A 72,089-nucleotide genomic window follows, 5' to 3' on the forward strand; every position below is an offset into this window, starting at 1 on the left:
CATGGTTAGACTTTTTGTTAGGGTTAGGGTTTTTAAGGGTTTATGGGTGAAATCAAAAATTTTCATAGGTAGATTTGAGGGGTCGGGGATGTGATAATGCGCCTTAGAACACATACATTTCATATGTCATGGCGGGATAAAACCATTACCTCAGAAACCTATCCTAGGGAAGTCAGGTTTTGGGATGGCAATGCTTTATACGATTGTAGGTCAATGTCTAGTTGGAGGTCCTAGTCGACGACTGTGATGCGATTATAGGTTCGAGTATAATCGGGGGTCAGTTGACGGCCGTTATGCGGTCAGGAGTTCAAGCTTTTTGGATACCCGCAAATGATGCATTATATATAGCATACATAAAACTGAAGCCATAATCATAAGGAAAACAGAGGGATTTCCAATATAATCAACGTAATTTTTTTCTCTATTTCCAGGCAATGGTATCTTTAACCTTTCATTCTTATCCGGAGGCTGACACTGAGGTGGACACAAGAGGGCTTTCAGGCGGAGAACGAATGTTCTCACGCGATAGTGGTTGTAATTATTAATGGGTTGTTTAATAACGATAATCGTTGTCACCTCGAAAGGAGCATCACCTTTACTACACCACAAAAGTCGCTCCCCGTTTAATAGTCCTTTTGTGTCTACGACGATGTCGACCCTTAGATAAGAAGGAAGGTTAAAGGTATCGGTTGCCTGAAAAGGGAGAAAACAATTATGCTTGTTATAGCGGGAAGCCCTACTGTTTTTCCATATGATTATGCCTTCAAACTTCTATATGGTATTTATAAGGCAACATTTTTGGGTATCCAAAAAATTTGAACTCGTGGCCGCGTAACGACCGCCAACTGGCTCCCCCATTACACCTCGATCCATGATCGCATAACGGTCGTCGATTGAGACCTCTACATAGACTTCCATCCACGATCGTACAAAGAAAAATCACCTCAAAACCCAACCTCCTCAGGATAGGCTTCAGAGATAATGGTCTCATCTCGGCATGATATATGAAATGTATGCGTCTCGGAGCGATATCGCATCACCGACGACTCAAGAATACCTCGACGGTCCTAATTTTATTAGTGACCGAAATTTATAACATTTAAAAATGTTGTATAATGGAGGGACGGAGAGGCTGGGGGACAAAATGTTTGAGGGATAATGAAGTATAGAGTTGGAGACCCCTTTTATAGGCACTAGGGAAGGGTAGGATTACAAAGAACAAAATTCTTGTGATCGAAAACACGCCACAAGACTAGGGTCTTTGACGAATATAATCGAAAACACGCTCGTCTAGCTGGGGGAGCTTGTCTGCTGATATAGTAGGAAAGGCGTCTAGCTAGGCGCGCTTTTCTACTATGTTAGTAAGGAAACTCGCCCAACTGGATGCAACTTCTCTAATATTTTTTGGTCTAAAAAATAAAAGTACCTGAATTTAAATTTTCAGCAGATTTGAAGCACGTTATGCACATAACACCCTGATAAGCACGCTTCTGATGAAATTATATGACTTTTGAAACATGTTTTTGAGTAATACTTTGCATTTCATCATCATTGTTTGACAAAAGCACGTATCCATAAACAAATTTATCAAAACATATTCCTTCTCTCCTTTTTTTATTTTCCTATTAAAGTAACAAAATTTTCATAACTTAGGCACACAGCAAATTCATATCAAACATCAAATATTTGAGTTGCGAGAGTCATGTGTATTTCTTTGGACAACCGTCAATTGATTTTTTTGCTTCGTCTTATCCAATTCATAATTGATATTGAAATGAATCGATGAGTGAAATCTGTTATTTACTACGTCACACCCCAAAATTGGACTTAGGAGTTTTATGGGTATTTTAGGAATTTTAGCCTAAATGAGTTCAGAATTTCATAAGTTTGGTAATCGATAATGTTTTCGGTAATGGTTTTCATAAAATTAAGTAAATTTTTGAAATCGAGTTTTAAATATCTTCAATTCAGTAAATAGGACTGATTTGTAAAGGTGTCAAAACTAAGAGTCTTGATAAAGAAAATAGACCAAAATTTTTCAATTCACTCTAAAATCCCCTAATTCCCAACATGTTTCACGAAAATTTTCTCCCCTAATAGCTAGTATGTCGTTTTTGCTCCCCTCTTGCTTTTCTAAGTGATTCTGAACTTTGATTCCTAAAATCCTTTGATTTCTATCATTTTTGAACCATCAATCTCTATTAAAACTAAGCAAATCACCTAAAAACTGCATCTTCTTCATCTTCTCCAAAACGTGGATTTTTTGGGTTGTGTCAAAATCACTGTTTTTCTGAATTCAAGGTAATGAATCATCTTCCTATTAGTTCTGAAGGTTATTTAGTGCTTTGAATCAAATTATTAGCTTGTAAAATACATGATTTAGGTAAAAGCCGAAATTATGGTCATTAATTGTGGATTTCGAGTTTGTGGGGAAAAACCTGATTTTAAAGTGTTTTTGAACTTTTTTTAACATGGTTAGAAGCTTTCTAAAGGTACTTTGAAGTTTCATTAAATTTTTATTGTGTTTTAATGAATTTTTGTTATTATGCCAAAACTTGTCAAAAAATTTTGATACCTTGAAATGTGTAGTTTTGTGTAGTTTAAAGGTTGTGAATTAGTTGTAGATGAATATGTAGATGAATGAAACTTGTTTCGTACAAAAATATTAAGTGTAGACTGAGTTATTTGAATTTTAAGTTTATCATGCTAAAGGTTTTGGTTAGAAGAAAATGTAGCTTAAGGCTTATGTTAGTGACTGTTTAGGGTAAGTTATTGATTGATTGTTGATTGAATATTTGTGAGGTTTGTCTTGTTGAAGTGCTGGAGTCAATAGGACCTTTAACGAGTAGAGACAAAGGCAAAGAAAATCTTGCCTAAGCTTTTAGTTTTCAAAATGAGCTAATTTTCGGTGAGTGTTTTGGATTAATCGCTTGCAAGCAAATCGTTGTGTATTTGGGAATTTATAAGCAACCTAAACCCTTACTCTAAATTTCGAGTGTAAGTGTTCTCACATTTATGACAGAATGGGTTGTATGCATGTTGTAGAAATTGAGATTGTAGACTTTTGAATATAAAGGTAATGGTAGAATATATGCCATGAAGATGAGATGACTATTGTGTATGTGAATATAAGGGTATGTTAAACATGCCATGTGGCAGAGATTATAAAGTGATATGAATGAGTATGTGCAATAAAAATGTACATAGTAATCAATATGTAATTGTGTGTTTTTCCATAGATATTTTGGCCTTGTGATTTATTGAGACTATTGGATATATTTAGCATGTCATAGGGTTATGAGTACTCATTTACATGAGTCTATGTGCGGTATGGAGGAGATCCGTGTATTCGATGTGTGGTAATAAAGACCACTTTATGTTTCATCTTCTCAAGAGTCAATCTATCATAATCTGTACTTATATGTCATTATTATGATTAAATGCATGACTATGGATATATATAAGATTGTATGCGAGTCACATGTGTAAAACATTATGATGTATGTTGCTTTGATGTTGCTAGTTGACTTGTTTGCACAGGTGGTTACTCTAAGCATTCACTGAGCTTGTAAAGCTCACCCACTCTATTCTTTACCATGGCAGATTCTTAGTGTCGATGTGAACGGTGTGACCATCGAGGGGTGATCCAAGCTATTATTTAGTCATTATAGTAGGTGTTACTAAATATTCTTAAGTATATAGGTTAAGGCAATGGGATAGACGTTTATTTTGGTTTGTTGAGTATGTTTTGGATTAGTTGTTTGCATGTTAATTATGTTTAGAAGCATTGAAATTTGGATATGGTATTTTGAATTATTGCTTTAGTTTTTTTATGCTTATTTGATTAAATGAATATAACATGATGTTTAAGAATTGAGTTTGAATGTTTTAAATGCAAATGTATGTTGAATTTTTGTTAGCAAAAATAGAGGTATCGATATTAAAGCTTAAAAATGATACCTTTGTACTCACGAAAGTGTAGGGAGTCAGAATACGAAGTTTGTATCGATACCATAGCCAGAGTATCGATACTCGAGGGGAATTTATCGATACCCTGAGAGTGGTACGGATATTTTCTGATAAGTTTGATTTTAGGTGGGAAACAGTGAGCTATTTTGGTATCGATTTTCCATGTGGTACCGATACCACTAAGAATAAATATCAGTACCTTATATTTAGTATCGATACCTACTTAACCTTTTTGGGAAATTTTGCTATGAGGTCTCAAAGTTTGATAAATGCTCAAATTTAGTTCGAATGTTGTATGTTTGCTTGACTAAGTTTCAAATTGAGTATGCATGACTCATAATTGGCTTCAAAGTACCATCGTTAAAAGTAACTAAAAAGATGCATGTTTACTTAATAAAATGTAGTCTTGATGGATAAGAAGTGTGACGGTGATGTAACGTCCTAGTATTTAGGCTCGACGACCGGGCTACGTATAGGGTGTTACATTTGATGGTATCAGAGCCAGGTTAAATAACCTTCGAACCTAGGTGACTGTTGTGTGTTTGGAGTTTCAAAACTCATGAGTCTAAGTCTTTTTTATTTCTTAAATTTTTGTATTACATGAAATTGTTTGAAAGGATTTGATTAAAATTGTATATGAGGTAGGAATAGGAACACATTGCCTTAAACTCTATAATTTGTTTGAAGGATCAAGACTTGGATCATTTTCCCACCACTCACACCATTTGTTTGTTTTTGTGTATGCTAGATAATTAGACATGCCTCTTAGACGTGTGAATGTGAGAGCTAGCGCTCAATAGGATGGTACATCCTCTGCACCTCCTGTGCCGCCGTGTAGGGTAAACATTCCTGATGAGAGTGTAAGCCCTCTGATGGAAGCAACATTAGGAGCGTTTCAGCGGATTGCTGGTGCTAACCCTACTCCTGCACTTGCAAACCTGCACCTGTGAATCGCGGGTTAACGTTTGAACGTCTTCGAGCATGGGGTGGTAAAATGTTTTCTAGGGTTAAAAAGACCGATCTGATCGTAGCTGAGTACTGGTTGGAAGGAGTAGGGAGGATCCTCAAGTAGATGTCCTGTTCTAACAATGAGAAGTTGGGTTGCGCAGTGTCCTTACTTGACGGTAAGGCTCATCGTTGGTGGAATACAGTTAAGAAGGGTACAACAGCTGATCGTTGACTTGGGGCTATTTCCTAGAGGCTTTTAAGTGAAAGTTAAGAGGTTTTTAAGTAACTAACATCGACTTCCGAGCGTTGATCTAAGAGCAGCCTGATATCTATGAGCTGCTCGGGTAGTCCCACATAACTCAATCTATGGTTCTACTCGTACAAGTGTTGTGCTAGTTCGAACGTATAATAAATAAACAACGTTTATTATACAAACTACATATTTATTAAGAAATAATTTATTATACAAACATGTATAGGTCGTTCACTTAGGGACATCTTATCCGATTCTGTCTCCCGACACAACTCCCGGTACAACATAGCCAATTACTGTTGGAGGAAAGCATGTCCAGTGCGCTTAGAGGTGTTCATGGGTCGGGCCCAACCAAAATTTTAGGCCCATTTGCTAGGTTTGACTAGGCCCAAAAAATAGGCCTAAATTTTTTTCCAAGCCCGACCCGGATAAAAAAGCTAAAACCCAGGCTCGCCCCACTCGTATTAATTTTTTATATAATTTTTTAAAAAAATATAATACATAAAAAATACTAAAAACATTAAAATAAATGTTTCTCAACAAATTAAAAATAAATTAAAAAAATATGTATACTTAAATAACATATTAATATAGGTGCAACTTAACAAGCAAATGCCTCTATAATAGTAACAAAATTAATAATAAAATAAGATTTATATAATATCCAAACAATAACAACAAAATAGTAAAACATAATACTGAAATGATAGAACATAATAGTGAAATGGTAGCAAAATAGTAAAAAAAAAGAAAATAGCAAAAAACAGTAAAAAAAGCAGGAAAATAGTAAAAAGATAGTAGTTTTTTTTTTGCATATTCGGGCCAGGGTCAGGCCAAAAAAGCCTTGCTTGAGGGCCGGCCCATCACGTTTTCTAAATGAACCTTTTTTTTTTACCCAATCTCATTTTTAAAGCCTATATTTTTACCTAAATTCTCCTACTTTTAGAGCGGATCTTCGGGCCGAGCCGGACATAAACAAGTTTAGACGTGTTTTTTCCCTCCAAAAATGATTTATTTTTCTAAATTATAAAAAAAAAACCTAAAGGGAACCACTATATAAAGGCAAGTTTTAACACCTTAAGCCTACATCATACTTTATCTGCTCGGCGGCCTCGTCTGATGTCCACGCAATTCATTCCTCTTTCTTCTTATCTTTCATATCTTATATATTTCAATACCGTACTACTAATCTTTCATATTTCACATTCTGCCAGTCTAATATTCTACGCATCAACAATCCATGCAATCGCATCCTACAGCTTAATACTTCTCTTCTTCTTTTTTTTTCTTTCTATAATCTTTTGTCATCTGAGAGAATGATTTTCAGATGCTGTAGATTTTTCTCCTTTATTTGTTTCATTATGAAAAAAAGAAAACTATTTTCTCCTAGCTGATTTGCTATGGAACTACTGATTGTTTTTTTTAGTTTGCAAATGGTAAGAGTGATGTGCAGATCGGCTCCATATCAGAGTCAACAGCAGGTGCCAGTCCATGGCCGATCTGACTGCCGCTTGGAGCCAATATTTAGTTAAAGGGGTAAAGACCCGTGAAACTCACAGTTGTTTCATGACACAATAACCCCTTCACATTTGTTTATTGCCTTTTAAATTCATGGTCTAGCATTTGATGGTGTTGTTGAAGTGGGGCATAGAGTCAGACACGGGTGTTTGTTTGTTTACAATAGCAATCCACCTTTTGCATTGTGCCTAAACCAAAGCTACTTACACGATTGGATGGAGCCTTTGCCTTCATGCTTTCCTTCAAATTTAAAGCAGCTAAATTTTTATTTTATATTTTAATGATTTTAACCATGTATTACTTCTGTTGTGAAAAATAATTTGAGCCTAATGCTGTCATGCATGGTGGATTGGTTGATGGGCATTGCAAGGAAAAGTATTTGGAATATCATCGTTTATAATATTGTTATCTACAGCTTTAGAAATCACTCCTCCCTTGTTTAATGTACAGATACACACATATAAAAAGGAATGGATGATTTCTAAAGCTTTAGATTGCTTTATCATGACGAGGAAGCAAGGCACCGAGTTCAATATTGTCATGTATGGTGAAAATATCATAATTTATAATACTGTTATCTACAGCTTTAGAATTTATCCTCTTCTTGGATGTGTAAATATATAAATAAATTGAAACAAATTGTTAGGAAGAGATGATTTCTAAAGCTATAGATAACGTTATTACAATGAGAAAGCAAGGTCAACTATAGTGGACTGGTTGATGCAGATTGCAAGGATGTTGTTGGCAATATTGTTATCTACGGCTTCAGAAACCATCCCTTTCTTGCTTAATTTATGGAATCTGTAATATACAGATTGACACACCTAGTAATAAAGGGATGATTTCTGAAATTTTAGTAACTTTATCAGGAATGTTGTTGCAAGGCAGGTGTGGTCGTGGGTGAGAAATCATCATCCCCTTTTGATTTGGTTTAGCATTGTTGTGTTCGCTAATTGAAGATTGCAGACTCATTTTCTCGTGAAATTTTGGCTTATATCATGTAATACAAATCACAAAGTGTATCTTGATTTGTTTTTACCAATTGTATACATTTAATGTAGGATTTTGTAAGCATTTAAATTTAGTTTCAATGTTGAATTTAGTATTTAATTTTTTCTTCTCAATTTGGTATTTAAGTTTGTTTTCAATGTTCAATATGGTATCTAGATCAAATGATGGCCTTTTGACCCAAATAATGTGAAAAAATAATTATTAATCAAAATAGGCACCACACCAATTATTTATTAAAATAGGCAAAATCCATTTTACCTTGTCGATGCTGCCACTGATTTTAAGAAAAAAAAAGTAATGGGCTCTCAACGTGTCAAGCAGCATCGAAAATTTTATTTTTTTTTTACCCGGTCAAAAGAAAAAAATGATCACTTTTACCTTTTTTTATGGGTGCAAGGGTTGATCAGATAGCGTTGAGATGGGCAACTAAAGACAATTTTTTGTTGTTGCAATGTATAAAAATTTATTCAGTATTGAATAGGAGAATCGATCTATGTCTTGGGAGATGATTTGGAAATTAAAATCACCATAGTGTGTACGGGTTTTTATTTGGCTTTCTTGGCAGAACAAACTATTAACCAATGGAGAGCGTATTAGGTGTCACATGACGAACGAGGGCCATTTCCCTATATGTGATTGTGCATTCGAATTTTCCATTCATGCCATTCAAGATTGCACTTTTCCTAAAGTCGTTTGACTTTTTTTTATTCCAAATATAATTAGGGAGTCTATCACACTCGAATCTCCTAAGGACCCAAACTCAAAGAAGAGTTAGGGAGTCGATTGTATAGAAATAGAAATTTGCGGGCTCTAATGAGATATTTAGAAGTTTAAGTGGCTAGTTGGAAATTATTAGATTTCAATAATGGTTTAGTTAGATTGAAACCGACTGGTTTCATAGTTGGAGACAAAATGATTAGGATTGAGTGGTGGTATTGGCCTTTGAAGGTCGTGCCAAAGGAGTATATATATAGGTGTGTGTGGGAAATAAAATTCTTCTTAATTATGTTTACCAATTTTTCCCTCTAAAGTATCGTCTTCTTTAGTCGTTCTGAAGAAGAAAAGGATGCAGCTGAAGGAAGCTCTACATGTTGTAGTCGTTGTATGATTTGAAGTCTAGAAGTAGAGAAATTGAGTAACTGGTAAGTTTCATTATCCTTCTGAACTTGTGGATTAAAAGAATGAGTAGAATAAGGATTTTCAAAGTTTCTGTATAATTATGGATTCCTGGTTTCAAGGTTTGAATGCCTTCGAGTTAACCAATAAGCGGTTGTTATGGTTAGCTGTCAAGACAAAGGAGGCTTTGGTGTTTGGACAAGCTAAACTGTCAAGGATAAGAAAGCGAGGTGAGTTTTTGTACCTTACCTTTAAGATGATAGATGATGTTATGTAACTTGCATGTATCACGTTAATGATGTACTAAGGTACCTTCAAGATGATGTCATGTGACTTGTATGAATCACGTTAATGATGTAATAAGGTTGCCTAAGTTATGGTGTGTATGTGCTTGAAGAAAAAGTAGTCTATGTGTGTGCACAATACTATGTAAGCTCTTGTCAATTGACTGGTGGTTGTTTTATGGTAGATAGTTGATGATAGGAAAAATGGCGTGATGTATGTTTAATGATGAATTGTATGATATGTTTGAGTAATATATGCGTCCTGTGGAGGGAAATTATCGACGGGTTAGATGAAGTTAGGATTGAGAAAGGGTGAACCTGTATACTACTTTACGATGTTGCTAGATGTAAACTATGATATGCGAAGCTCTAGGCCTTGCAGATGGAACACTACAGTGTTCAAGCATCAAGGTAAAATTTGTGAATAGGAGGTATGGACGGATGAATATGGAAATATAATTACGTTAAGATACCGCCATACGAGGTTTTTGACTGCAAAACATGATGTGCGAAGCTCTGAGCCTTGCAGAGGGGACGCTTTGGTGTTTGAACATCGAGGTTAAATAAGAAATGGAAGTATATCAACTGGTCCTTTGGGACGACACCGTGACAACGATAATCAGGTTCCATATAGCAACACCACGACGACGACCGGTAGGCTCTATGGGGTGACAGCGCAATGATGCTAAGGTATTTTGGGGCGACAACTCAAAGAGGTATAACGTGTAAGACCATAGCTCAACTATTGTAACACCCTCAACCTGATCCGATTCACTGGATCTGAATCTCGAGTGTTACCACACGAATATAGACATAAGTTTAAATTATTATCACAAACCACGATTATTTACAAATTTGATTGGTCACATAAACAACAATGACATAAACAAAGACAAGCAAAGTAATTTAATTACAAAAGTTATCATCTAATATCATAACTTATTACATTTATTCTAAGTATAGACTTCTATGTAGAACTACTGATTTTTAATAAGACATCGAGCTTGCTCTGCATGCATAAAAACCTGATGCGTCATTCCATTAGCGTGGTTCTGGCATCATCCCTCCTAGCACAGACTCTTATCAACAAACTTGAAACATAATATGAAACAAAAATAAGTTCTCAAGAACTTAGTGAGAAAAATACCCCTTTTCCCTTAGTTGATACTTGAATAAGAAAGTCGATGATTCATTGTAACAATCTTGTTGTTCTTAAACTCTTGATCATACTTTTGGTTAGTACTTTCCAATCTTAGACCTTTACATATAAGTTAACTAACTTGCCTTGATCTGTACCCATTTCCATTCCTCAATTGTTGATTTCAAACCTTCACTTATATCCTTCAATCTTAACATTAATATATCTATGCCAATTTCTTTCAAAGACCAATGCAACCAGAATATCATTTCATATGTGTACTTAACCTAGAATCATCGAACAATTACTTTTCATAATGAGCACATACTGTAACGACCTGGAAGTCAGTGGTGTTGAAAAGTGTGGTTTCAAAACCCTGATTCCTTATATGATACTCGTAAATATTTTTATTAAATATTTATAGAGTTATGTTAAAAGTGAATTAAATTTCGATTGGGTAATTGTATCAAATTAGGGCTTTTTTAGCATAAAAGAACTAAATAGCTAAGGAACTAAAAAAGTAATTATACCTTTTTTTTAATTGTAATGGACAATAAAGAGATATATAATTTATATATATAAGTTATATATGTTATATTAGTATTAATATATGTTAAATAAAATCATATTAAAATAAAATAAATAATGAAATATTATGTAAGTGGATAGTAAGAAAAGTCATTTTCCCTTTTTATTTTTCTTCATTTCGAAACCAAGGTGAAAGGGGGAGAAGCACCCAAAGCCTGGGCTCTGTCACACGGCCTGGCCACATGACCGTGTGACTTCTATTTTGAAATTTTTTTACATTTTTTTTATTTCAAACTAGTCCCTGATTGTTTCCAAATTAATTTTTAGGTTCTATAAGCTCGATATAAAGCCCGTATTTACATATATGTTATGAATGATGATTGGATTTGAATATTTGATATTTAAAGTAATTATTGAATGGTTTATGTTGATATTTGACTTGTTAAATGTTGTAATACTCTGGAACCCTAAATTTAGTGACGGAGATGGGTTAGGGGTGTTACATTTAGTGGTACCAGAGCTATATGTTTAGTCGATTCTTAGACTAAATCAAGCTCAGAATCGAGTGTAGAGGAAAATGCCAAAGTTGATTCGAGTTAGAGTCGAGGTTGGGATGTTAGAATTAGTTGTTTTTGTTTTATAACTAAAAGATGTCAGGAGAATAAAATAATGAAGTTAATAAAAAGATTCATATTAATGATAATTCTACTGAAAATTTAAACAGAGTTGATTCGGTGGCACCGAGTGTTCGTTCAATTGTTGCTCAACAACCTAACGTTGACAGAGGTAATAATGAGGGCCAAGGTGATTTGAATTTACTTTGTTCTATAGTTGAAACTCTTTAGAGGGTAGCAGGAGTTACTCCTGTCATTGTACATGTACCTATTGTTCGACGAGCTCTGATTAAGGAATTATAGAGATACAGTGCTACTCAATTTTTGGGTTTGAAAGGGGTTGATCCCCCAACTGCCGAAGTTTGGTTGGAATCGACTAAACGTGTTTCGCAACAACTCAAGTGCACCCCCAAGAATGTGTAATTTGTGTTGCTTCTCTACTGTAAGGAGAAGCGTATATGTGGTGGCAGACGGTAACATGCTACGTACTGGCTAAGCGAGCCAACTGACAGTTGTATCTTAAGGATAGGAAATAAGAATTTTCGCTATTGAAACAGAGTGAGATGTCAATGGTTGATTAAGAACGTGAGTTTTCACTACTTAGTAAATATGCTATAGAATTTGTGTCGTCTGAAGTTAAAATTTGTAAACAATTTCTACGTGGTTTATACGATGAACTCAGAGTACAACTTCTATCATATCGAATTTCAGACTTTGCTGATTTAGTCGAGCGATCAAAAATGGTGGAGCAAGCTTTGGGTCTCGATAAAGAGATTAAGACTACAATAGCTGGTAGAAAACGAGCGGGAACTGTTAGTTCGCATCCACAATCAAAGTGAACTAAATATTCTCGTGGTAATTAGATATCAACTTTTAAGTCTGATAGATCTGATAGAAATCGAGATCGGCAACCAACTATGTTTGCAGACAGTGTGCGAAGTCCGTCCTGAGATGTTAAGATAACGAATAATAAGCACTGTGAGAAGAAGCATTGAAGTAAATGTTGGAAATTGACTCGAGCCTATTTTCGTTATGGATCGTTGGAGCATTTTGCTGGAGAGTGCTTGAGAAGTGATAATGTTACTCATGCTACTACTTAGAAATCTACGCCTGCAGCTAGGGGTCATGGAATTAGTCGTGATGGTTCTGTTTCTAGAAGTGGTGCAAGAAAGGGGAATGATGCAGTTACACATCAGTTAGAGGCCAGAACACCGACACAAGCATACATTGTACATACTTGCTTTTTATTATATTCTGCGCATGTTTTTGCTTTGATAGACCCTGGATCTTCATACTTTTATGTTAATTCTGAATTGGTCAAATCAGGAAGTTTAAAATCTGATACGTCTAAAGTATCCATGGTTGTGTCAAGTCCTTTGGGGTAGTCAGTGTTAGTCGATCGAGTACGTAGGCGGTGTCAGGTAGAAATTCAAAACGTATATTTTCCTTTTGATTTGTTGATTATGTCATTCAATGACTTTGATTTGATTTTGGGCATGGATTGGCTCACTGAGCATGGAGTGATTTTAGATTGTCGTAAAAAGAAGTTTGTGGCTCAGTGTATTGACGGTAGTTTGATTGAGGTGAATGGTGTCCAAACTAGTAGTTCAACTCATATCATTTCAGTTGTTCGAGATAATAAACTCCTCAATCAAGGCTGTAAAGCTTTTCTGGCATATGTCATTAACTCAAAAGCTAGTGATAGTCAAATCAACAATATTCAAGCTGTTTGCGAATTCCCTGATGTGTTTCTCGAGGAATTTTCGAGATTACCACCTGATTGGGAGGTTGATTTTGCAATTGAGGTGTTTTTTGGTACAACTCCGGTGCCAATATTCTCTTATCGTATGGCACCGATAGAGCTAAAAGAATTAAAAGTTTAGTTGCAAGCTTTACTGGACCGAGGCTATATACGCCCTAGTATATCGGCCTAGGGAGCTCCAATATTGTTTGTTGAAAGGAAAGATGGTTCGATGTGACTTTGTATAGATTTTCAAGAACTGAATAAGTTGACAATCAAGAATTGATACCCTCTACCTCATATCGATGACTTGTTTGATCAGTTGAAAAGAGCTTGTCTTTTCGAAGATTGACTTGAAATCGAGTTACTATCAATTGAAAGTAAAAGATAGTGACGTGCTTAAAACGGTGTTTCGTACACGTTATGGCCATTATGAATTCTTGGTAATACTTTTTGACTTAACAAATGCTCCGGTGGCATTCATGGATCTCATGAACCATATTTTCTAACCCTATTTGGATTAATTTGTGGTAGTTTTCATCGACAACATTTTGATTTATTCAAAAATTGAAGCGAAGCACGAACAACATCTCTGAATTGTTTTGCAAGTGTTGCAAGAAAAGTAGCCATACGGGAAGCTCAACAAATGCAAATTGTAGTTATCGGAGGTTGTGTTTTTGGGGTATGTTATCTCGGCTAATGGGATTCAAGTTAATTCAAAGAAAATGAAGGCCATTGTTCAATGGAAAGCACCGAGGAATGTGTCAAAAGTTTGCAATTTTCTTGGTTTAGCTAGTTACTATCGAAGATTTGTAAACTTTTTTTTGAAAATAGCTATGTCGATGACAAAGATTTTACAAAAGTAGGTTCAATTAGTTTGGAACGATCAATGCCAAGAAAGTTTTGAGAAATTGAAATAGATGTTGACTAAGGTGCCAGTTCTAACTTTGCCTACATCGAGGAAAGACTTCGTGTTATATAGTGATGATTCTCTTAATGGTTTGGGCTGCATTTTGATGCAAGAAGGGAAAGTGATTGTGTATGCATCTTGCTAGCTAAAAATGCATGAACGCAACTATTCGACGCACGATTTAGAGTTAGCCATTATGGTTTTTACTTAAATATCTAGAGGCACTATCTATACAGTTAAAAGTGTCATATTTATACCAATCATAAAAGTCTTAAATACCTCATAACCTAAAAGAAGTTGAATTTAAGATAGTGTCGTTGGGTTGAACTTTTGAAAGATTATGATTGTGTTATCAATTACCACCCTAGTAAAGCTAATGTTGTAGCTGACGCGTTGAGTAGAAAAGTAGCAGTTGAATTGTGGGCAATGTTCGCTCAACTCAGTACTTACGATGATGGCAATTTGTTGGCCGAATTGAAAGTCAAACCAATGTTGTTTGATCAATTCAAGGAAGCATAGGTTGTTGATGCTAAATTGTCGAGAAAAAGAGATATGGTTCAAAATGGTTCGATAGAAAACTTCAGTATTGATGATTGTGATTGTTTGAGGTTCCGTAATCGAATCTGTGTTCCAGATGTTGTTGAATTAAAATAATTAAAACTTCGCAAAGCTCGTGATAACCCTTTTTTTTTTGCACCCTAGTGGAACAAAAATGAATCACGAGTTATGGGAATTTTATTGGTGGCCTGGAATGAAAAGCGAGATAGTTGAATTTGTGGCTAAATGCCTAACTTATCGACTTGTAAAAATGAAACATCAAGTTTCCCACCAGATTACTTCAGTCTATCTTGATTCCTGAATGGAAATGGGAGTGCATAACGATGGATTTCGTAACAGGGTTACTGTTATCACCAAACAAGAAAATTGTTGTTTGGGTGATAGTTAATCGACTTATGAAAGCAGCCCATTTTATTGTTGTTAGAACCGATTGGTCACTTTCGAAACTTACCGAGGTTTAAACTCAGGAAATTGTCATATTACACGACATACCTATGTCGATTTTTCTCTGATTGGGACCCCTAGTTCATTTTATGGTCTTGGAAATAGTTGCATGAATCTCTTGGTACGAGACTCAACTTTAGCACAACTTTTCACTCGCGAACTGACGGATAATCTAAGTGTGTTATTTAGATTTTGGAAGATATGCTTCGAGCTACGTAATTGATTTTGAATCAGGTTGGTAATGATATTTACCTTTGGCCAAATTTGTGTAAAATAATAGTTTCCAATTGATCATCCAAATGGCTCCGTATGAAGCTTTATACGATCGTAAGTGTCAAACACCTTTTGCTAGTCAGAGCTGTATGAAAGAAAAGTAGTTGACCCAGAATTTATCTGAGAAATGAAGGATATAGTTAAGTTAATCCAGGATAGATTGAGAATAGCTTTTGACAAACAAAAATTGTATACGGAATTGAAACGTCGAGATATCGAGTTTGCTTTGTATGAAAAAATGTTTTTAAAGGTTTCACCATGGAAGAGAGTCCTTCGATTCTGTCAAAAAGGGAAGTTGAGTCCTTGTTTTATTGGACCTTATGAAATCACGGAAAGGATTGGGCCAGTTTCTTATCATTTGGTTTTGCCAGTAGAGTTGCAGAAAATACACGATGTTTTTCATGTTTCGATGCTCATGAGATATCGTTCAAATCTGTCTCACGTTATTTCGATGGAAGAAATTAAAATTCAGCCTCATATGTCTTACGAGGATGAGCAGATTAAAATTTTAGCTCGTGAGGTGAAAGAATTGCAAAACAAACATGTTCCACTCGTGAAAGTTCTATGGCTTAGTCATAGTATCGAAGATGCGACTTGGGAGTTGGAAGAGTCGATGATATCACAGTATCCCCACCTATTTTTAGGTAAATTTCGGGAAAGTGTGATTTCGGAACCCTGATTCCTTATCCGAGACTCATAAATACTTTTATCAAATATTGATAGAGTTATGTTAGAAGTGAATTAAATTTCGATTGGGTAATTGTATCGAATTAAGGCTTATTTAGTGTATAGGAACTAAATCGCATAAGTATAAAAGTGTGATTTATTATTAAATTATAAGGTAAAATATAGCTAAGGAACCTAAAAAGCATTGTAGTGGGTGGTCAAGAGATATATAATTTATATATATAAGTTATATTAGTATTAATATGTGTTAAATAAAATCATATTAAAATAAAATAAATAATGAATATTTTGTAAGTGGATAGTAAGAGAAGCCATTTTCTGTAACACCCTTAACCCATATCCGTTTCCGGAGCAGGGTTACAGAGCATTATCAAATTTCACAGATCAAATACAGTTAATTCATATCATTTACTATTTATATTTGAATTTAAACATATTCACTCATGTTGTCCCTTAAATGGGCCTTCGAGGCCCAAAATATGAGTTAGAAATAAGTCGGGACTAAACCGGGAACTCAGAGAATTTTCGCGACATTTTAAAACTTTTCTTAGGTGAGGGGACACACACCCGTGTGGCTAGGCCGTGTGGCTCACACGGCCAAGTGACACGCCCGTGTCCCAGGCCGTATGGGCATTCGATGTGAGTCACGACCATGTCCCAGCCCGTGCCCATACCTGTGTAACTCTCTGACTTGGGTCATACGGCCAAGCCACACACTAGTGTGCTAGGCTATGTGGACAATTTAATTTTCAATAATTAGGTGCAGGGGACACACGGCCAAGACACATGCCTATGTGCTAGGCCATGTGTCACACACGGTTGAGACGCACACTCGTGTCTCTACCCGTGTGGACAAAATAAGGCCATTTCCAAGCCTTATTTCTCACCCAAACTTGTCTTCCACCTACTTCAACATTTTAACACATTCACCAACCAATTCAAGACATTTAAACCAAGCCAATACCAAGTCTTAAACTTGACATCTTACACATACAATCAATGTGCCCTTAGGCTCCCCAATAGACAATTTATTATTATGTCATTCCAAAACTTATACTTACCTAAATACCAAATGCATATATGCATAATCAAATTCATACCTCAAACATGATAATACCATATATATATATATATATATCAAAACATGATTATTACAAGTCATTCCAATAGCTATTTACAACCAAAACATTTATATGCCAACATTTGACCAATATAACATATACATGCCATTATATCCTAATTAAAGTTTGTTATTTATACCAAAAAGAGCTGAAGGTTAGTGTGATCTTGCTCTGACCCACTCCAATCTCTATGAGCTCCCGAGTACTATAAAATAGAAAAAATAAAATAGAGTAAGCATTTAATACTTAGTAAGTTCGTATAACGGGAAATTAACTTACCATTCATATTCATTTAAAATAAGCATACAAAGTACAGCCAAATCAATTTAATCAATAACTTAACACATATACATCCTCAAACAAGTTAGTCATGTATTTCAAATGCATTTCAAGTAACAGAGATGAGCTCATCATATAAACATTTCCATATATTTTCAGGTAGATATAATTATTAATTCATTCAGACATTATCTTAACTTATATCGGAACTTTTCCCGTTGAACCTTATGAAATATCGATGGACATCGGGTAGTACACATGAAGTGTACGAATCTGTAATTCGTCAATTCATATTCAGGAGTGTTCATAAGAACACTTAAATGGGAAGCACTCTCTCGAGCCATATAACGGGATGCTTATCCGGGCTTTATAATGGGAAGCTCATAAGCGCCTAAATCAGGAAGCTCATGCGAGCCAATATCGGGTAGCTCCAAAGAGCCATTAACAGGAAGCTCCGGATAGCTTAATATCAGGAAGTTCAAGCGAGCCTTATTAGGAAGCTCACAAAGAGCCAATTAACGAAGAGCCATAATCGGGATGCTTCGAAAAGCTATTAACGGGAAGCTCGCAAGAACCATATAACTGGAAACTCGATAGGGCTAATAACGGGATGCTCTTTCGAGCTGTGGTGTGTACGCAACATATGCATGACTACAACCAATACAGGAAACTTGTATCCATCGATTTTCATTTGTTTAAACGGGACTTAACATTTATCGGGCATTATCGGATATTTAATCAATTTCATATACATGACAATTATACAATTCACATATATAAAATTTAATTCAAACATATAAATGTACACAATTTAGTTACACAAACTTACCTCGACACTTGTTCGTATACAAGAATTTACTAATCCGATACTTTTTGTTTTCCTCAATCCAATTCCGTACTAGATCTATCCAGATCTATACGAGTAAATTTAACTCAATTTAATACAATTCATATTCAATTCAATCCAATCCAATTCATATTTTAGGCAATAGTACTATTTTACCCCTATACTTTTAACTAATTCCAATTTCATCCCTAGGTTCGGAAAATGAAATTCATGCAATTTAATCATTATTCCAAGCCTATTCAAATTTTTCATATAACAGTAACAGTCCATGTATTTCAAAAAAAATAAAAATTTTTCCATTAATTTTACATATTTTCAATTTAGCCCCTAAATCACAATTTCATGAAAATTTCCTTTACAAAAATTGTTTATCTATCAACAACCTTTCATTTTCTACCATAAATTTAAAAATTTCAGCATACTCATCCATAGAAAAATTTTAATACTTTGATAGCTTTGCAAATTAATCCCCAAAATAGCTAAATTAGGCTATTACGATCTCGAAAATATAAAAATTACTAAAAACGGGACAAGAATGCTTACCCAATTAAGCTTGATTGAATTCTTTTCTCTTAGCTAGAGTTTCCATGAAAATAATTTGGGGAAGATGATAAAATAAGATGATATTTTACCTTTTAATTAATTACCATCTTTTATTATTTCCACTTTCCAATTTAGTCCTTTTCTTTTCTTAAATTTCCATGGATGAATCATCATAATTATCTACTAACTTCTCTTAATGGTCATTTTCCTTATAAGAACCTCAAATTTTGAATTCCATAGCTATTTAATCCCTCTAGCTATTAGAATTTAACTTTTGAAGTTTATGCAATTTGGTCCTTCTAGCAATTAAACTTGAAATCGGTAAGATTTTCTTAACGCAATTTTCATATGTCATTCCTATCATAATGCAGACCATGCAATAATATTAAAATAATTTTTTCTTTCTGACTCAGATTTATGGTCTCGAAACCACTGTTCCGATTTCACTAAAAACGGGTTGGTACATTTTTTCTTTTTCTTTTTCTTCATTTTGAAACCAAGGTGAAAGTGGGAGAAACACGCACGGCTTGGTCACACGGCCGTGTGACCCCTGTTTTGAAATTTTTCTACATTTTTCTATTTTATTTCAAACTAGTCCTTGATTGCTTTCAAATTGATTTTTAGGTTTTGTAAGCTCGATATAAAGCTTGTATTTACATATTTACTATGAATGATGATTGAATTTGAATATTTGATATTTAAATTAATATTTTAATGGTTTGTTTTGATATTTGACTTGTTAAATGTTGTAATACTTTGTAACCCTAAATCTAGCGATGGAGACAGGTTAGGGGTGTTAACATATACAATTGGTCAAAACAGTCTTCGATCATTCAGATTTGAACATTTATTCAGGACAACTTCTCATACTAATCCATTACTTCTCTATATCTCTTCAATTCATTATCTTCAGTCAAATTTTAGCTTTACATGATAGTTACCATGTAACTGATAGACACTTTATATGACACTGACTTTATTGAGTATTTTAAAGAATCATATAGAACACACCTCAGAACTCCTTACAGGACACACCACAATAGCATTCCAATCAGAACATGCCACAAAGGCTATTCTTTTAGAGTATTCCACAAATGTTATTCTTTTAGAGTATGCCACAAAAGCTATTCTTTCATAGTACGCCATAAAGATTATTCTTTCATAGTACACCACAAAGGTTATTCTTTCAGAGAACACCATAAAGGCTATTCTTTTAAAATACGCCACAAAAGTTATTTCTTAGCTGTCGTGTTTACGATATGGATTTGCCTAAACTCATATTATGTGAGATTTTCCCATCATCAACCTGGGACACTCAGAGAACCTCATTGGGTAATCACCTTTCATTAGTTCATTTTTAGAGAGTGCCATGGCCATGGACTTTTCCTTCAGAGTTCGTGTTTTCTGTCCCGGTGGACTTCATCAGATACCACATCGGTGACCAGACACAGACCCACTTTACAAACTCTTCATGCACTGACACAATCTAAGCCCAACACCTTGATTTCCTAACTTACACCCTAAAGAACACACATCTCAGAGCATAAATTCCAAACAGACATATACAACCATACTTCAACATCGTAGTACTCATACACCACTCATTACATAATTGAATTTAATAGATTTCATACCAAATATACATATTATCCTCAGCAAACATTCACACACTTATAGATTTTTTTTAATAATCATTCATATAGTCGCATGCATATCATATTCATACTATATTTTTCATGGTTTCAGATTCATAGTTTGGTAATTTTTCTTATGGATATGCTTCGGTATAAACAATATACATGCAGGAGTCAGCATAAGAACTCACCTAATTCTCACCTACTGTAGTTCAAAGACTCCAATTCCAGATATCCATTTCAAACCAGCAACAACCACTACTTAAAAACATAGTTTCACTATTACTACTCTTGTACATAGAGATTACTTATCATGTCAATCATTGATAATATTATGTAGAAACCTTATACTCACAGTGTTACTGCTCAAGTACCAAATACAGTTTTACTCCTTCAAAGCTTAACATACAGAGCTAAAATACTTACCTTGATGCAAAGCAGCTAGCGATTATCAAAGAACCATGGCCTCTAGATCATCGATGTAGGATACATTTAGACTTAAGAAAGGTTTCAGTAAATATCACTTAAGGAAGAAGAAAAAAGAACCCCCCATTCAGAACTCATCTCTTATATATATAAATTAACTTACTTAGTGGAATTTAACAAGTGTCATGTGTTTCAAAACTTGCCTTCTTAATGGTCTGTAGTTCTCGAGAGAAATATTAATAAATACCTTGAAATCACCATTACCCAGATTGGCTATCTTGTTGATTTCTAACCAAGTTACTTAAATTCTAACTAGCACAAGATTCCAGGAAAATCAAGCGTACTATACCTTTGGCGAATACTTATTTTATACTTACCATTTATCTGATAACACTAACTTTTCATTAATATTGCAATATTAGGAAATCAAATTCTTACTTTCTTATGTGGCAGATACTATACGCCCACACGTTTACGCCAAAACAATCATTTGGACGGCTAACACTATGTCAGACAAACTATTTACAGTTATACATCGAAACTTTAGACCCACCAGATCTCAGGTGTTAAAGCTATGACAACCAATAGAGTCTGTCGAGATATTAAAAGCGAGGCAATCTGTCGAGATAGTAAACACGAGGTAGTCTGCTAGAATATTAAACATGGGGTATAGTGTGTAAGACCATAGCTCGGCTATGACAACATAGAGAATCCGTCGGGACAGTAAACACGAAGAAGTTCACCAGGACACTAAACATGGGGTTACAATGTGTAAGACTATAACTCAGATTTTGCAACCAATAGAGTCCACTAAGACATTTAACATGGGTTCAGGCTAGGTAAGACCGTAGTTTGGCTATGGTGTCAGGTGAAGTTCGCCGAAAAGGTTGGGCTAGAAAGATGGCAATATAAGAAAAGATAAAGATCGAAATATGACCTACTTGGAGAGTAACACGAAAGGACAAGTACGATACGTCTGAGAACACGGGTAAATGAGATAGTCCAAAGATCTGCCAGATTAAGAATATGAGTCTACATCTTTGGGCAAGTAAACCTGAGTCGGGGTGAAAATAAGATGATTAAATGGAACATAAAACTAAGGATCCGCAAGTATCTAGTGTCTAGTAAGTCTATTGAGGTCTACGCAGAGATAATAGCCACCCAGACAGTCAGGTAGTGGAAGACGCTAGAACATGCACCAATTGATGGGTGAGCTAATTAGGGTTATGTAATGTAGAATAAGTCATATGGAAGCCCGCCAAGGACTATTTGGGTGGAATCTCTCCAAAAGGCAATAGAAGTATGAATTAATAGGGATTTATCTATTGTCATCAATCATTCTGATGACTAGGAACAGGACGAATAGTTAGCCAAGATTAAATGGTATAGTGCAAGGCTATCTCGGTGGTAAGACATCCCTTCATATGGCTTATTCACATAGTCAGAATCGTGAACACAGAGCGGGTTAAGGTAAAAAGGGAAAAATTGGAATGCAGCGGAATCAGGCCTACACCTTAGAGAACCAATTCCGTAAAGAACATGTTTATGACTCTGATAAAGAGTAAGTCTACCAAAGGTAGGCTACGGAAAGAATGGAGGGCATAACCTCGCTGGTGAAATCTGCGAATGGTCAAGGATGAACTGGGAGTTGAAATCTCTACTTAAAACATCATTCCTTAAAGTTCTGAATTTTTTATAGGGTCATTATGCAGAAACTCACTAAGTTCAATTGAACTTAAAAATTTTATGCTTATTTGTAGGATAAAGTTTTCACTCGATAATCGAGTGGAGGGCTGTGCCAAACAACACTAGGTTGAGGGAGAGGCATGGATGTCATTCATGTGCATAGAGAGGCTCCCTTAGAGGCAACACCTTGGGGATCGATACAAATGTAACAATCTTATTTTAAATTTTGGTGTTGTAAATATTGTTAAGTTGTGTGACTGAAGTTTAGAAGAGTTACATTTCTTGTTAAAATTTTTATGTGTAATTTAATAGTTTAAGTAAATTAATTATAATAGACTCGTTGTCATAATTATATTATTTGGGTCCTTGTATCGCCTAGTACCCGAATCTGGCATACGGGTTTGGTCTAGGTTGCTAAATTTAGTGGTATTAGAGCTTCGATTTAGTCAATTCTCTAAACATGAGAAGTTAAGAAAATGCCCCTATAAACATGTCACGACAGGTTTGGCTTAGGATCTCAGGTTATTATAAAGGATTCATTTATGTTAGGATGTTGATGTAGCGTGTAAATTATGAAAGTCGGCATTGGGCTTATTATAACTGAAAGGAAGGTGAGATATGCAAACATAAAGGATGAATAAAGAAGAAGAAATCTTCATTATAGATAATATTTTACAAGTATATGGCTATTTCAATTTTCCCCTAGAACTGAATTTCTTGGAGAATCAAGGTCGGATGCTTCCAAGCCTTGATTATGAAAGAGTTCTCTCGATTCCCTTCATTCTCTCTGAAATTCCTCTCAGCTAGTCCTAGAGGAATCGTAAACATCAAAGCCAAGGTTCATAATGGTAAACTGGTGTAGAGAGCTAAAATTTACTTAACTCAAGTCAAAGGGACTCGTGGCAACCTATGCTTGGAAAATCAAGTTTACCCTTAATTTGGGAAGGAAATCTTGAATGCCCTACTAGGTGTTCACCTTGTACTTCGCCAATGTCTCCTCATTCTCTTTCTGGATGCACTCCCTATAGGCGAGGTGATATTGCTCGAGGGTCTCCAACTGACGAACCTTCTCCTCCAACTCAATTGCTCCAGTCTCTAAGGACTGGTATTTGGTCTCCTAAGTGGAGATAGACTCAGTGAACTCAAAAATTTTCTAGATAGAAGCCTCATATGATTGGCAAAGCTAAGCAAGAGATTTCTTGTTAAAGAGAACGGCCCTTTTAGACTCGGCCTACTTGGCCTCAAATTCAGCACAAGCCTGCAGGAGGGCCTAGCTCTCGAGGCCATTCTCTACTGATAACATGGAAAAGGAACCCCTAGCTCTTGAAAAGTGGGTTTGTGAACGCTAGAGGAAGGGGATGAGTGGTGGGTGAACTCCTTAAATTCCAAGGATAGCTCCTAGTCCATTCGTTGTTGGACAGTAAAGAGAGAAAAAAGGATACTAACCCGCATAGAGATGATTTCGCCAGGAGAAGAAAGTTTGAACTTCCCTTGAAGGGGGAGTATAAGTGAGGGCACCAAAAGGGGAAGTGTGGGGAGTTGAGGTGGTAGCAAGCGGGTCTACAATATTGGTGAGCTCAACAAAAAGCTTGGGTAGAATTGAAAGGGGGGACCAAAAGCGTACTGGAGAATCAGATGATGGAAACATTGTGTTGGGCATTAACAGGGGAGCAAGGGATCCACCCTCTGGAAAGACCGGTTGTTTTCCAAGCCTGTGGTGGGGCAACTTGTTTCCACTACTCTCCCTAACACTAAAAGACCCCCTTTCAAGTCTTAACCTCTTGCGGCTACTACTACTAGTTTGCACACTTGATGCAATTGCATCCATGGTTTTTTGTGCACCCTCAAACAAAGCCTCAATATCCATGACTTCAAGTTGCGAAAGGGTTTCGGGGGCAAGAGATGAGCGGTGTAACACCCCTAACTCGTATCTGTCGCCGGAATAGGGTTTCAAAGCATTACCAAATAAACGTAACCTAAATTATTTATTTAAAAACATTTCAATAATCATAACATAATCCATCATTAAACATGCATATCGTCCCTTATTCAAGCCCTCAAGGCCTTAGAATCACTTTAGAAATGATTCGGGACTAAATTGGGAACATTTGAAAATTTTAGGAAAAAGTTAGAGAAATTTCAACTACAAGGTCACACGTCCGTGTGTCAAGGCCATGTAACTCACAGGCTGAGACATACGCCCATGTAACTCTCTGACTTGGGTCACACGGCCAAGCCACACGCCCATGTGCCAGGCCATGTAACTCTCGAAATGCCGTCACACACCTGTGTGTCTAGCCAAGTGTCTTACATGGCCAAGTCACACGCCTGTGTGTCTGGCCGTGTGAACCTAAAATGTACTTTAAACAACAAGTTTACCATTTCCTACTTGCTTGGCTATTAAGCAACTCAAAAGCTTTTCGTTTAACTTATTCAAAACACGGTCAAACATACTTAAAACACTTCAAAACAATCATCCTAGGTGGCTAACCAATGTACCCTCATTGGTACCACATTTATATCATCAAAACATATCATCAATGCATCATTCAAATCAATATTTTAAGCATACCAATTCATTCACTTTAACCTAACTTATAACTACTTTAAATATCAAGCTTAAGTTCACATACACTTCACAAGAAATGGTTCAAACAATATGCCAAATTATGGCTTCAAACACAAACATAAATTTACATACTCAAACTAACATTACACTTATAACTTCATTTACAATCTATCCACAAAATAACTATCAACTAATACTTCCTAGGTACATGCCATCACAAAAGGTAAACATCACCACATTTGAGATCAAGATCGTTGTTGGATGCTGAGTCAGCAACCAAAAGAGAAGTACCTAACCTGCGCACAGAAAACAAAATCGTACACTAAGTAAAACTCAGTAATATTTCTATAATCTGAACAATTAAAGACATAATGATGCAAGAATGAATAATTTGAATTATACGAACATACTATTGTTTAAGCTTACAATTACCATATACCATTATTTCAAATTCATGCATATTACCATATCATTTCATACCATACTCAATTTTCACATGCTATCATATTTGATTTGTTTAAAAAATATCTTGATTCACATCACTTGCTATATATAATATTTTTTCACATATCAATCCACATTTCATTCAAACAATGGCATTATCCTTTCCATATTCGATTCATGAGTACATAACTCATATATTCCATTTGTTCACAACATATTTCACATTTCATTTTCAATCCACTATAATTTTCAATTTCTCATACCATGCCATTTTAATATCAATTATAGAACTTTATTATTTATTTACCCCTATTAACACGACTCAGACTCAGACGGATACATGGATCCAACCAACACACTAGTTTGGCACCCAGTGCCTCATCGGATTAATTCGAAGTAATAACTACGCTCAGCACTATATAAATTGACACCCAGTATGTCATCGGTTAAACCAAAGTAAATTGGCACCTAGTGCCTCATCGACTCGAAGTCGAAAAAATCCCTGAACTCTTCTTATCTTATGGCATGCCATCTATATCCGACTCAACTCGATACAGTTAATAGGGTTTCATTTCACTTTTAAAATTCTCATATTTGCACATTATCATATTTACACATATATTCATTTCAATTGAAATAATCAATACATTCATAATGTATATACCAATTCAATCCATTTAAATCAACTATAATTTCAATTCACTATCAAAGTGTCAAAATACTCACCTCAACCACTTACCATATACATTAAATCAAAATACACCAATTAACAACTAGGTTCGAATTATAGAAATACAAACTGTGGATTCCGAGCGATTCGACGTTGATTTTATCCTTCCCCTTTTTAGTCGAGTATTCTGGTACGACGTTAGCTACGAAATTAAAACAATTAAAATACATTAATACTACACAATTCAATTCCACATTGAATATTTTAATTTTTACTCAATGTTTGCTTAAATTCCAATTTAGTCCCTAAATCGAGACTAATTTTTATTCTTCACATTTAATCCCATATTTTTATACTAATTTCACTTTAAGCTATATTTAGCTCCCTATCTTCAATTAAACCGTTAAATTTCAAAAATTTCACAATTTATTCCTTGTTACTCAAAATTTACAATTTGTTCTACAATTTAATCCTTTTTCATTTCTAGCTTGAAAATCTATCAATTAAATCACTAATACTAAAATTATTCAACAATAACAATATTTAAAATCTTAATCAATGTTAAAATTTCAACATGGGTCGAATAGCTCTAAACACCAGATTCGAAAAATATAAAAATTACAAGAAAATGGACTAAATTAACTAACAAATTTTGAATTTGAACCTTAAAGTCCCTAGGTTTGTCGTCAGTCACCCTTCTTTCTTTCTTTCTTTCTTTCTTTCTTTCTTTTTCTTTCTTCTTTTTATTTTACATGCCACCACTTTCTATTTATGTTTTTATTATAATAACCATTATTATTTTATAAATATACATAATTTAAATGTATTTAAACTATTATTATAACATATAACATATATATAATTTAAACTTTCATTAATGATCGTCCACTAACATAAAATAATGTATATTTGCTACTTTAGTCCTTTTAGTTAACTTTAATCTATAATTCAACTTTAACCTTTATGCAATTTAGTCTTTATACTATAATAACTCTTAATTCATAAAAATTCAATTAACCAAAATCTAATTAACGACACAACTAACTTCGTAAATATTTTTAAATATTTACGAGAACAGAGTCCTGGGAATGCACTCTCTGACACCCCTGACTATAGGGTCATTACAAGTAGGACCTGCAAGGGGAACAGTGGGGTCAACAACGTTCTCAACTAAGTCCCTACCTGAAGACTCACCCATGAACCCCGGAGTTGAAGTAAGCCAACGGCGAGGAGGAATATTGCAAACAGTATAGAAAAAATCTGTGGGCTCCCTCTATTTTCCCACAAGAGCCCAAGCTAACTCGTCATCGGTCCCAAATGGCCACGCCTCTTCGAAAGTTCGAACCATTCTATGATTTACTCCGAGATGACGGTCGAAACTCGCCAACCATTTAGGCTTCTACCCTCTAAGCAATAGAGAAAGATAGTTCTAACAGTAATGAGCTTTCTTAACTCTAAAGTCCACCTTGGACTCAATCTTTCAATTACGCTACAAGGATGTTTGTGTCTAAGAGCTGAGATTGGCGGCAAGTAGATTCGAAAGGAATAGACCACTTCGTGGGAAAATTGAAATCGTTGGGAAGCCTACTTTCACCAAAATAAATTTATTGCGATCCAAATGAAGGTTTGGAGCCCACCCTTTAAGTATGGGTTCATGACCTTGACGAACACTGAAGTAGACCATTCTAGATAAAGGGCCCTAAGCCAAAACTTTCAACCAGCAAAAGCGTTGAAAGACGCCTAGCAAGCGTGGCTCATCCTGACTATTGTAGTACAAGAAATATGCCATCAAGGTCCACCAAGATAATCAATCAATTGCCCTGGTGCAATTCCATACTCTTTGAGTACTAAATAGAATAAATAGTGTATAGGAAGACGGAAGCCAGCTTCCAACAAGTAAAGAGGTAGAATAAAGCCCTCATTGAAATTACTAAGACGTCTCTCCCTTGTTACAATCTCAAATTTATACGCAAATTTAGGCAACCAGATACCTCAAGCTACCAAGTAATTTTCCATCTTCTCTAGAATGGTTAGGCAAATGTACAATGGTGTTCTTACTGAGGTACTAGTCTCACAGGACTGCGGAACATCTTCGTTCTTGATGATAGCCCTCATCGGGTGACCCATTTAACTACGAAGACCAGAACCCCTAGCCCTTCCTTCCGATGTTGGTGTAACCCCAAACAAATGATACAATGTAAGATAAAAGAAAAAAGCAAAGTGAAAAGATTATTTGGAAAATAAGGAGTGCTCATGGAAGACGAGTAATTCCAGTAAAGAAAATAAGAATGGTGAAAGGTAAGAATGAAAAAGTTAAAGAAAGAAGATTTAGGGTTTAAAAAAGAACTCAAACGATAAAGAAATTTAGGGAAGAAAATTGATTACTGATGACAGGAATTCTTCAAGTCTTATTTTAAATAACTAATAGTGTAAAGTGATATTTGAATGAGAAAAGAAATAAACTATTTAAATCCCTGAATCTATTTTTGACGCCTATTGATCTAGGGAAGGATTTTTGTCCACCTCTTAATAAAAGGAAAAGTAAAAAGATTTTCCTGAGTGAATCAACATTAAGGATCCGCTAGAATTAGTGAACACTCATATAGACTCAGTTAAATAAATTTTAGCGTGAAAACGATTTTACGCAAGGTGTAAGCTAGAGACTCCGTCAGGAAGGTAGATATTCATTGTGCATGTAAAATGCAGATCTGCCATTCAAGTGGGGTGGTTAAAGAAAACTAGGAAACTAAGAAGTCAAACTAAACCACCAAAAAAAGTAGGGGTGTATAACTCTGAACTAGAAGGAGAGTTATCCTATAAATAGTAAAATTTCCTTGAAGTTTACTATGGATTAGTCACGAAAAGAAATTTCGAGGACAAAATTTTCTTTAAAGGTGAGGGAGTTGTCACACCCGAATATCCTAAAGACCCAAACTCAAAGAAGAGTTGGGGAGTCAATTGTATATAAATAGAAATTTTTAGGCTTTAATGAGATATTTAGAAACTTAAGTGGCTAGTTGGAAATGATTAGATTTCCATCTTGGTTTAGTTAGATTGGAACTAACTAATTCTATAATGGGAGACAAAATTATTAGGATTGAGTGGTGGTATTGGTTTGTAGAGACCATGCCAATAGAGTATATATGTAAGTGTGTGTAGGAAATAGAATTCTTCTCAATTATGTTTACCATTTCTTTTCTCTAAAGCATCGTCTTCTTAAGTTTCTTTGAAAAAGAATATGTAGCTGAAGGAAGCTCTGTATGTTACAATCGTCGTGTGATTTAGAGTCTAGAAATAAAGAATTTGGGGAACTAATAAGTTTCTTTATCCCACTAAACTTGTGGATTAAAGGAATGAGTAGAGTAAGGATTCTCAAAGCTTTTTTATAATTATGGATTCCTAGTTTTAAGGTTTGAATACCTTCGAGCTAACCAATAAGTGGTTGTTATGGTTAGTTGTCAAGACAAATGAGGCTTTGGCATTTGGACAAGCTAAGTTGTCAAGAATAAGGAAGCGATGTGAGTTTTTTTACCTTGCCTTCTAGATGATAGATGATGTTATGTGACTTTCATGTATCACGTTGATGGTTACTAAGGTTGCCTAAGTTATGGTGTGTATGTGCTTGAAGAAAGAGTAGGTTGTGTGTGTCCAACAATGTGTAAGCTCTTGCCAATCGACTGCTGGTTGTTTTATGGTAGATAGTTGATGATAGGTAAACAGGCGTGATGTATGTTCAATGATAAATTTTATGATATGCTTAAGTAATGTATGCGTAGTACGGAGGGAAATTATCTACAGGTTAGATGAAGTTAGAATTGAGAAAAAGTGAACCTATATACCACCATACAGTGTTGCTAAATGCAAACCGTGATATGCGAAGCTCCGGGCCTTGTCGAAGGGACACTACGGTGTTCGATCATCAAAGTAGAAATGGCGAATAGGAGGTATGGCGAATGAATAGGAAAATGGAATCCTTTTAAGATACTGTCATATGAGGTTTTTGAGTGCAAACCATTATATGCAAAGCTTCAAGCCTCGCGAAGGGAACACTTCTGTGTTCGAGCATCAAGGTTAAATAAGAATTGGTATGATATTAATTGGTCTTTCGAGGTGACACCGTGACTACTGTAATTAGGTTTCATAGAGCAACATCGTGACAACGGTCAGTAGGCTTTATGGGGCGACACCGCGATGGTGATAAGGTTTTTCAGGACAGCACCTCAAAAAGGTATAAGGTGTAAGACCATAGCTTGACTATGACAATCAATAGAGTCTACCGTTAAAAGCAAGGCAGTCCGCTGGGATAGTAAACACGATGTAGTCCATTAGGATATTAAACATAATGTATATTGCGTAAAACCATAGCTTAACTATGGTAGCATAGAGAGTCCACCGAGATAGTAAACACAGGGAAGTCCACCAAGACATTAAACATGGGGTTGTAAGGTGTAAGACCATAGTTCGAGTTTGACAACCAATAGAGTCCACCAGAACATTTAACATGGGTTCAGACTAGTTAAGATCGTAGCTTGGCTGTGGCATCAGGTGAAGTCCGACAAAAAGGTTAGGCTAAAAAGATGGCGGTATAATAAAAGAGAGAGATCAAACTATAACCTACTTGGAGAGTAACACGAAAGGACGAGTATGACTTGTCCGAGAACATGGATAAATGGGATAGTCCAAGGATCCGCCAGATTAAGAATATGAGTCTCCATGTTTGGGCAAGTAAACTCGAGTCGTGGTGAAAATAAGATGATTAAGTGTAACATAAAAATAAGAAGCCACCGGTATCTAGCGTCTAGTAAGTTTGTCGAAGTCTACACAGAGACAATGGTTGCCCAAATAGTCATATGGTAGAGGACGGCAGAACATTCACCAATTGATGGGTGAGCTAACTAGGGTTATGTAATGCAAAATAAACCATATGGAAGTCTGCCAAGGACTACTTGTGCAGAATCCCGCCGAAAGGCAACAAAGAGTATAGATCAATAGGGATTTATCTATTATCATTAGCCATTTGATGACTAGGAACAGGACAAACAATTAGCCAGGATTAGATGGTATAGTGCAAAGCTATCCTAGTAGTAAGGCATCCCTTTATATCGCTTATTCACATGGTCAGAATCATGAACACAAAATGAGTTAAGGTAAAAATGGAAATTTTGGAATGAGGCAGAATTAGGCCTGCACTATGGAGGACCAATTCTGTAAAGAACATGTTTACGACTCAAATAAAGAGTAAGTTTGCTATCGGTAAGCTGCGAAAAGAAGAGAGGGCATCAACCTCGCCAATGAAATCTGCGAATGACCAAGGATGAACAGGGAGTTGATATCTCTACTTAAAACTTCGTTCCTTAAAGTTATGAATTTTGTTATAGGGTCATTATGCAGAAACTCACTAAATTTTATTGAACTTACAAATTGTTTGCTTATTTGTAGGATAAAGTTTTCACTCGAGAATCGAGTGGAGGGCTGAGCCAAACAATGCCAGGTTGAGGAAGAGGCGTGGATGTCATTCATGTGTATAGAGAGGCTCCCTTAAAGGCCACACCTTGGGGGTCGATACAAGTGTAACAATCTTATTTTAAATTTTGGTGTTGTAAATACTATTAAGTTGTGTGGTTGAAATTTAGAAGAGTTATATTTCTTGTTATAATTTTGATGTGTAATTTAAGAGTTTAAGTAAGTTAACTATAATAGACTCGTTGTTGTAGTTATATTATTTGGGTCATTGTATCACCTAGGACCCAGATCTGGTGAACGAGACGGGTCTAGGATACTACAAAGTCTTTTTTCTTGTTATCTATTATTAATTGGCTCAATTGAAATTTATCATGTCAAGATGGTGTTGGAAATCATGAATATACATGGGGAACACTCTTTTCTATCCTTTGTTGGCTCCTTTGGAAGACATGTAACAACTACATTTTCACCGACAAACATAGTTCACTATAGGAAGTTACTGCTACGACTATCGCATGGGCAAGGAACTACTCAAGTTCAATGACAGCACAAGTTCTTTCCACGACCACGATCACGTCTACCCATTGGTGTACACCAGAAGTAGGCTGGGTGAAATTAAACGCTGATGAAGCAGCCTTGGCGCATGGTATTGGTAATTCGATTGGGGGTGGTCCTTCGAGACTCTCATGCGGAATGGATATGTGGTTTCTCGATGAACATTGCTAGAATTTCGTCTTTAAGGTTGAGTCAAGAGCCTTGCTAGAGGAGCTCATTATTTCCTGGTATTTTAGCTTTCGGCATGTGAAACTCGAGTGCGACAATACTAAGCTGGTGGACACAATCCTTGCTGAAGGTGCAATCGAAAGTAGATTACAAGAGTTATGAAACATTCACCAACTTCTTTGTCGTAATTGGAAAGTGCATGTCCAACACATCCCTCAATTTCATAACAAAGTAGCAGATCATATAACCAAGATCTCGATTAATGGTACCAGCAGTATACAAATATTCGATACGACACCAATTTCAATGCTGAGTTTGCTAATGGAAGATCAAAATAATTGTAACACCCCTTACCCGTATTCGATGCCGGAATAGGGCATGGGGCATTACTAAAACACATACACTTGTAAACGTATTTAACCGAGTTATAAAATTTCATCTAAATTAAAACTTTCAAAAAATTTTAACATGCTTTTATAATTCTTCACAATATATCCTTAAAATATTATATTCATAATAAATAGGGCCTACGAGACCCGATACATACCCATGCAATTCAATGCTTCATTTCCATTTCATTCAGTTTACAATTTCTCATGCTCACAATTCAAATCATATCACTAGAAATTTCCATTTAATTACCATGAATTTCAATTAAAACACAATAATTAATAATAATTAGATTTGAATTACAGTAATACAAACTTACTAGGCTAAATTGCAGAAATACCATAATACATGGACATTTTGGAAATTTTCCATTTCCCTCAACTTTTCACGCGATCTTGATCTAAATTAATAATTTCATTTCAATTTATTAATTTAGACAATAAAACTATTCAATTCTTGAAATTTCGTCATTTTTTCCATTTTTACAAAATTACCCTAAAAATTTTACTTTTATTCAATTTAGTCACTGAACCTAAAACATGTAAATTAGCTATTTTTAAAATAAACTCATATTATCAGAATATTTACATATATTTTTCCTCCTCCTCCACTCTATTCCACGTCCTTAATGTACTTAACACTCTTAGAAATAACATTTTCTAAAGTTTCATTATTCACCCTTAAGTATATCCAAAGCTGTCTATCTGAGTCAGTATCACTAAATTATTTTTACCTGGAGCTACAGAACTCCAAATTATGCACCGTTAATTTTCCCTAAAACTAGACTCATATATATTTTTACCATAAAATTTTCAAAATTTTTAGTTTATCTAATTGGTACAGTTTATTCTTTAAAAATTCCCTTGTTTCACTACCTGCCGTTTCTGACCTCTCTTCATTAAAACTCAAATATCTCTTAGTAAAAAAATTCTGATGGTAGTTTCGTTTATTTATATTGAAACTATACTCATTAAGGAATTTAATCATATAAATTAAAAATTACAATTATTTTTTAAAAATTTATAATGATTTATCAAAACTAGAATAGGGGATTCCAAAATCAATCCGACCCTGCCTCACTAAAATTCAAATATCTCAAAATATACAACTCTTTTACTTACTGTATTTATTTTATGTAAAAATGTACTAATTAAACTTTCATTTCATATCTTATTCACTCTCTAATTCAATTTGCACAATTTATGGTGATTTTTCAAAGTTAACCAACTGCAGCTGTCCAAAATTGTTTTAGTGCAAGATGTTGATAATCAAATTTATAACACCCTCATTTCCTTTCTCTACAATGTTTTCTATCAATTCCTCTTGTTTCCCTTCCCTAACATATCAAGAACATAGAACCTTATATAATAAATCCCTACATTGACATCAATTCCCTACTTTTTCAATAATATCAAACTCAAAAATATATTGAAATCTTAATATTCTTACCTTGCTCTATTGATTTCAATCTTTAACTTGATTTTCTCTCTCCTCCAGCCTTTATTTCTTGAATCTAACTTGATATTCTAGCTTCCAATAGTCTCCTTATCAATTTTCTCTATTGGTGGCTATGGAAATTCTTTTGATTTCTAGATGAAAATGGTAAATTTTTGGTGGAAGGACCAAATTATAAAGAAAGCAAAACTTTCTTTCTTTCTCTTTTTTCTCACGTTGGTGCATGGAAATATGGTGGGTTGCATGCTTCTTCATCTTCCTTTTCTTATATATATACTAAATAAAATAATAATAAAATAATAAAATATCATTTAAAAATCAAATTAAAATACTAATAAACTAATATTTATTTAATTAATATAAAATATCTCCAACATCATCATTATCTTCTAGATTTCTCTCTCTTCAAATTTACCATTTTTCCCTTTATGATCTTTTAAAATTTCATCTTTGAGTCATCATTTAATTTAGTAAAATTATGATTTAGTCCTTCAAAATTCTTCACCTTTTTCAATTTGGTCCTAATCCATCCATTTTCCTTAGTTTCTAGATCATTCCACCCTTAAAATATTTACACCACTAGTCCTTCAACTTTTTTATATTTACACTTTAACCCGTCAATTTTTTAGTATTTACTCTTGGGCAACAAAATTTTCTCACTTTTGCGATTTAATCCTTTCTTGAACTAATATGTCATAATATACTTCCCAATGTTGACATAACTCCAAAATTTCCCCTTTTTGTCGCTTTATTTCCTTATTTTATTATATCAAAGATAATATTTTACTATAAAAATTTTTGGGTATTACAATAATTCTAATACTATTTTGTCTTAGTTTTTTTTTTATTGTAATCGCTTTTACTATTTCTTTACTACTAATTTTTTTTATGTCACTCGACTATTAAATGACACTTTTTAGTTGGTATAATAGCAATTTTAGTTATCGTTGTTATACTTTCTATCAATTTGACCTTGATAATATATAAGATGATAAAACATTGAAATTCTTTTTAAAAATTTAGAAATTTCTAACAATTAAAAGTAGTTAAAATTTTCAAAAATAGATAAAGTGAGAAAATGAGGAAATATTATTTTTAAACCCTCCAAATTTTCTCTTTGTATTATCTTTATAGAAATATGAGTTTTGGATGTTGTTTAGGTGCATGTATCTTGACTTGGAGATATTCTAATTTGGTTTTGTAAAACACTAAGAAAGCATAAATCTAGCTTTTTTTTGGAGGTGAGGATTTTGTTCTGTTTTGAATTTGTTATTAGATTCTATTGAATGATAAATTTTTTTATTTTCCATACATATTTTCAAGATTTTATTTTTTTAGAATTTTTTATTTTTAAATAATTTTGAGTTTTTTCAAACAATTTTTATATAGAATTGTGGTCAAATTAGTAGAAAATATAAAAGCTGAGAACTAAAATGTTATTACACCAACTAAAAAAATGCCACTTAATAATCCGGTTACAAAAAACAATTTTGAAAACTTTAGTGATTGAATTGTAATTTTTTAATTAAGTGACCAAAACGAAAACTTACTCATAATTTAATGTTTAATGGTATATTTCACACAAAATGAAAAATCTGAAAAGATTATTAGTAATTTAATTTAGGAAAATATTTAATAGATTGACAGTAAAGATTTTAGACCCCATAAACAATATTAAAGATTAATAAATGTCCTTAGATATAATAAAAATGAAAAATAGATATTTAAAAAAGATAAACAGATATTAATTTTTTTTTAAATGTTGGTGGAATTAAAAAAAAAAAAAGAGATAAACGAGCGGTGTATAAATATTCATAATTTTTAAAGAATGAAAAAGAACAGTAGAAACAAAATAAATAGGAGGAAAAATACATTTAAACCACTGTGTCTATTTTAGTAATACACAGCCACTAATTTTTAGGGTACTTTAGCCTACATCATACTTATCTGCTCGCGGCCTCTTCTCATCTCAACGCAATCCTGCCTGTTTCTTCTCATCTTTCATATCTTATAGATTCTAATTTCAATTTATAGCATATCAATTTAAAAATATATATTTAAAAAAATTTAAATCAAAATAATAAAAAATTTTGAATTTTTAAAAAATATTTTTATTTTTTTATAATTTTTGTTGAAACAAACTAATTTACTTATTTTTTAAATTGATAGGGACTAAAGGGATATTTATACTAATCTGTTATTCGAATTGTAAAATTTAACTCGAACTCGAAACTCAAATTACTTATTCGTGTTGGCTTAAATAACTTAAACAACTCGATCCGGTTAACTCAAAATTTAATTTTTTTTCAAATTGAATCAAGTTTTGCTATCAAGTGCGAATCTAGGGGTTGGCAAGGCCCTGGCTCCCTATGGATAATTTTTCATTTTGACCCTTTAAAATTTTAAATTAATAAAAGTAAAATTACACTTTGACCCCTCTTAAAAATGATAAAATTTTGATTTAATCCTTTAAAAATTATATTTTTACTATTATAAAAATTAAAATTTAATTTTAGCCCCCCTCCTCCAAATCCTTAAGTTTTAATTTCACTCTATTTCTTTTTCATCTATTTATATCTCTTAAATATATTGGCAATCGATTTTAATGTGTCGCCAACGTGAAACTCTAAGGTAGAGGTGCTCATGGGCCGGGATGGGTTAGGCCGGATTCAACTGAAAATTCAGGCTCATTTATTAGGCACGGGCTCGACTTGGCCCAAAAAATCGGCCTAAAATTTTGCCTAAGCTCGACCCGAATAAAAATGATAAAATTCGGGCTTGGCCCGCCCATATTAATTTTTATATTATTTTATATAATTTTTAAATATATATAATACATCAAAAATATTAAAAACGTTAAAATAAATATTTCCCAACAAATTGAAAATAAATTTTAAAAAAGATGTAGACTTAAATAACATTAAGATAAATGCAACTTAACAAGCAAATGCATATAAAATAATAACAAAATTAACAAATGCCTTTAAAATAATAACAAAATTAACAATAAAATAAGTTTTATACAATATTCAAATGATAACAACAAAATAGTAACAACATAATAATAAAATGGTAGCAAAATAGGGAGAAAATAATAAGAAAATAACATTCAAATAAAAAAAATAAATTTTTTGTCCTTTAGTGAATTCGGGTCGTGCCAGACTCGGGCCAAAAATTCCTTACAAGAGGCCCGGCTCATCCCTTTTTTAAATATACCTTATTTTTTTATCAAAATTTATTTTTCGAACTTATATTTTTATCTACCCTCCCACATTTTGGACAGGCTTTTGGGCGAAGTAGCCATAATCAAAAGTCTGCTCTAAGGCTTAGTTTAACATTTTAAGCAAAAGTTTCAACTTATAATTTATAAAACATTTTTTTATCCAGAAGTTCCTTTAAAAAGCTAAATTGCCAACTCAACCTTAGTGCACTGTGTAGGACGCCGATTACAACTGCTGAAGGAAGGTATGCCCTTGTTTGGAAATTACACAACCACTAACTTTTTAGGGTTTGTTGAGCAACCACTATATAAAGGCAAGTTTTAACACTTAAGCTTACGTTATACTTTATCTGCTCTGCGGCCTCATCTCATCTCAACGCGATCCCTTCCTCTTTCTTCTTATCTTTCATATCTTATAGATTTCAATACCTTAAATAGGTACTACTAATCTTTCATATTTCACTTTCTGTCAGTCTAATATTCTACGCATCAACATGAATTGCATCCTATAGCTTAATACTGCATCTTTTTCTTTTTTTTTCTATAATCTTATGTCAACTGAAAGAATGATTTTCAGATGCTGTAGAATTTTCTCCTTTACTTGTTTCATTATGAAAAAAAAGAAATCCATTTTATCGAAGTTGATTTGCTATGAAACTATTGATTTTTTTTTAGTTTGCAAATGGTAAAGTGATGTGCAGATCGGCTCCATATCAGAGTCAACAGCAGGTGCCAGTCTATGGCCGATCTGACTGCCGCTTGGAGCCAATATTTAGTTAAAGGGGTGAAGACCCATGAAACTCACAGTTATTTCATGACACAATAACCCCTTTACAATTGTTTATTGTCTTTTAAATTCATGGTCTAGCATTTGATGGTGTTGTTGAAGGGGGGCATAGAGTCAGACACGGGTGTTTGTTTGTTTACAATAGCAATCCACCTTTTGCATTGTGCCTAAACCAAAGCTACTTACACGATTGGAGGGAGCCTTTGCCTTCACCATGCTTTCCTTCAAATTTAAAGCAGCTAAATTTTTATTTTATATTTTAATGATTTTAACCATGTATTACTTCTGTTGTGAAAAATAATTTGAGCCTAATGCTGTCATGCATGGTGGATTGGTTGATGGGCTTTGCAAGGAAGTATTTGAAATATCATCGTTTACAATATTGTTATCTACAGCTTTAGAAATCGTTCCTTCCTTGTTTAATGTACAGATACACACATATAACAAGGAATGGATGATTTCTAAAGCTTTGGATAGCTTTATCATGATGAGGAAGCAATGCACCGAGTTCAATATTGTCATGTATGGTGGAAATATTGCAATTTATAGTACTGTTATCTACAGCTTTAGAAATCATCCCTTTTTTAGATGTGTAAATATATAAATAAATTGAAGCACATTGCTAGAAAGGGATGATTTCTAAAGCTCTAGATAACGTTATTACAACGAGAAGCAAGGTCACCTATAGTGGATTGGTTAATCCATATTGCAAGGATGTTATTGGCAATATTGTTATCTACGGCTTCAGAAACCATCCCTTCCTTGCTTAATTTATGGAATCTGTAATATACAGATTGACGCCCCTTGCAAGGAAGGAATGGTTTCTGAAGCTTTAGGTAACTTTATCACGACTTGATGCACGTTGCAAGGCAGGTATGGTCGTGGATGAGAAATCATCGTCCCCTTTTGATTTGGTTTAGCAACTTTTGTGTTCGTTGATTGAAGATTGCAGACTCATTGTCTCCTTAGCATATTCATGAAATTTTGGCTTACATTATTTTGATTTGTTTTTACCAATTGTGTACATTTAATGTTGGATTCTGTAAGTTTCAATGTTGAATTTCGTTAAAAACTTAAGTTTATTTTCAATATTCAATATTCGATATAGTATCTAGATCAAATGATTGTTTTCACCAATAAGTACTGAAGTTTGTTTTCAATATTGAGATTAAAATAATATCAAATTGAATCTTAAAATTAAACTTGCCTACTTAATTGAGATAAAACAAAACTCAAGTATTAAATTAAAAAATTTGAAATATCTAAGTGAAACTTTTAAACCTGGACATTTAAAATTTGAAGGAATCCAATCCCAAGTTTGTAATTACCGCATTCGAAACATAGATCGAAGAAAATCCAAATTTTATTCTGGGGAGGCAAAGTGGAGAAGCAACCTCTCTCCCTAGAATTGGGAGTTGATTAGGAAGCTTAAACAACCAAGCCCACATCATCAAAATTATGTGGAGACTTATTAGGTATCAACGTTTCATGTGAAAAAAAATTCAAATTAATTAAGTTGATAAGTCTTTCGAATCGAGTGAAATTATTTGAGTTAAATTAAAATATTGTTACACTATAATAATTTTATTTTAGCGCACATAAAATTGAAAACATATGTATTTGAAAAAAAAATTAAAATAAAATAATAAAAAAATATATTCTTAACATTATTTATATATTCTCTAATTTTTTTTAATAAATTTAGAATTTTTTAAAAATATATAAGTTTTAGATTTTTTATAAATATTTTGAATTTTAAAATTTATTTTGAGTTTTTATTGTAATTTTTGTTGAAAGAGACTAATTTGTTTGTTTTCTAAATTGTAAGACACCAAAGAGTTTTTACACTAATTTGTTATTTAAATTGTAAAATTTAACTCGACTTAAACTCAAAATTCAAATTACTGATTCGAGCTAATTTGAATAACTTGATTCAATTAACTTGAAGTTCAATTTTTTTTTTTTTGAATCGAATTGAGTTTTGCTCACCCCTACTTGGGAATGATACATCATGGGTCCAAATTAGACCTATACATGAGCTTAGCCACCTGGCCTGGCTCAAAAGTCTGTTTGAAAAATTAAAGAATTTTGGCAAAATTATAAACTCAAAAAATAAATTTAGATAAAAAAAAATGAGACTCTTATTCAAAATGGGCTGAATGTCAGATAAAATTTTTTGTCCTGGCCCGACCCGAACCATATGCTTAATAGGTCACTGTTTCTTTTCTTTTTTCTTTTCTTTTCCCGATTAACACCTCTAAATTCCTTCTCCAGTCCAACACCCACCGACCACCACCGTCATAGTTAACAGTAGAGGTGCTCATGGGGAGGGCGGCCCGGCCCGGCCCGACGGCCCGCCCGAAATATGGGAGGGTTTGGGTAAAAATATAGGCCCAAAATATGGGCTTGGGCAAAAAAATGAGGCCCGATTAAAAAACGGGCCGGGCCTCGGGCACTACTTTTTTGTCCGGGCCGGGCCTCGGGCACTACTTTTTTGTCCTGGCCCGGCCCGGCCCGGCCCGAATACAATAATTTTTTTTATTTTTTTATTTTTTTAAATTTTAAAATACTTTTAAAATACTTTTTTTTTAATTTTTTTAATTTTAAAATATTTTTAAAATACTTTTAATTTTTTTTAATTTTAAAATATTTTTAAAATAAAATTTTTTATTTTTGTTTTAATTTTTAAAATAATTTTTTGGTATTTATTTAAAAAACGGGCCGGGCCGGGCCCGAGCTTATGAATTTTTTCCCGGGCCGGGTCTGGGCAAAATTCTAGGCCCATATTTCGGGCCGGGCCTGGGCCTAGGACTCGGGCCGAATTTTTTTCCGGGTCCGGCCCATGAGCACCTCTAGTTAACAGCTCCCGTCGCCACCAGTCCACCACATACCCACCGATCCATCATCGTTCACCAATCACCATTGTTGCTTCTTGACTGACAACCCGAAGGTAACACCACCATTTTTGAATTTTCTTTCTTTCAACTCTTTGTTTTTAAAGCTCTGCCTTTGAAAAAAAAATGGGTTTTTTGAAGCAATGAGATTGGTTGTTTTTTTTTTCGATAAAATGCATTTAAAAATGTAGGTTTTCACACTAGTTCAATTTTGAAAATAAAAGTGGAATTGTTAAGCTAGTGAAGTGTTACTCAACATCGGATGACTGATACTGCCTCTGAGTCTTTTGCATATTTAGAATATTTTGCTGGCACTTTAACATAGTATTTTTAATCTAACAAATAAAGTTTTTGAATGGATGACATTCATGAGCTATGATGAACTATAAAGACAATTCTGTACCATTTAACCCTAACCACATGTTATATTCCATTCACTTCAACTCCAAATATATCGCACCCTTGCTGTTGTTTTAGGTTTTCTAACTTGGTGGAACTTTTTCACTAGTTTTAGGTTATTTCCCTTCTACAGTTACCCTGAAATGAATTGATGTAAAAAATAGGTGTCATTTCAGTTTGTGGTAGCATTTACTTTTACTAATGCTGTTTCATATCTTCTGGAAATTGACATGCCACCTGTGATCTTTATTAACTAAAAATAAGTAACTAGGACAACAGTGAGGATAATAAAAGCTCAAGAATTGGCTTGCTGCACTTGATGGACATTCACTAGTTACTTGGCAGCCCATGCCATGCATGAAGTTCGCTTCTAGTTGGAAAGTCTATCAAGTGCAGCAAGCCGAGCAATGAAAGTGCTTGGGAATGCAAAAAGTACACCATAATAACCTATGCCAAGCCACCACCTCCTGTTAGGTCTTATAATTTTCCTAACCTCAACACAACTGCTTCGAAATAGTTTAGTTCTGGATCTGCTTTCTTCTTGCAATGTTTTCATCTGCTCGTTCTTTATTTTTCAAATGTGAAGATGTCAATGTAAGTGCATGGTCTGATGGTTCATGTGGCGTAATGGGATTGTTTCATTTATAGGTTTTTATTTTAAAACCCCCAATTTGTGATGACTAGAGTTTTGAGCTTTTATTACTTTTAGCAAAATAAACCCCCCAATTTGTTTTTATATAAGAATACAATTTTTTTAAAATTAGTTTAGGTCCAGCCAGCCTTGGGCTTAAACTTGGACAAAAAATTAAACTCATTTTTTGATGAATTAGGCCTGAGCCTTATAATTGAGCTTAAAATTTTGTCATGACCCGACTCATAAATTGATCTAATCCAAATCCTTATTTTGATTTCACTCTATTTCTTTTTCATCTATTAATACCCTATTCATGTTTAATCACTATTCTCACCAAATTCTCCTTGCTAAATTAAATATATTCGTCACCAAGCAAGTCAGTACAAGTGCAAATTTTAGTGTGCCGCCAACGTGGAGTGCTCTAAGAAAAACAAGTTAAGGAGATACGATGGGTTAATCGGTTGACTAAGGGTGGGTTTGAATGAGTGGTGAGTTTACCTGCGGTTAGTATAAAAACAGTGATAACGGTGAGATTAAATACTGTAGTGATACTGTAGCGGGAGACAAAAAATAAACTAAACACATTGCATCGCACCGGACCCAATCGCCCATCCAAACTCACCCTAAATTTTAGTTGTATAATTGATCAGGATTAGCAAACCCTTAAGGAGAGACGACTAGGAAATGACATCTCCGGAATAGATGGGAAAGCTTCTCATTTCAACTGCCAACTCAACCTTAGTGTACTGTATAGTACGCCAATTACAACTGCTGAAGGAAGGTATGCCCTTGTTTGAAAATTACACAGAATCTAGAAAGTTTACAATAGGCAGTGCGTATGAGTTTTGGATTATAACAACGTTGGACGAGTGCAGAACCAGGAATGGTATTATCATGTATGGCTTGACAATAACCTCAACGACAAGAACTGGTACCCAAAACCCACAATACCCTGCCATCTCATCTTTGCCAAAACTTTTGACAGTCCTTGTAGGCTAGACAAATTTCTTGAACGTGCAACTACTGAGTAGCCTATCCTGTTAAGTTCTTGAGATGGAGGAAACCCAACCTTGGTGTAAAATAAACTCGGCAACGAGGAATCCTGGCATGGGAGGAGCTGAAGTTGTTATTAGGGATCACAATGGAAATTGGGTAAAAGGATCATATCGACACATACCACAGGCAACAAGCGTGGAAGCAGAACTCTGGACTTGGTATTATTAATATATATACAAGTAGAAGTAGATGCAACTGCTGTAATAAGTCACATTTCAAACACCATTACTTCAATGTGCAAGAATGCGGTGATGTAATTATTGTTTGTAGTGAAGCACCCTTACAACTAGCTTCCTTCTTGACAAATACCCGCAATCTGTAGCTCAAATAGAACAAATAGTTTCGATTTGAAAATTTTCGTGTGAGTAGTAATCAAAATAAACAAAAAAAATCAGCTCATGGAAGAGAATGAATCAAAATTTGCATTTCATGTAAAAACTTAATGCCTTGCGTTATACAACAATCATATTTAGCCTAAAACCCTCAAATTTCTGAAATTTGAAATTTAAAGTAACAAAGACTAAATTAAAACCAAAACCCCATTTATCAAAAACAACAATCACAATCAAATGGACAAAGTGGCGTACTTCCAGCATCAGATTTACTAATACCCAATTCTTCTTCAGTGTAAATTGCAAAACCATCTGCTGTCCTTTTCCAAGGCCCAGAAGAAGACTCATTGAATCCTCCTTCCCTGTTGGTTTCTCTACTCTTTTTACTCTTCTTTTTCGACGATTTGGGTTTTGAAATTTCATCGCCGTTCGGTTTCTCGGACCCTTTCGGGTCGGGTTTCTTCCTCTTTTTACCTGCAAATATCTCGTCGATTTCGTTACCAGCCACTTTAGAAGCTGAATTCTTCTGTTCTGGAACAGATTCTTCTTTTTTATTTTTTGCTTTTCTAGAAGGCGTCGTTGAAGAACCCTTCTTCGCCATTAGGTTGAATCTGCAACTTCAAAACAAAAAATTATAGCATACGAAGAACTAAAATCAACAAAAACGAAACTTGAAGAAATATTAAATATATTTATTAAAAGAAAAAATAATACGAATGTTGTGTCAGAGAACACATTATCAGCACTGGAAATCAGACAGGGATAACTGTAATAATATTAAATTTTCTCATCATTCACAACATCGTTTCAACAAAAGTTGTTTCAAGGAATCTTCGACGAATTAACGGATTAAATCCCGAAAAAAGAAAAACCCAGAGAAGGAAATATCTTCCTATGGATATAAAAAGTAATTATCACTGGTGCCTCCTACCTCGCAGTGAGATCCAAGAAGAGATTACGATATGGTTTTCCCCTAAACGGAAACAAAGAAGCAGAAACAAAACGAAGCGGAGGAGTGTGAGACTGAGTTTATTTGAAACCCTAAATTGGGTAAAAGATGATTATATATATGCCCTTTGTTTCGGGTTAAGGGTTTAAGGCTGGGCTTTCTCAAATGTTTGGGCTTTTTCTTATAAAATGGACCTTTTTTCTTTCGGCCTTCTTGTGAATGTAATATAGATTGTATGATTAAATTAATATTTAGGTACTCTTAATTTTTTTTTCTAATATTTAAGTCTAAGTTTGCTATCAGTTTCTATATTATTTGCATATTTAGCATTTTATATTTTATTATTTTAAAAATAATAATCTTTTTACTCTTAATTGAAGTCCAATAATTTCGACAAAAAAATTTAATTAAGTTGGATTAAGTAATATCCTTTTAGAAAATTGTTCCTGATAATTTTAAATAGTAATATATGATAAGTAGGAGTGCTCATGAGTCAGGTCGGATCAGGTTGCGTTTGGGTCAGATCCATGTAAGGTATTTAGATTAATTTTTTAAGCCCGGGTCTGGTTCGATCCAAAAATGAGTTTGCCCTTTTGCTCAAGCTTTTAATTTAAGAAAAGTAAACTCGGGCTTGACCCAACTTCCCATGTTTGATTTTTTTAGATTAATTTTTATTTAAATATAATATATAATATAATAAAAAATGTTAAAATAAAACTTTTCTAATTTTCATATTTAAAAACACTACTATAAATATAATAAATATCTTATTAAATTGAAAAACACAAATAAATCTAATAAATATTTTATTGTATTAAATATAATTTTAAAATTTTATATTTTTGAGTTGAACAAACCCCTCCATCTAAAATAAATAAATAAAAAATCTTTGAGGGCATTATCAATTAAATTTGAAATAAATATACTACATTCTAGGATTAAAAGTAAAAATATTAAATTTGAAATGCGTGACTAAGCGATCCACTTATAAATTTAAAATATTCTCAATTAAAAAAGTTAATTCTTTTTCCATGAAAATAGAATCATAATGAATTATTTATATTATGTATTAATATTGTAGAGAAAACGCATTTAAAGTGATAAAATTATTGCTGGTTGTCATCATAAACCAACGTTTAAGTCCTACGTTACTCATCCCCTTTCATCACTACATCTCAACACTTCTTCAAAAATTTTCATAAATCTATGGAAACATTCAAATATAAACCCAGAAATCAGTGTTGGATTTCACCATGTTATGATATAATAATGTTCCCAGGTCTCTCATTACTAATTAAATCTCACTCATACGCCGGGAATGGGAAACTGGGTGGTAAGTGCTTCGACTCTACTACAAAGATTGGACACCTTATCCGTCAACGGAAAATCAGGAGATGAGACAAACTTCAAGAACTCTTGGACCTTTGATCCAGAAGCTAATCCCTTAGCCTCAATAGTGATTTGCACGCCCTCATGGATGAAATCAGCAATAGCCGTGAATTCCTTTTCTGTAAATCCTCTGGTAGTCATTGCAGGCGATCCAATGCGAATGCCACCCGGCACAAGTGCACTCTTATCCCCTGCAAATTTTGAGACGTATCAAGGATTGGTATAAATACATATAAAAAGGGAAAAAAATTAATTATAAATGAATGGTAAAAAAGGGGAATAAGGAAGAACTTACCAGGCACCGAATTTTTGTTCAAGGTGATAGAGGCCATGTCAAGTATTTTCTCCACCCGAGCCCCATCAATACCCTGTTGCAGGAGAAGTTCATTGATATAAAGGAGGCAAAAGGAGTTTAGGGTGTCTACAAGAGAATAAGAAAAACATGAGATCCTACGCCTCTAGACTTGTCAATTGGGCAGATCAGGTTGGTTTTGATCAGGTTTATTTGGGTTTTTGAAATTTTAGGTTCGTCAGTTTAAGGTTCAAGTTATTTAGGTTGGGGCTATTTAGGGCTTTTTGGGCCAAGTTATTTTCGGTTCAGGTCAAATTCGAGTTCAGATCAATTTGTATTTGGGTTGAGTGGATTCAGATTGTTGACTTCTTATAGCCAAATTGTGTAAGGTTGGTCGAGTTGAGTCAGGTTTTCGGTTTTGAGTCAATTTTGACAAGTCTAAATGCCACTCAAGTTTTGCATGTCTCACAGAGATGGTAACTTACCAATGGCCTTAGATCCACAAGCACAAGGTGATTATCACTACCACCAGAAACTAGTGTATAGCCAAGTTCAACCAATCGCCTTGCAAGAGCTCTACAATTAGACACTACCTGCAGCATGAAGTACCCATATTTTGACTTAATCACCACATAACTTTGCCTCTTTATTTTTTATTACTCATCTTTGAAGGAAAGTACCTGATTCTGGTAAGCCTTGAACTCGGGTGATTGTGCATGTTGCAAGCAAACTGCTAGTCCTCCAATTGTGTGGTTATGAGGTCCACCCTGCATATACAAACATTATGCTTCTCATGATATAACTAGTTTCATAACTTGAAAGCCGGCAGAAGGATGGAATGGGGAATTCAGATTAGTAATAGGAGCAAAGGAGACCAATCAAACTAACCTGTAAACCTGGAAAAACAGCATTATTGATAGCAGATTCCAGATCAACTCCAAGAACAGGGTCCTTCTTGAAGAAGATCATGCCACCTCTTGGACCTCTCAAAGACTGGAAATGAGTAAAGAAAATCAAGTAGGTTATTCAAACGGACATATTAACACAAACAAAGTAATAGTACTATTTGGAACATACAAGTATCAGTGAGATTATTGGCAAAGCAGCTTATTTAAATTCTAATGCACATGATAACTAAATCATGATCAAAACAACGTGAAGACATTCTTCGCTACACAAGGGCAAGTGAAATAGGGAAAGAATCAAGTGAGATTTACCATGTTACAAGGTAGTAGATTTTCTCAAGTACCCTTAAATATTAATGTTTCAACAAGCAAAACTAGCACTATGTGAAGTGAATTTAACATGCATATAGTTCAAGACAGCATTTGAAAATATTCATCCCAAACCTTGTGTGTGGTTGTTGTCACGATATCACAATATTCAAAGGGGTCAGCAACTACAGAAGCAGCAACAAGGCCACTTATATGAGCCATATCCATCATGAGAAATGCACCAACAGCATCTGCAATCTTCCAACAGATATCAATTCCAATAAGTTAAATGCTTAAAATAAGTCACTAAATGATAGTAAAGTATGGCAGACTATATAGCACAACCAACAAGCACATCAGTGCTTACCTTCCTCATGCGAGGATAATCAAAATCTCGAGGATATGCACTGGCACCACAGATTATGAGTTTTGGTCGAAAGAGGGTAGCTGTTTTCTCAAGCATGTCATAATCAACTAGGCCTGTTCCAAATTTAAGACAAATCAAATCAACCACCAACTAAGCATATCAACCACTAAACCAATTAAGTCTTAACAATAACGATGAGTTACCTGTGGATTCATCAAGCCGATAAGGCATTGACTCGAAATAGATTGATGTACCAGATACACGTCTTTTAGGAGTCATAAATCCATGTGACAAATGTCCGCCATGTGGTAAGTCCAAACCCTATACCAGTTACATTAAGAATCATTTATATGTGCACTATCCAACAGAGAGAAGAAGCAGAGTTGGGCAGAAGTATCTTACCATTATTCGATCATGCGGATTAAGAATTGCTGTATAAACCTCAAAATTAGCAGGAGAACCAGACAATGGTTGAACATTAACGCCCCACTTATTTTCATCCAAATGAAATGCTGCCAAAGCCCTCTTTTGGCAAAGTATTTCAAGTTCATCAATGTACTCATTGCCCCCATAGTACCTGCAATAAAAATTAAGATCATTAGCTGCAAATAATAAATCCAAAAACACGAAGATCACATCTCTATGCATTTAGCTTAACTCGATATACCTTTTACCAGGTAGTCCTTCGGAATACTTGTTTGTGAGACATGACCCAACTGCCTCCATTACTGCTCGGGATGTAAAGTTCTCTGAGGCAATAAGCTCAAGGCTTTTGAACTGCCTCTCTTTCTCCTTGTTAATAATAGCACGAACCTCGGGATCGGCTTCACTGAGGCCATGGTCCACAAATCTGGTTTCGGCCACAGGGAATGAGTCCGAAGAGGGAGGCTTCCCAGTAACCAAGCTACTTTCAAGTTGAGCTCTACAGGGTTTGACAGAGTTGAGCTTAAGACCATACCCTTTTAAAGGAAAAATTGGTCTATTCCCTTTGACCCATATGGGCTGTTGCAAAGAACCCATCATTGCAGCTCCATTACAAGCCTGCATTTTGACTTCCCACTAGTATTTCTCACAAATAACCTGCAAATTTACAACAGAATAACACATAGAATTAAAATAAGAAATTCAATTCATCATCAATTAATTTATATGTTAGAGCAGAAAATGAACAGCTATTAAGACTTAAATAATCCCATGAGAAACAGGCAAAAAGAAAAAAAGGTATTTTCCTTTTAGAACTTGACCATTACCAATTCTTCTGTTAACCCAAAACACGAAAACTAAAGAACAGCAATTTATCTTAAGTTAAAATACAGATAATAAACAAATATCTCAATAACTGGATATGAAAATTCGAGAGAGCAACGAATTAAACAAAATTTTAAGAAAGAAGGAATAATTCAAGAAATATAGAAAGAAGGGCATACTTGTTGGAAGGGTTCTCTTTTTTTTCTCTCGCGTTTTCTTTTTGGGTGCAGTGGATTGAATTGGCTCAAACTCTAAAACCCTAAAACTCGACAGCGGTTTGCTTTAGTATAGTGGCAAAGAAGAAAATTAAAGAGGGTTAATTGCAGTATAAGTCCTACATTATGATCCAAATTTAAATCAATCCATAAACCTTAAAAGGTTGAATTTGATTTCTCAAAGTATTAATATTGTACAATCATATCTTTCCCTCATCCTAACATCGATTTCAACATTAAATTTTAACGTGAAGTATATTTAAAGTTGATAAATAAATATTTTAATATGTATATAATTATTACATGAATAGTTTAGATTTGATGATTACAAAAGATCAGATATTATCACTAAACTTTATAAAGATTTTTTTAATGTGTCAAATTTAAACTGTCAATGTGACAAATACAAACGTGTTTATAATTTGACTAAAGTATTTTTAATACACTTCTTGTCAAATTCAAGACAATATTTAATGTTTAAGTTTAAATTTAAAAATAATAATTAATTTAATATTAACACTTTAATATTTCAATTAAAATATTTTAAATTTCAAATACTAATCTAGTGAATTACCCTAATTAATAAATATATGTAAAAGAAAATGAAAAAGACGAACGGCGCCGAAAATGGAATGATAGCGGAGATTTGGGTTGTTGTCTTATAAGGGTTATAAAACCTTCCATGCGGGTTGTTCTATTGTATCTACTCGTATGTACCAGCTCTGATCCTACTAAGTCCTGATTAAGTGATATTAGATATATAGAGAGGGGGGGAATCAACTACATGAAAATGCCACATTCTTCAATTATGCTAAGAAAAAAAAGTGCATACCAAATTTGTAAGGTTTACCAAAAATGCTAATGGTTAGAAATTTGGGTAAACTACGTAGAAAGTTACTAAATTGTTAATAAATTTATGTTGTAGTTACTTAATTTTAAAAAGTTATAAAATGATAATTAAATTATTTAAAAGTTCTCGTATAAATTATTAGATTGTTAAAATTGTTGTTGTATGACTTTCTCCGTTTATACCGTCTGCACCAATTAAAATCTCTTTTTCTTCTCTTTTACAATTCAATTTTTTTTAAATGAATAATTTTGAACATAATGAATTTAGGAACTAAAAATCAAATAGTTTTATTCTCTGATCTTCCACACTAACCATCAAATCAACTTGAATTTAAAGTATGTTTTCTATATCAATCGTCAAATTGTGGCTTGGAGTTCACTAACCAAACTTACTCAAACTACTCCTCTTTCTCCAAATCTTCCACTATTCTCCATCAGTTTTGATCAAATTTAGGAGGAGGTCTCAAGAAATTAACTATAACTATGCAATTAAAAACTGGTTTAAACGAAAATTTTGACCTTCCATAATGGTCTTTAGGCATTTCTTAAACTTGAAATTTTCAAATAATAGCAGAAAATATTCAACGTAATTTGAAATTAGAAAGGAAATGAACGTAATTTCAATATAAAAAAAATTGAAGAAGCCAATGAACAAAGCTGGCGGAAGAAAAGACAACCAACTCCACCTTTCATACTATTAATACATTGGATTAAAAATATTTTATATATTACAAGACCACTTGACACTAGAGGTGATCATGGGTTGGGTGGCCTAACTCGGCCCGGCCCAATAGCCCACCAAAATATGAGAGTGTTTGGGTAAAAATATAAGTGCGAAATATGAGTTTGGGTAAAAAATAAGACCCGTTTAGAAAACAGACCCGGCCTTGGGCAAAACTTTTTTTGTCAGGCCGGTGTATAATAAATATATATATTTTTAAATACATTTCCCTATTTCTCATTTCCTTAAGCTCGTGCACTGATCAAAATCCCTAAACCCTTCCCTCCTCCCTTTTGTCCCCAATTCGAAAATCCACCTCCACCGATCCACCATTCCACCTTCGGTCTTCGACGGCTTCACCCATTTCTAGAATCAGAGGTTAGAGCGGTGCTTCTACGTCTTCTACCTTTGAATTTCAAATGTGAGTTTGCTGCTGTTAATAGTGTTAAGTTGTTAACCCTAGTTTATTCGACATGTAGTTTTTTACTTTTTGCTTTTTTATTTTTGGATTGATGAACTGATTGATCTCTGTTATATTAATATGACCAATAGGGTGCTTTGATTTTCTGCCTGTAATTCATAAACTGATGTTGTTTGGATCCTTTATCCTGATAAAGGAGGAATCTTAGGGTTAGGGTTTGGGATGTTTTGGTAATTGTTGGGGAAGGATTGGTGTTTTGATAATATGATATATGGTGGTTTTCTAATTTTGATTTTAAGACACAGAATCTTCAGGGGGGAATTAAATCTGGAATTTTGGAATCTGTATTCTGGATTGTATGCTCAACCTTTTGAATTAGCATTGGTTTACATCTTTCACGGATGCTTAGTCAAACCCATTTTCCATGCTTTACTAATCTTGTGTCTGCCTTGTAATCTGCACATTGGTCATTGTATGGATGCTGTAAGGGCCCCTCCTCCTCTTTGCCTGCTTAGTCTTGAGTTGATTTTTTGCAATATCAAAGAGAAAGAGTTGTCTTCTTTCGAAAGTGATGCTAGTGAGGATAAAGACATGATCATCACACTCCCAAAAATCAAAGAGTTGAACTTGAATGTGATTAACAACATATGGAAGCAAGACTCCCCATCTCGTGATATATGACTCCTTGTTATTACAGAATGTTGAACCGTCTGAAGAAAAGCATGAAGATAGCCTTTAATTGCATGAAGCTGGGCTAATCGGACAAAAACAGTGGTTCAGCAAGTGACACACAGTCGGGATCATGTTCAAAATGAAAGGCCAGATGGTGAGGTATTTTGATCAGGTTCTTAAATGGAAATTTCATGTGTGCAAATATTAAATATTGACTTTTCAAGGATTTGTGAGAATTTTATGGTTTTAGATGCAGGGGATTATATTTTCTGCATTCTTTGTTTTTTTAGACAATTTAAACCTGCTAAGAGGAGACTTTTTCAGCCTTCTTTTCCTCACATATGTAATAATGGTGATTCATGCGCCATTTGGTTTAACAAAGCTGAATATTATGCATTTAAGTTTGGATTGCAGGTATAATTGTCGATCTTCTTGGCAGTCAATGTTCTTTGCAACCCAAAATATGTAATATAATATATTAGCCTACTTTATTTTCCATTATAATGTCAAGAGGTATTTACTTTACAGAGTTGAATACTCATTTTTCTTTGCTGGTAGCATTCTATTCTCTAGTTTGCAAATTGCAGTCACAAGAACAAAAACGACCCTACTTATTATTTGCGTGCGTTTTATGGCTCCATTATCTTCTAACTGCTGTAGAAAAAAAAACAGCTGGGTCTGGGCTTAGGAATTTTTTTGGGCCGGGTCTGTACAAAATTTTAGGCCTATATTTTGGGCCAGACTTGGGCCTAGAAAGCGGGTCAAAAATTTTTTCAGGCCCGGCCCATGATCACTTTTACCTGACACTTGACAGAGATTAAATCTTATAACTTTTAATTTTTTTCCTATATAGTTATATTTTATAATATTTTTTCCTAAATTTTAAATAATATCTCAATATTTTTGTATTATTATTATTATTATTATTATTATTATTATTATCATTTTCAAGTGTCACAATTAGACCTAATCATGAATCAGGTAGAGTTTTGGTGGAGCTAATGCAAATTTTTAGGCCCGTTTTCTAGGTCTCGACTCGAAAAATAAACTTAAAATTTTGTTTAAGCCCGACTCAGATAAAAAATATTAAACTTGAGCCCAACTCGGCCCGGCATATTAAAAATTTTATATTATTTTTTATATAAAAATAAAATTTAAATAGTAATACATCAAATTTATTAAAAACATTAAAATAAATTATTCCCAACAGATTGAAAATATATTTTAAGAAAAAGTCTTTATACTTAAATAACACTAAAATAGTTGCAAATTAGTAAGCAAATGTCTCTAAAACAGTAAGAAAATTAATTACAAAACAAAAGTTATACAATATCCAAACAATAACAACAGAAAAGTGGTAATAACAAAATGGCAACAAAACAACATTAAAATGGAAATAAACAACAATGAAAATTTTTAGGCAAATTCGGGTAGGTTTGGGCTCGAGCCAAAAAAATCTTACTCGAGGCCTAACCCGTTTAGAAAATGGGCCTTATTTTTTTTTGTTGAAACCCATTTTTCAGGTATATATTTTTGGCCAAATTCTCTTACTTTTCGAGTGGGCTTTTGAGCTTGGGTGAGTGGCCCAACCCATGATCAGGTCTAGTCACACATGATAGAGATACTTGAAAATAAAAAAAGGGTCATTAAAGTTAACGGTCAAAGGATATTTTTAATGCATTTTACCCATTTAGATACTCAATTGAGTAAAAAAAAAAACAGAAGCTTAATTGATTTTTTTGAAAAAATTTAAAAACTTTTTACACCCTTAAGCCTTCTATTTTTTTAAATATATTTACCAAGTTCACAATAATTTGTTTAATTCCATAAGTACACCAGCAATAAATTTTGACAAAAAAAATTAATTATGTCATCTATAAAGTAAAATATTTAAATAAAAAATAAAAAAATTAATCTTAGATAAACTATAAAAATAGTCACTTAACTATTAGCGTATTTCTATTTTGATCATATAGGTTTAAAAATTTTTATTTTAACCACTAACATTACTGAAATTTAATATTTTGCTTACTCATTCATTATGAAAGATTTTTTATTGACATAATAATAAATTTATCTATTCAATATTAACATATTCTATCAATTTGGTCTTAATTCTAAAAATTCAACAAATTTAACCTCAACTTTACACATTTTGATAATTTAGTCTTGATTCTTAAATTTTTAAAAATTTAAAAAATAAAAATATTTAAATGTTTATGTTTTTGATAAATTTACATAAGATTTTATAAAAATACATACAAAATTATAAAAATATTTATAAATAAATGAATACCCATTTTTCTAACACGAAATTTATTTATTAAAATAATATTTTTATAAATAAAATAATAATCTTATACATAAAACAATTTAAGGAAAAAAAAACATAAGAAGACTTGTAACACTACACACTTGACCAAGTCACCAGATTCAAATGTATGATGTCACATTATGTTATCGAAACAACTTGAACTAACTTAGCACATGTTCACAAAGTTTAGATCATAATTACCATGCATAACAATTAAATCACCCATTATGTTCATATACGTGCATTCATTTATACATAGGATTCTAATTCAATAAGTTACAAGTTATTGTGGGGTTGATTTTAGAGTTAGGACTCAAATCCAACTCAATTATCAAGTTTCAATGATATGTCTCGAGACAGACCTCATTATATTTTACGAATTTATTTATTTATTTTGCTTCGATAATGGCATGTCTCGAGACATTAGAATCCATTTCGCAATACAAGGTCCCTCATGTCTCGAGACCAACCTTACTTATTTTCTTATTTTAGTTTCAATGTTTGAATGCCTCGAGACAATGATTTCAATGTTTGAATGCCTCGAGACAATGAGTTCTTGTCTCGAGACCTAAAACAGGACAAAATTTATTAGTTTCGATGTGTATGGTAAATTTTGTTCCAACTGTCTTGAAACAGACTCAAGAGATGTCTTTCTCGAGACTTGATGGTGAAATGACCCTAAATGCACATTTTCAAGTACCTAAATCATACCAAATGGTACCATGAACATACTTAAACTTTACACCAATATAAAACCACCAATTTGGCACATTCAAACACAATCAAAGATCATCAAATCATATCTTATTGAGTATGAGTCCTATTTCAATCAAATTTGAGAAATAATTTTCCAGTTAAACTCTATTTATTTTTTTCAATCAAACGCTGATTAGTCTAGATTATTTTTTTTATTATTTGACCTATAAATTTAGCCTATAAATAGACTTTTTTACAATCTTAGAAAATACACCCATTAGATATTAGAACTCATAACACTTTTAGAGAATTTTGTGTTTACGTTTTGAGGGTTCTTTGCTTTTTGGGTTTCGGGGTTTAGTTTTTATCTCCATCTTTGTACTCTTTGTTCTTCTGCCATTATAGTATAATTATCTTTACCCGTGGTTTTTTATCCTCTTTGGAGGGGTTTTTCCACATTAAATTTGTGTGTTTAATTTTTTAATTTCTTCTGCTATTTTTACTTATTCGTTGCTTAATTGGGTTAATCCTCGACAAGTGGTATCAGAGCTAGTTCAAATTTTGTAGCTCAACCCATTCAGAGATGGCAACAACAATGTTTGAAATTGAGAAGTTCGATGGTGTCACAAATTTCAATCTGTGGCAAGTTTGGATGATGACAATTCTAGTTCAAACTGACCTAAAAAAAGTTGTTACCGAGAAAAAACTTGAGAATTTAAATAAAACAGAATGAGAAGAGCTTGATGAAAAGGCATTGTCTGCAATCCAGTTGTGCCTCGCAAATACGGTATTGCAGGAGGTATTGATGGAGAAGACCTCATCTGGCTTGTGAAAAAGTTAGAAACTCTTTATGCGACTAAGTCTTTGGCTAACTGTTTAGTGTTGAAACAACGTCTATTTAAGTTTCGCATGAACAAATGTGAGCTTCTTAGAGATCACATCAGTCAATTCATTACTCCTTTAAATGATTTAAAGAATGTTGAGGTTCAGATTGACGATGAAGATCAGACTATGCTATTATTGTGCTTTTTACCCCCTTTAAGGAGACCCTGATTTATGGTAGAGACAAACTCTAGTTCGAAGATGTGAAGGGTCATTTGTTGAGTTAATACAAACTCGACAATGAGTTTGGTTCAGATAGCAAGGTAGATAGGTAAGACTTTCGTTTTGGTAGCATCAAAGAAGCAAGACAAAAGATGTTGCTATTATAAAAAGTTAGGTCACGTCAAAGTAGATTGTTATAAATTGCTGAATGAAAGAGCTGCTGAGAGTAATGAGGAAGATGTAGCTGGTGCTAATTTGGCCGATGAAAGCAGTGATGATTTTTTGTTAGTGTCAACGAGCTTGAAGAACGTCCGAGTGGATCCTAGATTCGAGATGTTCTTTCCACATGTGTCCCAATAGAGAATGATTCTCTACATACAGTTTGGTTGAAGGTGGATTTGTGCGCATGAGAAACTATTCATCCAGTAAGGTAATTGGTATTGGTACTATTAAAATTAGGATGCACGATAAGATGATTAGGACACTCTTAGATGTCAGGTATGTACTTGATTTACGAAAGAATATCATCTCCTTAAGTATTTTAAACTCAAAAGGTTGCAGAATCAACATCGAGTCAAGTGACATTAAGGTGTCGCGTGGGGCTCTTGTTTTGTTAAAAGGTAAAATGATCGGTAGTCTTTATGACTGGTAGGTTCTATAGTGACTGGTTAAATCGGGCGTCCCTCGTCCATTATGAAGTTGAAGTCAACTTGTTTAGAGCGGAGGCAACTTGGTCATAGAAAGGAAAAATGTATGACCGTTTCATTGAAGAGAGGTACTCTTTTGGATGCAGGTTTTGAAAAGTTAGGGCAATGTATTCGTGAAAATTAGGGTTAGTTTTGATTTGGTAGTGTACAAGTCAAAGACTAGAAGTCTTCCAGTTTCTAAGCTCAGATTCGACTCAGTTAATTCTCTGCATAGTTCAAGATAGGCCTGTGGCAGGCTTTGGCAAAGATGGCGTTGTGGAAATATGAGTTAAGGTGGAGATTTGTTGAGTATGATTCCTATTTCAATCAAACTTAAGAAATAATCTTCCAGTTAAACTCTGTTTATTTGTTTCAATCAAACTCTGATTTGTCTAGATTATTATTTTTTATTAATTGACCTATAAATTTAGCCTATAAATATACTCTTTTACAACATTAGAAAATACACCCATTAGAGATTAGAAATCATACCACTTTTAGAGAATTTTGTGTTTACGTTTTGAGGGTTTTTTGTTTTTGGGGTTCGGGGTTTAGTTTTTATCTCCATCTTTGTACTCTTCGTTCTTTTGCAATTATAGTAAAATTATCTTTTCCGGTGGTTTTTTATCCTTTTTGGAGGGGTTTTCCACATTAAATTTGTGTGTTCAATTTCTCAATTTCTTCCGCTATATTTACTTGTTTGTTGCTTAATCAGATTGATCCCTAACACTATCAATGCATCAATGCCCAACCAACTAACTTGCATAATCAAACTCATATAAACTAGGTTAACTATCAACTTAATTACATGTCATATAACCAAAACACATATAAATACATACAAAATACTAAATAGGCAACAAGATATATCTTGAGTTGAGTTGTTGAGTTGGATGCTTGACCACTTCAAAACTACATCAACTCTCATCCGAGTTCTGTACATGAAGATAACAAAACCATATGCTGAGTATTGAATACTCGATGGTGCTAATATAAATTAAATTCAATATATTAAGATTAAATTAAGACAAGTATATGAATATGACTTCAACTACATTACTTTACTTTATTACAAGATCAATAACCACATAATTCTCGTAAACTTCTCATTCAATACTTATTTCAATATCTTATAATTTCATATCATCGTGAACTTAATAATTCAACATGTCATTTAATATAATTTTTCTTACTTACTTATTTCGGCCTCTATTAACTGACGCTAGACATTAGTTAAAATATTCGGATCTATATACCAAGTAAATCCACGACCCTCTCAGAATATTGGGATTATTCAATCTAAATATCAATATAAATCCACGACTCCATGGGAATTGAAGTTACTCACGTTAAACCATTGATATCAATGACTATGGCATGCCAACTATACTTGGACTATGTCTTACATCATTTAACAAGACATAATCATTATTATCACCGTTATCACGCAATTCAATATGGTATCAATATCTCAATATTATATATACATTTATGTCAAGCATATATATATAAAAATCATAATTCCATCATTCATATCTTGATTTCAACAATCATGATATAAAAAATTGAAAGATACGATTATCTTGCCATTTGTTTTGTATTTATTTATAACAATTAATTAATCTATGAATAAGTTATTAAAAGTGAATTATAGAAGCACAAACCAGAATATCTATTTATGTACAGCTTAAAAACAAACTTCTCCCTATTTTGTTTCTAAGTTTCGGTGGAGAGAAGGAGCAAATGAAGAAATCTTTTCATCCATTCTCATTTTCTAATATACATCTAATATGTATTATTAAATTAAAACAAAATATCTCATCCAAGGGTTGAGATTTTATTACGAAAGTGTGAGTGTAATTTAACGGCATGGATCATGCCTATCCACTAACCCACTTTTGATTATGGGAAAATTTGAAATAAGTCCTTGGTTAATTTGCTAGATAAGGCCATAAGTATTTCTTTAATCAATTATCATTTGTGTGACCCCTTTGCAAGGTAGCCCCTATACTATGTTTAATATCCGATTTAATTTAATCCCACTTAATAGTTCGACCCTATATTTCCTTATCCGATATGTAAACATTCGATTCTAATTTTTAGCTGATTCATTTTAATTAAAACCGATTTCGAATCAGATTTTCCAACACCATTAAAATCGAGTTGTTACAAGAAGCAAATTCCACTTTTCCATTTTTTCAATATTAACGATCATTATGTTCAAGTTGGGTCAAAAGCTATAGCCTAAGGGTGGGCACAATTGGGGATAATACAGGTGAGAATGAAGTCTTATGGTGGGTTTGGATGGGCGATTAGGTGCGGTGCGTTTAGCTTACTTTTTGTCTCACGCTACAGTATCACTATAGTATCTAATCTCATCGCTACCGCTATTTTTACACTAACCGCAGGTAAAAGCACCGCCCATCCAAACTCACTCTTAGACATCTAGTAGGTGGAAGGCCATGCCAGCAGATCCACAACCGATTCCTAGTCGGATGGTACGATGACGGTGGTGCCAAGGGTTGTGGGAGAAAGCGGTACCCAACGCTCGACAAATTTGGTAAGGACTAAAGAACAAGGCCAAATGTATAATAAATTATTTATTATTTATAAAATAAAATTAAAAAAGAAAAAGTTTAAATTCGGTTTAAGTCTTGTTTATGATTTTTTAAATATTTTATTTATAAAATAATATTTTAATAAATAAATTTCATGTTAGAAAAAAAAATTGGGTATTCATTTATTTATAATTTTGTTTGTAGTTTTATAAAATCTTATGTATTTTTTATTGAAGAAAAAATGAAAATTTCATGATATATATTTTTTATTTTTTAAGTTTCTTAAATTTTCAAAATATAAAAAATCAAGAATAAATTAATAGAATTTGTAAAATTGGTGGTTAAATTCATTGAATTTTTTAGAATTAGGACTAAACTAATAGCTAAATTTGATATTATGCCAATAAAAAAGACTTATTTTAGTGTAATTTAACAGATGAGTGACTCAAATATTAAATTTCAATAACATTATTGACTAAAATAAAAAAATTAAAAATTAAAAAATTAAATAAAAATACGCTAATAATTAAGTCACTATTTGTTAACTTTAAGTAATCTTCATATTTTTACGAATTGTTCACATTAAATAATCTTTATATTTTGACCAATTTTGCGTGAATCCAACTGAACTGGTGGGTGGATCATTTGAAGTAAGAACCAACCAAAGCATTGATCAAAGATGGACATCAAATCAATTGATCTAAAAATAAGTTGAACTCACTATAAAACCGGTAGAACGGAAATTTTTAACTTTTATAAATTTTCTAATGATTTATTCAATTTATTGGACAAACTGGTCCGACCACCAATTTGGTTTTGAAATCATAAATTTTGATTGAAATAAAACAATTTCCAAACGGTGAAGTTAATCAGAAGGCTCCCAAAGCTGAAGCATAATGTAATAACAAATGGAAATCATCCTCCCCACATTATATGAACTATGAAAGCACACAATCTTTGGAACATGATGGAAGCCAAATAGCATAATAACCCAATAGGCGAGGGCCGGGGGGGGGGGGTTCTCAATTAACTATCATAACATTAGTATAATTTTCGCCATAGCATGTTCAAAAGGAGTGGTCAGATTCTTGACAATAACAACCAGAGCCACGACATATTCTTTATTCCACATGAGAAAGTCCTCCACCAGTTTCAGCCCGGGTCCTGTACAAATATAATTGTTTTTCATTAATAAAACTGAAAATAATAATTCTTACTACACGGAATGGAAAGGTGTATATATATATACATGAACCTATGTCAGCTATCCATGGAGTAAGGTTTATAACATCTAGACATATCTACCAGTTAGCAGAATAATTCAAATACTTATGTCGACATCAACCCTAATACATGAAGTGATTTAGCAAGAGCAAAAAACTTACTTGTGATCAGAAGGATTGGGCGTAATTTCATAAACAATCGTTGCAACAACATCTCTTTTTAACTGTCAATCAAATTCGGGAAATATATCATTACGGGGAAAGGCGGGAGGAATCATCTTCGTTGGTAAATCAGAGCAGGAATTGAAATACCTGTGTGGCTTCGCCTTTAAAACCAATGTAGTGAATTTGGGTTGTATCACCACCAAAACTCTCGGGAAAATGCAATGTAATATTTGCCACACTTTGAAACTTTGAGTACCTAAATAAGCAAGTTAATATGGCATCAGAAACTAGAAAACAGAGAGAATGAAAGAGCTCTCCGTTATTTCAATTAAGTCTTTTATGAGCATTCACTAAACATTGCAAGTGCCAAGTAGAACCAGCTCTCATGTACAAGTAAGCATGAACTAATTGTTCGGTGCGGACAAGTAGGACTACCTACCTTGTCTGGTATTCTAACACTCCTTGCAGATTTTCAACCAATTCCCACTCCTTCAAGGAAAATGTAACGATTTAGGTAAACTTTCTTGAATTTAACAGTATATTCCTTGACATGAGGAGATAAGCAGTACCTGAACAGGTTGCATGCTTTGAGCATCAGAGAAATCAATACCTTCTCGATTTATAAATCTAATCAAGACAAATTGAAAAAAGAAAAGATTAATCTTTCATAAATACAACTGGAAGAAATCCATAGAGATTAGGGAGATGGGGCAGCAACATCCCCTTTCAAACCACCACAAGATTATGTTGTTTAGAAGTATCAGGTGTTGAACTTAGAGATATCTTCAATGGGAAAGCAGTTACAAAAGCATTCAAACAAATTTGAAATACCAACATTCATTGCTAAGAGCTAGCAGAAGTTAACCGGAACACTTGATAAGTCATATGAACTTACACTCTCAGCTTGGAAGGACTTGTTCCATCAGCACCACCAACAACTGATATACTCTTGATCTTAACATCTGATGTAAACCTATCATAAGAAATCAAGTTATATGAGAAATCAGACGAGTAAAAGAACAATTATAAAATTCATTCAACAATTTGGAGATGCATCAATGTAACTATTACTTGAATCTCAATATACATTTCAAATATGCACTGAGTTACCAAGCAAGGAACGAAGGTTAGACATGAGGATAAAACTCAAACACTAATTAGCAATGAAAATTAAATATTTTTCATCTCTAATGTTCAAACAACATGCCTCCTTCACTTAGCCTCAAACACCAAAGGTTTAATATGGGCACTTATAGCATTAAAATTGAAGATGTAGATGCTAGTTAGTAAATCCATGGAAGTTGTGCCTAGAACTAAGGAATGCTAAAACCACCAGAGCCCCGCCAAAGACTCAAGCCAAAGAGTGCCAAGACAGGTTACCATAGGCAAACAGATGAAGGACTCTTGACAAGCATGGCAAAGGCCGAATGTCCTATTAGCTACAAGCTTAACTATAAGGTTATGCTGTTTAAACCTCTTGAAGACTGCAAGGCATGGGATGCAAACTTTGCAAAGGCACCTGGACCCTCGTCAACAACATCAGGACCCATGTGAGGTCCCTTTAAAGGATAAGACACTTCCCAATCACATCCCAGAGACATGTTGAGGGTCCTCCATGACTCAGCAGCAGCTTTCCTACACAAAACACCTATAAGACGAGGATCCCAACACAATAGGTATAATAACCTATCTCTACCACCTTCATGCTTAAGACACCTAAGATACTTTTACTCTGCCAAACCATTCTCAAACCACCTAAACATTTATCCAACCACTACCCGAGGCTCTTAATACCATCATGTGAACCTTCACTTCTCTTCTAGACGCGTACTTTACATTAACAGAAGTAATACATGACCTTCAAAGTGAACTGTCAAGTCATACTAAAAGGCACTAAAACAAATAAAGAAAAAGTCACTTACGGAATGTAAACAAGTAACTCAGGATCACCCTCATTACTTTCCAAGCGTTCCTGCCACGGTTCAAAACCCTTATCAAGCTACCCATACCATTGAAATGACATTGAGATGCATAATACAAAATGATTTTAAATAAGGATTATGAAACTACAGAAATAATTGAACACACTCATCATTTGTTTAAATAAATTCATATTTATTTTTATATAAGCAAACTTAATTAAAAAATAAAAAAAATTTACCCCAGAAGAATTTAATCGCTCCTCCCAAGCCTTAAACACCGATTTAACACTTCCTGGATTAGCCTCATTTAAAGCGGTAACCTAACAATAACCAAAATTTCCAAGAAAACACAAAAGCAAATATGTCAATTCATTAAAAGAGAAGATTGAGAACATAAAACGAATTAATAATTCAAATATCAATTAAGGACAATAAAAATCAGTAACGAATCAGTAGAATATTCAAAAATATTCCAGCAAAAATTAAAATAAAAATAAAGAGAGAAAGAACCTTGGCGAGGTCGATGTGCTTGTAAAGAGACCAATTAGAAGAACAATCGTGATCTTCGCAGCTGTGGTCGTGCGTACACGCCATTTTTGCCTGATCTCTCTCACTTTCTTCGCAGCCAAACAAGCAATAAAACACAAAAGACAGAGAACAATCGAGAAAAAGAGATGCTAAAAAAACGTGGCGAATACGCACCGTTTCCTGCCACCTCAATGGGCTGAGTTGGGTTGGGTCAAGGATTACTTATTTATATTATTTTTTAGATATTTTTTTCAAATAATCAGAGGAAGGAAATTTCATAAATGAATTAACTTCCAATTAATCTCAAATGAGCGGCTGATTTATATGTATGTCGTTTTTATTTTTAAATTAGGGTTTTAGGTAGGTTTTTTTAAAATTAAGAAAATAAGTCGTTTTTAGAGAGAAAAATGGAAAGCGTTCCGTTGGATGTGTTTTTCATTTCTCTCTATCAAGGTTAGGGTTTTTAATATTTTTAGGTTTAGTATTTTTTAAGGTTTAGGATTTTTTGGGTATTGGGTTTTCAATTGAAATTGCAAAATTTCATAGGTAGTTTTGAGGAATCGGGGATATGATAATGCGCCTCATAACACACACATTTCATATGTCATCGCGGGATAGGACCATTACCTAAGAAACCCGTCTTGGGAAAATCAAGGTTTTTGGGTAACAGTGGTTGATACAATGAAGGGTTGAAGTCTAGGTGGAGGTCCTAGTTAGCGGTCGTAATGCGATCATGGGTTTGAGTATAATCGGGGGCTAGTTGACGGTTGTTATACGGACACGAGTTCAAGCTTTTTCGATACCTGCAAATGATGCTTTAGATATACCATACATAAGATTGAGGCCGTAATCATAGGAAAAACGAAGGGCTTTCCGGTGTAATCAATGTAATTTTTTTCTCTATTTCCAGGCAGCCAATATCTTTAACCATTCATTCTTATTTGAAGGCTAACACAGAGGTGGATATAAGAGGACTCTTAGAAGGAGAGTGAATGTTTCAGTGAAAGTAAAGGTCAAACTCGGGTTGACGTTGTAGCGTTGTAGTTATTAATGAGTTCTTTAATAATGATAGTCGTCATTGGCTCGAAAGGAGCATCATCTTTACTCCACCGAAATAACCGCTCCTCGCTTGAGAGTCCTCCTGCGTTCACGACAGTTTCGGCCTTCAGATAAGAAGAAAGGTTAAAGGTACCGGTTACTTAGAAATGGAGAAAAAAATTATGCCGATTATAGTTGGAAGCTCCATAGTTTTTCCCTATGATTATGCCCTCAAACTTTTGTATGGAGTTTATAATGCAACATTTTTTAGTATTCTAAAAGTTTGTGCTCATGACCGTGTAACGACCGTCAACTAGCTCCCCCGTTATACCCCAATCTATGATCGCATAACGGCCGTCAGTTGAGACCTCCACCTAGACTTCCACCCGTGACTTGTCTTATGAAGAAGAGTCGGTCGAGATTTTGACTCGCGAAGTGAAAGAATTACGTAACAAACGAGTTTCGTTAGTAAAAGTGCTATGACGTAGTCATAGTGTTGAAGAATCGACTTGGGAACCGGAAGGAACGATGAGATTTCAATATCCCCACATCTTTTTAAGTGAATTTCGGGGACAAAATTTAATTAGGGGGAGAATTGTAACAACTCGATAGTTAGGGGTGTCAGAATGTGCATTCCCGAGACTCCATTCTCGTAAATCAGACTCGCAAATAATTGTGTAGTTAATTAGATTTCGGTTAAGTGAATTTACATGAATTAATAATTATTATTGTATAAGGACTAAATCGCGTATATGGTAAAGGTTGAAATATAGATCAAAAATTTATTGAGGGAATAAAGTAACAAATATACATTTGCCTTGTTTAGTGGACGGTATTATGAAGTATGTATATATTATTATATGTAACCTTATTATATATATTATAATAGTTAATAAATTAAAAGTTAAATATATATATGTATTATATAATATTAAAGAATAATAAATGAAAAGAAAGTGAAATTTGATGATAGAAAGCATGCAATTAAATAGAAAATAAAAGAAAGAAAAAGAAAGAAGAGAAGAAGGGTTAACGCACGGCTATAGGGACCTTAAGGTTCAAACTTCAATCGGTTAGTCAATTTAGTCTCTTTTCTTGTAATTTTTATATTTTTGGATTCCCGGTGTTAAGTACTACCGACCCATGTCAAAATTTTAACATTGATTAATATTTTAAATATTGTTATTTTTTTAATAGTTTTAGTATTAGTGATTTAATCGATAGATTTTTAAGTTAGAAATGGAAAAGGATTAAATTGTAGAACAAACTATAAATTTTGAGTAATAGGGACTAAATTGTGAAAATTTTAAAATTTAGGGGTTTAATTGAAAATAAGGAGAAAAATTTAGCTTAAAGTGAAATTAGTATAAAAATATAAGATTAAATGTGAATAATACAAATTAGTCTCGGTTTAGGGACTAAATTTGAATTTAAGCAAATATTAAGTAAAAATTGAAATATTCAATGTGAAATTGAATTGTGTTGTATTGATGCATTTTAATTGTTTTAATTCCATAGCTAAAGTCGTACTAGAATCCTCGAATAAAAAAGGGAAGGATAAAATTAACGTTGAATAGCTCGGAATCCACGATTTGTATTTCTATAGATTCGGACCTAGTTGTTAATTGTTGTATTTCTATTTAATGCATATGGTAAGTGGTTGAGGTGAGTATTTTGGCACTTTAATAGTGAATTGAAATTGTAGTTGATTGAAATGGATTACCTTTTGTGATGGCATGTACCTAGAGTGTCTTAGTTAATAGTTATTTTGTGGACGGATTGCAAATGATGTTATAAGTATAAGTTTGGTTTGAGTAGATAAATATATGTTTGTGTTTGAAGCCATAATTTGGCATGTTGATTTGAATCAAGACTTGTTAGGTGTTTGTGAATTTAAGTTTAATGTTTTAGGTAGATATAAGCTAGGTCAAATTGATTAATTTTGGCATGTTTAAAACTTTGATTTGAATGGTGCATGAATGATATGTTTTGATGATATAACATGTGGTACCAATGAGGGTACATTGGTTAGGCATATTAGGTGATGAATTTGGGGTACTTTGGGCATGTTTAATCGTGTTTTGAATAGGTTAAACGATTGGTAATTGAGTTGCTTAGTTCCCAAGTAAGTAGGAAATGGTAAACTTGAGTTTTAAGGTACTTTTGGATGCACACAGCCTGGCCACAAGGGTGTGTGTCACTCACGGACAACAGACATGGGCTTGTGACCCAAGTAAGAGAGTTACACGGCTTGGCCACACGGACGTGTGTCTTAGCCATTTGAGGCACACGGCCTGGCCACACAGGTGTGTGACCCTGCAGTTGAAAATTTTCTAACTTTTTCTTATAATTTTCAAATGTTTCCAATTTAGTCCCGAATCATTTATAAAGTGATTCTAAGTCCTCAAGGGCTTGAATAAGGGACGATATGTATGTTTAATGATGGGTTATGTTATGATTATTGAAATAATTTGAAATAAATGATTTAGGTTACGTTTACTACATAATGCTCCAAAACCTTTTTTAATGATTAATATGGGTTAGGGTTGTTACATCTAATGGTATCAGAGCTTACAGGTTTAGCCGATTCTCAAACTAAATCGAGCTCAGAATTGAGTCTAGAGGTACATGCCATAGTTGAGTAGAATTGAGTCGAGATTTGGATGCTAATTATATTTGTTTTTGTTTTATAGATGAAAATGTCAGATAACTATAATAATGATACTGATCAAGAGGTGTATACCGGAGATGATGTCTCTAACGAGTTAGATGAAACTGAATCAGTAACACCGAGTGTTAATCAAGTTAGTGCTCAACAACCTAACGTTGAGTGATGTAAAATTGAGGGAGGAGGCGACTCAGAGTTACTTCGAGCTATCACTGATGCTTTTCAGCGTGTTGCGGGAACCACATCCACTACGACATCTGCACCTCTTATTCTTCAAGCACCGATAAAAGAGTTATGTAGATACGGTGCGACCAAATTCTTAAGGTTGAAAGGAGTTGATCCTTCTGTAGCTGAAGTTTGGATTGAATCTACTAAACGTGTCTTGCAACAACTTAAACGCAACCCACGTGAAAGTGTAATATGTGTTATTTCTCTACTGTAATGAGAAGCATATACCTGGTGGCAATTAGTGAAACGCCATGTATCCGTTGATCAAGCTAATTGGGAATTCTTTCTAAAGAAATTCCAAAAGAAATATGTGGACGAACTGTATATTAATGATAAAAGACAAGAATTTTTTATGTTGAAATAAGGTGGAATGTCTGTGGTTGATTATGGACGAGAGTTTTCGCGACTTAGTAGGTACGCTGTTAAATTTGTGCCGACTAAAATTGAAAGTTACAAGCGATTTTTGTGTGGTTTGCACAATGAGCTTCAGGTGCAGTTAGTATCACATAGAATTATTGAGTTTGCTGATTTAGTTGAACGGGCAAGAATGGTAGAACAAGCTTTGGGTCTTGATAAAAAGACCGAGACTACTCGTACTGTTGGAAAACATCCTGGAGCTGCTAGTTCAAATCCACAACTGAAGAGATCAAAAGAATTTTGTGGTAGCTGGAGGTCAACTTTTAAGTCAGAAATAGAAAATAGAAATCGTGTTTGACAACCGACTGTGTCCACGGGTAGTGTACGAGGTCCAATCAGGGATACCGATATTCCAATTTGTGAGCATTGCAAGAAAAAAACATCATGGTGAGTGCTAAAAGTTAACTCGAGGTTGTTTTCACTGTGGATCCACGGAGCATTTTGTTAGAGAGTGTTCGAAGAATAATAATGCTGACCCTGTTACTTCTTAGAGGTCTGTACCTACACCTAGGGGTCGTAGGTCGAGTCAAGGTGGTTCATTTTTGAAAGGTGGTGCTAGAAAGGGAAATGATGTTGTTACTCATCAATCGGAGGCTAGAGTGTCGGTCTGAGCTTATGTTGTACGGACACGAGAGGATGGTGATGCTAATGACGTTGTGAGATGTATCTTTTTGTTACATTCAGAACTTGTTTATGCTTTGATAGATCCGGGATCTTCACATTTATATGTTAATATTGAATTAGTTAGATCGGGGAGTTTAAAATCTGAGACGTCTAGAGCATCAATAGTCGTGTCTAGTCCATTGGGACAATATGTGTTAGTGGATTAGGTGTGTAGGAGATGCCCGTTAGTGATACAGAACATAACCTTCCCTGTTGATTTTTTGATAATGCCATTTGGTGATTTTGATATGATTTTAGGTATGGATTGGCTCACGGAACATGGAGTGATTCGGGATTACTGTAAAAAGAAGTTTGTTGTTCAGAATGAGGATGGTGATATGATTGAAGTAAATGGTGTTCGAACGAGTGGTTCAACTCATATCATTTCAGCAATTCGAGTTGATAAACTTCTCAATCAAGGTTGTGAAGCTTTTCTAGCCTATGTTATCAATTCAAATTCTAGAGATAGTCAGAGTAGTAAAATCCAAACTCTTTGCGAATTCCCTAATTTATTTTCTAAAGAATTACTGCGATTACCACCAGATCGGGAGGTTGAGTTTGCAATTGAAATTTTTCTTGGTACGACTCAGGTGTCAATGTCACCTTATCATATGACACCCACAGAATTAAAAGTGAAAGATAGTGACGCACCGAAAACGATATTTTGTACGCTTTATGGCCACTATGAATTTTTAGTGATGCCTTTTGGGCTGACAAATGCTCCGATAGCATTCATGGATTCATGAACTGTATTTTCCAATCATATTTGGATTAATTTGTAGTAGTTTTTATTGATGACATTTTGATCTATTCAAAATCTGAATCCAAACATGAGCAACATCTCAGAATTGTTTTGCAAGTATTAAGAGAGAAACAGTTATATGGAACGCTTAGCAAATATGAATTCTGGTTATCAGAAGTTGTATTTTTGGGTCATGTTATCTCCGTAGATGGGATCAGAGTTGATTCGAAAAAGATCGAGGCAATTGTTCAGTGGAAAGCATCGAGAAATGTGTTAGAGGTTCGTAGTTTTCTCGAACTAGCTGGTTATTACTGAAGATTTGTAGATGGATTTTTGAAGATAGCTTTGCCGATGACAAATTTGTAGCATAAGAATGTTCAATTTGTCTGGGACGATCAATGCCAAGAAATTTTTTAGAAATTGAAAGAATTGTTGACTGAAGTGCCAATTTTGACTTTACCAGAATTAGGAAAGGATTTTATGGTATTTAGTGATACTTCTTTGAGTGGTCTCGGTTGTGTTTTGATGCAAGATAGAAAAGTGATCGCTTATGCATCTCGTTAGCTAAAAACGCATGAATGCAATTATCCAACCCCTGATTTGGAGCTAACTGCTATGGTTTTTGCTCTAAAGATTTGAAAAAACTACTTGTACAGTGAAAAGTGTCACATCTATACTGATCATAAGAGTCTCAAATACCTCCTATCCCAAAAGGAGTTAAATTTGAGATAACATCGTTGGGTTGAGCTTTTGAAAGATTTTGATTGCGTTATTGATTATCATCCTGGTAAAGCTAACGTTGTAGCTGATGCGTTGAGTAGAAAAATAGCGGTTGATTTGCGAGAAATGTTTGCTCAGCTCAGTATCAATGAAGATGGAAGCTTGTTGGCTGAATTAAAGATCAAACTAGTGATGTTTGATTGGATCAAGACAGCGCAATTAGATGATGACAAGTTGGCGAAGAAAAGAGAAATGGTTCAGAATGGCATATTAGAAAATTTCAGCATTGATGATTGTGATTGCTTGAGATTTCATAACCGAATCTGCATTCCAGATGTTTCAAAATTAAAAGAGTTGATACTTAACAAAGCTCTTGATAGTCCTTTTGCTTTGCGTGGAGGGACGAAAATGTATCATGATTTTTGAGAATCCTATTGGTGGCCAGGAATGAAAATAGGCGTGGTCGAGTATGTGGCTAAATGCTTAACTTGACAACAAGTTAAAGCAGAACATCAGGTTCCCACAGAATTACTTCAGCCTATTTCCATTCTTGAGTGGAAATGGGATCGTATCACAATGGATTTTGTAACGGGGTTACCTTTATCATCAAGTAAGAAAAATGTTGTGTGGGTGATTGTTGATTGACTTATCAAATTAGCTCATTTCATTACGGTCAGGACTGATTGGTCACTCAAAAAACTTGCTGAATTTTATATTCAGGAAATTGGGAGATTACACGGTGTCCCTATGTCTATAATCTCTGATTGAGATCCGTGTTTCACTTCGAGATTTTGGAAATAGTTGCACGAATCTCTTGGTACACAACTTAATTTTAGAACAACTTTTCACCCGCAGACAGACGGATAATCTGAGCATGTTATTTAAGATTTTGGAAGATATGCTTCGCAGTTGTGTTATTGATTTGGAATCAGGTTGGGAGCGTTACTTATCTTTAGCCGAATTCGTATTCAAAAATAGCTTTCAATCAAGTATTCAAATGGCTCCGTACGAAGCTTTATACAGTCATAGGTGTTAAACACCTATTTGTTGGATGGAATTTGGTGAAAGAAGAATGATTGAACCAGAATTAATTCAAGAAATGAAAGATATTGGTAAGAAAATTGGATATAGATTGAAGACAGCCTTCGATAGAAAGAAATCTTGTGGAGATTTGAAACATCGAGATATTAAATTTTTTGTCGGAGATAAACTATTTCTTAGAGTATTACTTTGGAAGAAAATTTTGAGATTTGGCCGAAAAGGGACGGTGAATCCTCGTTTTATTGGGCTGTATGAGATCATTGAAAGAGTGGGACTAGTTGCGGATCGTTTAGCTTTGCCTGTGAAATCACATAAAATGTATGACGTTTTTCATGTCTTAATGCTTAAAAGGTATCGATCAGATCCGTCTCATATTATTTCAATGGAAGTCATAGAGATTCAACCTGTCTTGTCTTATAAAGAAGAACCGGTTGAGATTTTGACTCGCGAGAAGAAAGAATTACGTACTAGGCGAGTTCCGTTAGTGATGCTATGGCATAGTCATAGTGTTGAGGAAGCGACTTGGGAATCGAAAGGAACGATGATATCTCAATATCTCCACCGCTTTTCAGGTAAATCTCGGGGACAAATTTTAATTAAAGGGAGAATTGAAAGAACCCGATAGTCAGGGGTGTCAGAAAGTGCATTCCCAGGACTCTATTCCCGTAAATCAGACTCGTAAATAGTTGTATAGTTAATTAAATTTCGGTTAAGTGAATTTGCATGAATTAAGAATTATTATTCCATAAGGACTAAATCGCGTATAGGGTAAAAGTTGAAATATAGATTAAAAATTTATTGATTGGCTAAAGTAGCAATTACACATTTGCCTTGTTTAGTGGACGACATTATCAAGTGTATATATATTATTATATGTAAACTTATTATATATATTATAATAGTTAATAAATTAAAAGTGAAATTTGATGATAGAAAGCATGCAATTAAATAGAAAATAAAAGAAAGAAAAAGAAAAAAGAGAAGAAGGGTTAACGCACGGCTATAGGGACCTTAATATTGTGATCATAAATGAGATATATGAGAAATATACTCATAGATTGAAGATAGTTGGTTTATGCCATTGTTAAAAATGAATTGTTGAATGATCTATGAAAAGCTATTTTTATAGCAAGTGATATTAATTGAGTTATATGTTAAACGAACTAATGGAAGAATATTTGTGAAGTTGAGCAAATCATGAAATAATGTGGTATTATGCATGAAATTGATATGGTGATAAATTACAATTGCTTGTTAGATAGTAATGTGATTATACAATTCAAATTGAGGATTCATGTATCTTGATGTCTTTAAATGTTTAGATTATAGAAATATCACTGAGTTTTACTCAGTGTACGATTTTGTTTTCTGTGCGCAGGTTAGGTACTTCACTTTTGATCGCCGACTCAGCATCCAACAATGATCCCGATCTCAAATGTGGTGATGTTTACCTTTTGTGATGACATGTACCTAGAGTGTCTTAGTTAGTAGTTATTTTGTGGATGGATTGTAAATGAGGTTATAAGTATAAGGTT

The 72,089-nt window shown here is 33.9% G+C and overlaps 3 protein-coding genes, 3 long non-coding RNA genes and 1 other non-coding gene across 10 annotated transcripts; 3 read left to right on the top strand and 4 right to left on the bottom strand.

Moving 5' to 3' along the window:
* The first annotated feature begins 6,253 nt into the window (after nt 1-6,253).
* LOC121218504 (uncharacterized) lies at nt 6,254-7,812 on the top strand. The gene is made up of 2 exons (XR_005914777.1): nt 6,254-6,706; nt 7,139-7,812. It is a non-coding gene; the product is annotated as an uncharacterized lncRNA (long non-coding RNA).
* A 29,832-nt stretch (nt 7,813-37,644) lies between these two features.
* On the top strand, nt 37,645-39,338 carry LOC107901489 (uncharacterized). Its single transcript, XR_001685265.2, has 2 exons — nt 37,645-37,900; nt 38,138-39,338. It is a non-coding gene; the product is annotated as an uncharacterized lncRNA (long non-coding RNA).
* A 3,530-nt stretch (nt 39,339-42,868) lies between these two features.
* Nucleotides 42,869-44,623, bottom strand: LOC107901490 (uncharacterized protein C6G9.01c). 3 transcript variants are annotated; one of them, XR_005914778.1, is made up of 3 exons: nt 44,496-44,623; nt 43,354-44,175; nt 42,869-43,278 (listed from the first exon to the last, which is right to left on the bottom strand). XR_005914778.1 is itself a non-coding variant. In XM_016827525.2 (2 exons), the coding sequence occupies exon 2, from the start codon at nt 44,163-44,165 to the stop codon at nt 43,779-43,781; it is 387 nt and encodes a 128-aa protein (XP_016683014.1). In that variant the 5' UTR covers nt 44,166-44,175; nt 44,496-44,622; the 3' UTR covers nt 43,634-43,778. The 3 variants fall into 3 exon arrangements, 2 of the variants coding, with proteins under 2 accessions (XP_016683014.1, XP_016683015.1); XM_016827525.2 differs by lacking the exon at nt 42,869-43,278 and having other exon boundaries at nt 43,634-44,175; nt 44,496-44,622; XM_016827526.2 differs by lacking the exon at nt 42,869-43,278 and having other exon boundaries at nt 43,634-44,181; nt 44,496-44,610.
* On the bottom strand, nt 44,282-44,366 carry LOC121218973 (small nucleolar RNA R38). The gene has a single exon (XR_005915455.1). It is a non-coding gene; the product is annotated as a small nucleolar RNA R38 (small nucleolar RNA).
* Nucleotides 44,624-45,559: 936 nt separating the features above from the next.
* LOC107901493 (serine hydroxymethyltransferase 3, chloroplastic) lies at nt 45,560-49,391 on the bottom strand. Its single transcript, XM_016827527.2, has 11 exons — nt 49,203-49,391; nt 48,443-48,855; nt 48,178-48,352; nt 47,979-48,096; nt 47,776-47,888; nt 47,544-47,666; nt 47,083-47,187; nt 46,875-46,961; nt 46,680-46,787; nt 46,198-46,270; nt 45,560-46,093 (listed from the first exon to the last, which is right to left on the bottom strand). The coding sequence occupies exons 2-11, from the start codon at nt 48,820-48,822 to the stop codon at nt 45,819-45,821; spliced, it is 1,557 nt and encodes a 518-aa protein (XP_016683016.2). The 5' UTR covers nt 48,823-48,855; nt 49,203-49,391; the 3' UTR covers nt 45,560-45,818.
* Nucleotides 49,392-50,811: 1,420 nt separating this feature from the next.
* LOC107901494 (uncharacterized) lies at nt 50,812-52,397 on the top strand. 2 transcript variants are annotated; one of them, XR_001685266.2, is made up of 2 exons: nt 50,812-51,229; nt 51,718-52,397. It is a non-coding gene; the product is annotated as an uncharacterized lncRNA (long non-coding RNA). The 2 variants fall into 2 exon arrangements; XR_001685267.2 differs by having other exon boundaries at nt 51,927-52,397.
* A 7,667-nt stretch (nt 52,398-60,064) lies between these two features.
* LOC107901495 (PITH domain-containing protein 1) lies at nt 60,065-63,229 on the bottom strand. The gene is made up of 9 exons (XM_016827528.2): nt 63,020-63,229; nt 62,749-62,829; nt 62,510-62,559; nt 61,483-61,560; nt 61,157-61,214; nt 61,027-61,076; nt 60,735-60,843; nt 60,585-60,646; nt 60,065-60,363 (listed from the first exon to the last, which is right to left on the bottom strand). Exons 1-9 carry the CDS (start codon nt 63,101-63,103, stop codon nt 60,321-60,323), a joined length of 615 nt encoding a protein of 204 aa, XP_016683017.1. The 5' UTR covers nt 63,104-63,229; the 3' UTR covers nt 60,065-60,320.
* Nucleotides 63,230-72,089: the final 8,860 nt, after the last annotated feature.

The sequence above is a fragment of the Gossypium hirsutum genome, chromosome D06 (assembly GCF_007990345.1).
Source record: "Gossypium hirsutum isolate 1008001.06 chromosome D06, Gossypium_hirsutum_v2.1, whole genome shotgun sequence".
NCBI lineage: Eukaryota > Viridiplantae > Streptophyta > Magnoliopsida > Malvales > Malvaceae > Gossypium > Gossypium hirsutum.

What these genes read in the sequence shown, in the direction of transcription:
- LOC107901490 (XM_016827525.2), bottom strand. Translation starts at nt 44,165, where the DNA reads ATGGCGAAGAAGGGTTCTTCAACGACGCCTTCTAGAAAAGCAAAAAAT.
- LOC107901493 (XM_016827527.2), bottom strand. Translation starts at nt 48,822, where the DNA reads ATGCAGGCTTGTAATGGAGCTGCAATGATGGGTTCTTTGCAACAGCCC. An exon ending in ATTATCCTCGCATGAGGAAG is followed by an intron (nt 47,667 to 47,775) that starts GTAAGCACTGAT and finishes ATCTGTTGGAAG; the next exon opens with ATTGCAGATGCTGTTGGTGC. An exon ending in GAACAAAAATTCGGTGCCTG is followed by an intron (nt 46,094 to 46,197) that starts GTAAGTTCTTCC and finishes CAAAATTTGCAG; the next exon opens with GGGATAAGAGTGCACTTGTG.
- LOC107901495 (XM_016827528.2), bottom strand. Translation starts at nt 63,103, where the DNA reads ATGGCGTGTACGCACGACCACAGCTGCGAAGATCACGATTGTTCTTCT. An exon ending in AGCACATCGACCTCGCCAAG is followed by an intron (nt 62,830 to 63,019) that starts GTTCTTTCTCTC and finishes GGTTATTGTTAG; the next exon opens with GTTACCGCTTTAAATGAGGC. An exon ending in GAGTTACTTGTTTACATTCC is followed by an intron (nt 61,561 to 62,509) that starts GTAAGTGACTTT and finishes TTCTTATGATAG; the next exon opens with GTTTACATCAGATGTTAAGA.